The sequence below is a fragment of the Crocodylus siamensis genome, chromosome 3 (assembly GCF_052110815.1).
Source record: "Crocodylus siamensis isolate JL-2025a chromosome 3, ASM5211081v1, whole genome shotgun sequence".
NCBI lineage: Eukaryota > Metazoa > Chordata > Crocodylia > Crocodylidae > Crocodylus > Crocodylus siamensis.
The window spans coordinates 189,990,177-190,048,143 of record NC_143397.1 but is presented as its reverse complement, the minus strand read 5'-3'; the positions used below and the strand labels follow the sequence as shown (position 1 = coordinate 190,048,143).

General features: G+C 46.8%; 1 protein-coding gene across 1 annotated transcript; it reads left to right on the top strand.

Moving 5' to 3' along the window:
• The first annotated feature begins 25,032 nt into the window (after positions 1-25,032).
• On the top strand, positions 25,033-57,766 carry LOC149869249 (DGAT1/2-independent enzyme synthesizing storage lipids-like). Its single transcript, XM_090037696.1, has 6 exons — positions 25,033-25,276; positions 29,098-29,262; positions 31,623-31,816; positions 52,445-52,505; positions 54,101-54,240; positions 57,662-57,766. Exons 1-6 carry the CDS (start codon positions 25,033-25,035, stop codon positions 57,764-57,766), a joined length of 909 nt encoding a protein of 302 aa, XP_089893822.1.
• Positions 57,767-57,967: the final 201 nt, after the last annotated feature.

The following is a 57,967-nucleotide window of genomic DNA, read 5'->3' as shown; positions in this document are numbered from 1 at the left end:
CAATCCAAATTTCCCCAAATCCCCCCAGTTCCCAACCGCCAGGACTACGCTCTTGTCTGTGTTCACTCTCGCTCCAGATACCTCCCCAAACTCCGTAGCGTGCTTCACCACTCTTTCTAAGGACACCTCGTCCCGCACCACGCATGTCACGTCGTCCATGTACAGGAGGACTTTTAATTCCCCGCCCCTCGGCACTCGAACACCGCTGATCTCCCTATCTCTTCGAATTCGTTGTGCCAGCGGCTCAATGGCGCAAACAAAGAGCCCCGGCGACAGCGGGCACCCCTGCCTCACCCCCGAATCCACTGCAAAGGCTTCTCCCAGGAAGCCCCTCACCAGCACCCTGCTCGTTGCCCTCCCGTACAGCGCCCGCAGCCACCCCACAAATTCCCCCGGCATCCCCATGCCTGCCAGAACCCCAAACAGAAACTCGTGCCCGATGCTGTCGTACGCCTTTGCTGATGGGAACCTATCACAAGGCTATGTTAAGGCAGCCCATCTGAAGAATATAAAGTATCCATTACCCCCGGTATCCCTCAGTGCCGACTCTTTCAACTCCTGGTGAACCACTATATTGAATATATTTTGACTGCTGCTTCACTTCCACAGCTGAGTAGCACCTTTTCCTCCCCTACTTCTCCTCATTTTCAGTTATTCCTGTTTCTTTTTACCAGTTTTAAATGTTTGGGAAACCTCATCATGCATCCATGTAGATGAGAGTCTCTGTCATCTGCTTTCTTGGCCTGTCACATACGACCATTATGGCCCCATGCTTCATCTGCATATAAATTGTCAGAGGGTCCCAGGACTTATTCAAAGAACACTGGGTTCCAGTTGCTAATGTGGGTCGATAAGCACATGGATTCTGTGTAGCAGGTATCTGGAGTATACACGTAGTAAGGAGTGCTGGACTACAGGTCCACTATGGCTAGAAACATTGTTGATTTTGCTGGGGTCCAGCCCAATAAATTATGTGATAGATCATGAGCCTTTTGGCTTTGGATTAATATTATGCATAGTTTGTACTACATATATTCATGTACAAAAGAGCTGCTTAAACATGTGTTTATGGAGTACCTGTGCTGGAACGTGCAGCAGTTTGCAATAGAGGTAGAGTACATCAATTCTGGATGAAGTAAGTCAGTAACTACCCATAGTAATTTATATCTATCTATCTATATATATATATATGCAATTGAGTGGAGGTATGTTTATTTTTAAATCAGTGGTTTTTACTTCCTTGCATTTTTTCTGCTTGCCCTCTGGAGCTTCTGGCCCTTCTGTCCCTGAACATGCTTCCCTGCCCCAGCTACTATATTCTGTGCTGGAGCACTGGAAGGAGAACAAAGTCAAGACAATTCTTTTAATTCTGAGGTTCGATACCTGTAGAATGATAACAAATTTATAAATGTCCCATATATGTAACCTAATTACTGGGGGGGTTGTCTTGATCTCTGTCTGATCCTAGATTCATGTAAATATGGTAATTAGGGTGGATCATAAGTAGCAAGAGTGGAGTTTTTGTTGTTTGGTACACTTTCTTGGAATATTTGTGCCATCAAATAAAAATAAATTTGGTGGAAAATGTATATTTGTATCCCATTAGCCTGAGAAGTTATAACTTCTCATTTTCTTGGTGAATGCTTTTATCCTTAGTATATTCTATATAAAATGGAAAACAGAACACAACCATTCACTATATTTTAATCCTCATAACAGGCTTTGAAAGAATCCCCAGGCAAATATCAGGCACTTCAGAATACTTCTTTACCAAGGACATATTTAACTTGTGGAAATTGTTGCCCTGAGTGGTTGTAGAAGTATAGTATAACCAGGTTCAAAAAGGGATTAGACAAAATCATAGAGGACAGTTCCTTTGGAAACTATTAATTAGAACAGGTTCACATGAGACGACTGTGACAAGGAGCCAGAAGCTCATGTTACTTTAAGTGGAGCATGCAGGAGGCTAAGCTTGCTATGCGAAGCTATAGAGGAAAAGCTCAGGATGACCATTAAACAACGGGGAAACTGCTGTCTATAGCTAAGGAGCCACATGGCTGGAAAGGGCACTGCTTTGAGGCATATAAGCCCAGGGCCTGAAGCAAAGCTGCCCATCTGGTCCTTCATGTTGTAGGGAGAGGTGCTATATGAAACAGGTGCACAGGCACCCAAGCTGTCTGTGAAAGCTTGCAATAGAGAACTAAGGGGAGGTTGTGGTTTGTGGTATAGTATTGACCCAGAGTGGGGGAGAATTTTAGTTTGGAAAAGGTTTGCTTGTATTTGTGATCAATTAGCATTTGACGCCAGAAGATTGGTTTGTAGCTACAGAACACTTTTAAAGTGGCCAACTGCATGACAAATTAACCCTAATCAAATAAGGGATCAGATGAAGATGCTCTACTTTGGAGTGCCTTAGGGAACTAGAGTTAAGCTGGAATACAAAACTCTATGACTCTTGGTTCAGAGGTGATACCTTTTATTAGACCTACTAAAAATAGCAAAAAAAAAAATCTTCCTTTGCAAGCTTTCAGGCACATACACCCTTCTTCAGGCTGAGGAGAAATCAAAGATTGTAAAAGTCCCATGGGTTAGAAAATAAACTTCATTTTGCACCAAGGAAGCTGAAGCTGGATGTATATTCCTCTGGGTCCATGAGAGTCCATTTGTGAGAACTGTTCTTTGATGTGCAGATAAGGCTGTTCTTCTCTTCTCTGGTGGTGTCAGATGTCAGAAAGGCAGGGAGGTATAGACATTTTTCTTTCTTGTTTAGTAGTGAAGTTTATATTTTCAAAATTGGCTAAAATATGGTATCTTCCATGTTTTAGGGATCTGTTTTGTAGCTGTGTTGGTCTGAGACAAAGAGCAATACAGTTAGGCTGTCATTCAATCAGGGTTGGGCTGATGTGGGGGAAGAGAGATCAAGCTATGGGCTGGCCTTTGCCCGGCCTGAGCTGGAGGGGGCAGGGGCGATGCATAGGGGGTGCACGTGCACCCCCTGAGAGTGCTGGTGCATGCCCTGACAGACAGTGCTGCCCACTTATGCAATGGGCAGGAAGGCAGGCTGGAGAACTGGTGCCCCTCCATGAGCTATGACTGGAGAGTGGAGAAGCCAGGTGGCGCCAGATGAAGCATCGCTGGCACTTTTGGAAGTGCCTCTTGTGCTTCCCGGTTGGCACAATTGGCCACGGGGGACCCCCGCCCTGCAGTTGGTGAGACTGGCTGTGGGGGGACCTCCCCAGTTGCTGACTCAGGTGGCACCAATGGGAAGGGGACAGATGGATTGGAGCCCCCACACCTCATGGCAACCCCCTCCCACCTCTCCCCTCCAGCTCACGCCAGGCAAACGCCAACCCACAGCTCACCTCCCACCCCTTCACTTCCTGCAGACAGCACTTAAGCTGGGAGGGGCAGAGCTGGGGGAGAGGAGTGGCTCCTTCACCGCAGGCACGCTCAGTCACTCCCCAAGACCCAACAGGTCTTGCACTGATAAGTGCAAGGTGTTGCACATGGGGAGGAAGAACCGGCACCACACTTACAGGTTGGGGAACTCTCCTCTTGCCAGCACGGAGACGGAAAAGGATCTTGGAGTCGTCATTGACTCCACGATGAACATGGGCCGGCAGTGTGGGGAGGCAGTCAAGAAGGCCAATCGTACCCTATCATGCATCCACAGATGCATCTCGAGCAGGTCCAGGGAGGTGATCCTCCCCCTCTATGCGGCACTGGTCAGGCCGCAGCTGGAGTACTGCGTCCAGTTCTGGGCGCCACACTTCAAGAGGGACGTGGACAATATGGAAAGAGTTCAGAGGAGGGCCACTCGTATGATCAGGGGTCAGCAGGGCAGGCCTTATGAGGATAGGCTACGGGACCTGAACCTGTTTAGCCTCCACAAGAGAAGGCTAAGGGGGGACCTTGTGGCCTGCTACAAACTGGTCAGGGGGGATCAGCAGGTATTGGGGGAGTCCCTGTTCCCCCGTGCGCTGCCAGGAGTGACCAGGAATAACGGTCACAAACTGGCGGAGGGTAAGTTTAGATTAGATATTAGGAGGCGCTACTTCACAGTCAGGGTGGCTAGGGCCTGGAACCAGCTTCCAGGGGAAGTGGTGCAGGCTCCTAGCCTGGGGATTTTTAAAAGGAAGTTAGATGAGCACCTTGCCGGGGTCATCTGACCCCGGTGCTCTTTCCTGCTAAGGCAGGGGGTCGGACTAGATGATCTACCTAGGTCCCTTCCGACTCTAGCTACTATGAAACTATGAAACTATGAAACTATGAAACAGGTGAATGTCTGTTCAGGTGCAGAGTGACGGTGTGGAGTGTGGGCTCTAACGGTCTTTCTGTAAAGCACCATGAGTTAGAGCAGGGGCCTGTATGTCAGCACCTTGAATGGCTCTCTCTTAAGTTCAGGGGAATGACAGTACCAAGTACAAGGACAAGGAGACTGGGAAAAGTTACAAGACTGAGAGTATTCAAGAGGATTTGAGTGGGACTGAACTGAAAATGAGGAAGAGAAAGTACAAAAGAGAAAAAATGCAAGGGGGAATATTACAAATGAAAAAAAAGGATAAAAACAGCAATATTGGGAAGAGAGATAATTAGCAAAATAATATTTCTTTTCCACTCACCACTACTAGTAGAACTTCATCTTTCACATCCTCCTCTTTACGATTTCATCAATAACTTGGTCTAAATGAAATTTCATAGCCATCTAATTTTTAATAGATAGTATTGCTAATCCACAAAGGCTCTCTTGTCCCATTGTGCTATGCATGTCCATCGCAGGGCATTAAAGTGCCTGCTCCTCTTAGGGCAGAGATTGCCTGGGGAGGGAACACAAAGAGACAATTAAGAGCCCAGGTGCAGGTTGCCATGACAACTGGATAATGAGGGAATTGACTGCACCTGCACCTGGTTAGCTGGCTGGAAGAGGCAGGGCCCTAGGCCCATGTAAACCCTCGGGCTGGGACCAGGCAAGTAAGTTTGCTGCTAGCAGCCAAAGGGGAAGGAGCCTTCAGGAAGGAAGGGCCCAGAGATGCTACATTCATTGGATACGTTACCCTTAGGGATAATGGGGCACCAAGAACCCATAAAGTACCCTTGCCTACTAGGCACCTAGTATTAGAGAAGAAGTTTTACTCTTTTAAAGGGGAAGAGCATGCCTTGAACTTTGTGTTACTTCATAGCACAGGGGCTCATGTTTGATTGCTGTTTGTTTCCTGTCTGATAACACTGGTGGTTTGGGTGAGGCTATTTAGGGATGGAGGAGGCCTCACTGGGACCCACTACAGTGTGGGGACCCCAGCACCAATGTGGGTGCAGTATTTGGGGTGCATAGGCCCCAGGAGCCTGTGAGGCACAGAGACGAGGGCTGCAGAGAGAAGAAATGGGCAAGGTGATTGCACAAGAGATGGAAAAGATCAAAGGTTGCATGGAAAATTATGAAACGCTGCATGATTGAAAGCTGTCCCTGGAAAAGCAGCTAGAGGCCAGGGAGAGAGAGAGAGAACAATGGGTTATGGACCCAGTTACAGAGTGGGGAGGCAGAAAAAGGCCAACTTGGGGAATAGGCACAGTTCCTTCAAACCCTCTTAGAAGACAGCTCGGCTAAAGAGGCAGTGATAAACACAGAGAGGGAGCAGTTACAGCTTCAAGCGCAAACCTTAAGGCAACGAATCAGGCATAGGAGGTAGAAAATAAAATGCTACGGGAGGCAAACAATCCAATGGCTACAAAAGCCCAAGATCCTGGGGAGATCAAGGTGCCCAATGCAACAAGTATGGCCACACTGGCTGAAACAGAACTGAAACCTCAAATGTTAAAGACCACAGACACAATTCGAGAGAGGTTGGAGATGCTGGGAGCTCAACTAGCAGAATATGTGGTTGTGGCTAAGTTGTTACACCTAGAGCAGTACCATGAGCTGGAAGTACTGAGAGGGTCCTTGAAGGAAGTGGAGGCACAGCTAGAGACCACATGGCTAGGGGTCCTGAAGCCTCCAGAACAAGTGAGTTTCCCTGGATACCTAGGCCTGGAAAATCCAAGAGAGGAGGCTGAACCAGGGCACCCAGAGAGAAGTGCCATGGAAAAGGGATCCGTATGGGCAAATCCTATGACCCTACAAGAAGAGGTCCAACCGGCCCTCCTAGAATGCTGGAATAGAAGATGGGACCAATGGCTGAATCATCATGCGGATGAGATGAGCCGTCTAAGACTTTAGCTGGGGGAACTCTGTAAACTGTGAGCCCAGGGAGGAATCACAGTACCTGGTTTGGGGCAGCCAGTGGAAGGAGACATGATAGATGTAGGGATGGCAGGGAAGGGTGAGCAGGCTAGCCCAAGGAATGAGACCTGTCAGCTGATTTGCCAGGTCTGTACACAGGCAACCCAAGGCCTGAGGCAACATGGATCCGAGACAAGCCCCAGGATAAAGGGGTCAGTGGCACACAGAAAAGAAAGTCAGGCCAAGGAGGCAGAGATGAGGAGGAGGGAATGATCACCCAAAGGGGGACAAAAGCCTGGGAAGAGACCTCAGATTTACGTGGATAATATCCCAGGGCAGGTCAGGTTGTGGAGTTTGAGAAAACTCATGGAAGCAAAAGTTGGGGTGTTGCATATGTAAAAAAATATAAGGGACCCAAAGGAAGACCCACTGGCCAGGGGAAGATAGAGTTTTGGAAGGAAGAATAAGCCCGGAAGGCATTGAGGAGACAGTGGGAGATGTGGGGAAGGCTTTGGGATCTCCAGAGAGCCATAGGGGAGCGAGAAACCCCACAATCGGCCCTGGGAAAAAGATCAAGGTATATAGGGGTTGAGTATAGAGAAGCCAGAAGTGAGAGGGAGAAAACCCCCAAAAGTAGGCAAGAGTTCCCCTGGGGAGGAGTGAAAAGATTCGGACAATCCCCCAAAAGGGCTCAGATTGGACAGACAGCAAATAAGTGGAGGGGGGAAAGCCCTCCTGAGAGAGTAGGGTAGTAGGAGAGGTTTGACCATAGAAGACAAGGAGCTCGACCAACCAAGGCCCACCCTACCAAGGTTGGCTAATGTGGGGGGACTGCCCATGGTGGGGTAACTCCCTTTAAATCCCATATGGTGTGCCTTGGGGAAAAGGTGAGCAGGAGGCGCCTAAAAACCTCTGCCTCCATGTGTCAGAATTGTCGGCAGGCAAGAACAAGAGCTCAAGAGGGCCTAGACAAAGGAGGCAAGGTGGAAAAGAGTGAAGACTCGCCCTGGTAAGTCTGGGTCTCAAGAGGGGAGGCGTGTTGCAGGGCACTAAGGTGCCTGCTCCTCTTAGAGCAAGGATTGCCTGGGGAGGGAACACAAAGAGCCAGAGAAGAGCCCAGGTGCAGGTTGCCATGACAACTGGATAATGAGGGAATTGGCCGCACCTGCACCTGGTTAGCTGGCTGGAAGAGGCAGGTCCCTAGGCCCATGTAAACCCTCGGGCTGGGACCAGGCAGGTAAGTTCCCTGCCAGCAGCCAAAGGGGAAGGAGCCTTCAGGAAGGAAGGGCCCAGAGACGCTACAGCCATCGGAAACGTTACCCTTAGGGATAATGGGGCACCAGGAACCCATAAGGTACCCTCGCCTACTAGGCACCTAGTATTAGAGAAGTTTTACTCTTTTAAAGGGGAAGAGTGTGCCCTGAAATTTGTGTTACGCCATAGCCTAGGGGCTCATGTTTGATTGCTGTTTGTTTGCTGTCTGATAACACCGCTGGTTTGGGTGCGGCTATTTGGGGAAGGAGGAGGCCTCGCTGGGGACCGCTACAGTGTGGGGACCCCAGCACCAGCGTGGGTGCAGTATTCGGGGTGCACAGGCCCCAGGCGCCCATGAGGCACAGAGACGAGGGCTGCAGAGAGCCCAGAGAGGGCAAAGGGGCCAAATCACAGCAAGGCTTATGTGCCATTTGCGAGGCTTGGGGCGTGGTAAAGGGGTGGTTGGAGCCACACATATAGCCCATAAGGCTGAGAGACTCAGGAACCATCCACTATAGCATGGGATGCCAAGGGGTCTATGAACCACAGGGGTCCATAAAATCTCGCCAGACCGTGTCTAAACCTAAAGATTAAAGACAGCTTCCCTATATCAATTATTCCAACAAGACATGGCGGGTGAGATAGAGGGTGCCTGGAGGGCAAAACTGGCACAGTTAAGGAGCCTAGGGGTAAAATGGCCACCCCTAGGGACCCCACCCTGCTACAAGATCATTCTTTATTATTTTGAGTTTTAAGAAGGAACATTCACCACTTCATATTTGTACAGGGATGCTTAAAAACAACACAGTTTTGTTAAGCACTTCAGAAAACCATGGTGACAAAGCACTGTTATCAACAATCATGAATTTAGCCTAATCTTTCAGTGTAAGTAACTTCAAAATTTTTAATGTCAGACATGCTCTAAATGTAAGTAATTGTCCAGGCAAGTTGACAAAAAACCCCATGTTGTTTGTTTCATTAAACTTTCAGCTTCTTCATATATCTCTTCATCAGTTGCTAACACAAGTGTCTTCGATATAATTATTTTTAACTTTGTAACAGTTCATTCAATCTATGAAAACAATTTGACAGTTGGGTGAAAACTATATCTAAACAGCTGTAGAACATGTTCACTTTGCAATAGCCCTTGACAGCATTCAATCTTCCAGCCCCACATAATTCACCAAAATATGTATTTCATTTTTTTTCCATATTTCAATGCAAACTTGACCTGCACACCCCACTTTTCTGACATTTTCATAGTTTCATAGGTTCATAGTTTCTAGGGTCGGAAGGGACCTGAGTAGATCATCTAGTCCGACACACTGCCATGGCAGGAAATAATACTGGGGTCAAATGACCCCAGCAAGATGTTCATCGAACCTCCTCTTAAAAACCCCCAGAGTAGGAGCCTGCACCACTTCTCTTGGAAGTTGGTTCCAGATCCTAGCTGGCCTGACCGTGAAGTAGCGCTTCCTGATATCTAGCCTAAACCTGTCCTCTGCCAGCTTGTGACCATTATTTCTGGTCACTCCTGGCAGTGCACAGGGGAATAGTGACTCCCCCAGTGCCTGCAGATCCCCCCTGACTAGTTTATAACATGCCACTAGATCCCCCCTCAGCCTTCTCTTTTGGAGGCTGAACAAGTTCAGGTCCCATAGCCTCTCCTCGTACGGCTTGTTCTGCTGCCCCCTGATCTTGTGAGTGGCCCTCCTCTGGACCCTCTCCATGCTGTCCACATCCCTCGAGGTGTGACGCTCAGAACTGGATGCAGTACTCCAGCTGCAGCCTGACCAGTGCTGCATAGAGGGGGAGGATCACCTCCTTGGACCTGCTCGAGATGCATCTGTGGATGCATGGCAAGGTGTGGTTGGCCTTCCTGACTGCCTCCCCACACTGCCGGCCCATGTTCATCTTGCAGTCAATGATGACCCCAAGATCCTTTTTCGCCTCCGTGCTGACAAGAGGGGAGTTCCCCCACCTGTAGGTATGGTGCTGGTTGTTCCTCCCCAGGTGCATCACCTTGCACTTGTCTGTGTTGAATCCCATCCTATTCTCATCCGCCCACCCTTGTAACCTGTCTAGGTCTGATTGTAGCCTGATGCTTCCTTCTAGTGTGCCCACATCCCCACATTTTGATGGCATTTCGTTTGGCTTCTCTGAAATATTTTGAAACAAGTGATTCTATTATGTTGTGAAGCCATGTTGTGGCTTTCTTAAGCATATGTCTTTAGGCTGTAGGCTTTTAGAGACAGAATATATAGTTTCTGGAGTTATTGTTTGAAACACAAGAAAAAAAATGAAAGTTCCCAAGATTTTCTTTAAATTTGAAGCTTTCTCATGTTTGTCAACCTTTTTACTTTGAAGAATTATTCTGGAAAGCTTTTTTATTATATCAGCATAGCAGAACCTCAAAGCAACGAACAATTCATTTCTTGATGACTAGTATATTGGAGATACTCCCTTCAAAGTAACGTTACTGACAAGCTCTGAGACAGAATCTAATTCAGGTAACGTGGCTGATCACTTTATGCTATGTCCAAAGAAAGCCTAGACTCCTTCAATCATCTGATTAAAATGTTTTATTTCAGGTATTCCCTCAACACAGTCTTTAAGTTTAAAGTTGAACTTGTGGCCAGCATAAGGCACATTCTGCATTTGTTTCTGTCATAGATAATACACCAGTGCACAGGCAATCCAGGAAGTTTTTGGAGAGCATTGGTGAAAACTTCTTGGTGCAAGTGTTGCAGAGACAAAGCAGGGGCTGTGCTCTTCTTGACCTACTGCTCACAAACAGGGAAGAATTAGTATGGGGTGTAGAAGTGGGTGGCAAGTTGCTACCACAACATGATTGAGTTCAGGATCCTGACAAAAGGAGGAAAGGAGAGCAGCAGAGTGCTTTCTGGACCTCAGAAAAGCAGACTTTCTCTCCCTCAGGGAACTCATGAACAGGATCTCCTGGGACGTCAGTCTGAGGGGGAAAGGAGTCCAGGAGAGCTGGTTGTATTTTAAAGAAACCTTACTGAGGGTGCAGGAACAAACCATCCCGATGTACAGGAAGAATAGCAAATACAGCAGGCATCCAGCTTGGCTTAGCAAAGAACTCTTCAATGAGCTTAAACACAAAAAGGAAGTTTACAAGAAGTGGAAACTTGGACAGATGCCCAGGGAGGAGTATAAAAGTATTGCTTGGGCATGGAGGCATGAAGTCAGGAAGGCCAAACTGCAATTGGAGTTGCAGCTAGCAAAGGATGTGAAGGGTAACAAGAAGGGTTTTTACAAGTATGTTAGCAACAAGAGGAAGGTCAGGAAAAGTGTGGGTTCCTAACTGAATGGGAGAGGCAACCTAGTGACAGATAATGAGGTAAAGGCTGAAGTACTCTATGCCTTTTTTTTACTTGGGTCTTCACAGGCAAGGTCAGCTCCCAGACTACTGCACTGGGCAGAACTATTTGGGGAGAAAGTGAGCAGCACTTAGTGGTGAAAGAACAGCTTAGGAACTATTTAGAAAAGCTGGATCAGGTCCTCAAAGAATCCATTTCTGAGCACTTGGAGGAGAAGAAGGTGATTAGAAACAGTCAGCATGGATTCACTAAGGGCAAGTCACCCAGGGCAAGTCACCAAATTGCCTGACCAACCTGATTGCCTTCTGTGATCAGAGAACTGACTCTGTGGATGTGGGGAAAGCAGTGGACATAATATACCTTGACTTTAGCAAGGCTTTTGATACCATTTCCCATAGCATTCTTGCAAACAAGCTGAGGAAGTATGGGTTGGATGAATGAACTGTAAGGTGGATAGAAAGCTGGCTGGATTGTTGGTATCAGCAGGTAGTAACCAATGACTCAAGGCCTAGTTGGCAACTAGTATCAAGTGAGTGCCCTAGGGCTTGGTCCTGGGGCTGGTTTTGTTCAATATCTCTGTTAATTATCTGGAAGATGGAATGGATTGCACCCTTTGCAAGTTTGTGGAGGACACCACAACTTGCTGGGGTGTGTAGTACATACACTGGTGGCTAGGACTAGGATTCAGAGTGACCTAGACGAATTGGAGGATTGGGCCTAATGAAATCTTATGAGTTTCAACAAGGACAACTGAAAAGTCTTACTTTTAGGACAGAACAATCCCATAAACCACTACAACCTGGGGATGGACTGGCTAAGCAGCAGCTCTGCAGAAAAGTATGTGGGGGTTAGACTGGACAATAAGATGGATATGAATCAGCAGTGTGCCCTTGTTTCCAAAAAGGGTAACAGTGTGCTAGGCTGCATTAGTAGGAATGTTGCCAGCAGATCAGGGGAAGTAATTATTCTGCTCTACTTTGCACTGGTGTGGTCACATCTGGAGTAATGTGTCCAGTTTTAGGCCTCCCACTATAGAAAGGGTGTGGACAAGTTGGACAGAGTCCAGCATGGGTAATGAAGATGGTTAGGTGGCTAAGGCACATGATTATGAGGAGAGGATGAGGGAACCTGGCTTCTTTAATCTGCAGAAGAGAAGACTGAGAGGTGATTTGGTAGCAGCCTTTAGTTACCTGAAGGGTGGTTCCAGAAGATGGAGCTAGACTGTTTTTAGTGATGATAGATGACAGAAAAAGGAGCAATATTCTCAAGTTGCAGGAAGGGAAGTTAATGTCAGATATTAGTAAAAACCTTTCCACTAGGAAGGTGATTTAACACTGGAACAGGTTACTTAGAGAGGGGATGGAATCTCCATCCCTGGAGGTCTTTAAGGCCTGGCTTGACAGAGCTCTGTCTGGGATGATCTAATTGGGGATGATCCTGCTTTGAGCAGGCAGTTGGACTAGATGACCTTGTGAAGTGCCTTCCAATCCTAATTTACAATGATTATATGATATTCATGTCCGCACTCTGGAATAAACACTTCTCACATTAGCATACCCTTCATTGCAACACTTCCAGATGTTCAACCATTTCTCTTTAATGCATTTTACAATTTCCTGTTCAGGACCAGCACAACTTTGATCAAATGGTTTGTGAAATCCCAGAAAAGCTTTATTGATTTTTCTCATCAATTTGCTATATTCATATACTTAGTTTCTACTGTTACATAGTGAAAAAATAGACTTAGCTGGTCAATCTTTGCGATGTCTTGGATTGTATCCATAATAACAGAGTAAAACAGTGCACTTTGGATTTCCTTAACAATTTCTCTCTCAACACATATGGACAGCAATTCAGTGATTACGTTCTGAGGAAATTGTTTAAATACCACACTGAACCTTCTGCAATATAAACTAGCTGTTTCAGCACTGGGTCTTATTTAGCCAAGAGTTCAAAATGAGTGAGAGAGAATTTCTGTTATTAACATTGCCTAAAACTAGGGTGACCAAACGTCTTGGATTGGCTGGGACAGTCCTGGATTTCAGAAGCTGGCTCAAGATGCCAGCCATTTACAAAAAGGAAAAGTCTCAGATTGCCGGGAACCCACCCGCACATACCCACACGTAGACTCTACTGAACAAGTGACACTTGCAGCCCAGCAGAGTCCAGACCAGGGAGCTGCCACCACTTCTCTGAGTCCAGGGGAGGAGGAGACTTCCTTGGAGGGTGGGAGTGGGGACAGGGTGCCTCAGACCCCTGCCCTGAGGAGAGCAGGCTGCCATGGCTTATGCTTGGTGGGGTGACTGCAGCTGCTGGGGACCCATGTTTGGGGAGATGACTCCCTACTCCACTCCAGGCCCTGGTCAGCTCTGTCCTGCTTACGCAACCTGGGAGAATGTGGGTGGGAGTGTAGGCATTGTCTCAGATTTTCTATGGTCCTGATATATATGATGTTTGAGAGCAGGCCCAAAAGCCAACAAAGAAAAATACTGCTGAGAGGCCACAAACAGGATAGTCATGAGCTCTTTGTATGCAGGATGACATTTGGAATGTGAGCTGATAAACAGGGATGGTACAAACTGAACCTACCTTGAACCCACTAGCATATGTAACAGTGCTGAAAAGAAAGTTGCATGTTTGATGATAAGGAAGATGCTTATGTGTAAGAACTGCTCAAAGCCTATTATTGTATAGCTGTAGAAATTAACTAACAAGACCATAGATAATAGTGCAGAAGTTATCTACAAAGCAGACTCAGTGCTTTAAAGACACAGCTGAAACAATCAAAGATGCCGTCCTCCTCCCTATCACTTAACATCTCAAAACAAGCATATAGCCAAAAGCCAGTTTGAACTAATTAGGAGTTTTCTCACACTAACCTGATATCTTGTTTTCTTCTACAGTGGGAAATTCCCACCTGCGCGCGTATCGTGTCATGCTCGCTAGAAGTTTTTAACTAACCATAGAAGTTGAGTCAATTAAGTGTAGAATCTGTGACGCAAAACTGTCTATATAAACTTGCTTACTTATTATCAAGGGAGGCTGGTTCTTGGAGGAGATGGGCTGCTCTTTGTTGTTGTATGCATGCTTCAATAAAGAGCTTTGAGATAAGACCTTGCTGGTATTGCCTGTCTCTTGTGGTCAGACAATGGACCTGGGAAGTTGGGGTTCAAGTCCCTGGCAGTCCCATATGGTCACCCTACCTAAAACCTCCCCATGCCCCATGAAAGAGAAGTTGCATATTGTCCTTGATAAAGTTACATTGCTGAGATGCTCAAGTGCTTGCCTCCAGAAGGTCTTTGCTTTCTTGAAATCGTTTTCATGATCTTTGTCAAAAAATGCCAGTTCATCTGTGCAGAACTGGGCTCTAAATTTTTTGTAACATCCAGACACTCCTGTGTATGTGTATCTCCCTGCCCCCCCGCCCCTCCCTGACCTGTTGCTTTAGAAGACATGAGGTCTGGCCACATGGGGAAGGTGGCCTTATTTTACATACCTTACAGAGATACAAGGCCACAGCTTTCCATGCTCTGAACATGTAAAGATGTGGCCTTGTATCTCTGTAAGATATGTAAAATCCTGTGGCATTATTGGTCAAGGGGAGCAGAAGCTTCTCCAGGCAAACTGGTTGAGAGAAAGTCTGAAGCAGGACAAGGATAAGGTGATATCACACTAAGGGATATAAGGTCAGCTAGGCTGGTTTGGAGTGGGGAAAAGCTGCTATGAGCTGCTAAAGACAGAAGTCCCTTCCAAGGGGAGAAGGAATCTGCAGCTAGAGAAAAGGGAAATTACATTTCTGTTTCAGCAGGCCAAATAATCCAGCCCAGAAGTTTTGGGGTATGTATATGCTGCTTGGAATCGCAGTCAACCCCTTACACCACCTCTCCATGGGAGCAAAGATCAGTGTTCTACCACTTCTCCAAGAGCGGCAAGGGGCCTCTTTTGCCTCAAACCACTGACCACAAGCAGCTTTCTGATGTCTGGTGAATGCCAGTCATAAGACAGCTCCAGCGTGGACCCTGGAACCGTTTGGGGAGCCTCAAGTCTGCCCCAGGCTGCCCTGGGCTGGAGTGAAGTTTCACTAAAGAGGGTCAACCTATGAACTATAGTTGTAGACATAAGGTTTAAACTGTGTTTAAGGTTTTGTTCTTTTATTTGGTTTTTTTTTGTTTGTGTTTTGGTAATGAATTTGTTGGTTTATACTGCTTGTGAGAATGGGGTTTGTCTGTGTGGGATATCCCAGTCAAATTTAGTCTTCTCAGATTTCTGGCCGGGGGCTCGAGCTACTGGTACAACTCACTGGGTACCCTAGAATGTGAACCCGGCCTTTTTCACTGCCACACTATGGCTGGCAGAGGGTTACACTTCAATTTGACAATGGCTATGAGACTGTTAGAGGCTTTGTCATAGGCTTTATTTCTGCTAAATTACATATGTTTCATGGGATGAAATCATCTGTATCTGTCAATATGACAGATGACCATCCTTAAAAATTACTCTTAAAGGGAAATTGTGATGACACTGAGCAGCAAATGTCAAAAGTGTTTAAAGCGCTGGATGTGAGCAAAGTTGAATCTATTCAGAATATCAAGAAAGATGGGCCCCTTTAAGCTGTGGGCCCTGGTGCAGTCACACTGACTGCATTGGCTGTTGCTTCCTCCCTGCTGTCTATATATACATATAACATGGGAGGAGATTGGGGATAGGCCTGAAATATGGCTCTGCACAATTCCCTCCAGAAAACACTGTTTGATAAACCAGAGGTGCAGAAGATATGGCTTGAAGGCTGGAGCTGGCTCAAAAAAAATGTATTCTGCTTGTGGCTGCTCCTCTGAAGGAGAACTGTATCCAGCCCATGTCTGCTCTGGCTTTCAGTGCCTCTTGCTCTTATCCCTTCCTCATGCCAGCTGGCTGGAGCAGCAGCAGCCATTCCCACCCCTGGCCTGGCCCACTTTGCCCTGTCCAGCCCCGCAATGTCTAGTGTACCTCCAAGGTACTGAGCTCCTGGCCAGGTTTTTGCCCAGCAAGGGTGTATGCATGCAGCTCCAACTATGCAGCCCACTGCAGACCAGACAGCCTGGCACATGGAGAGTCAAAGCTCAGGTAAGGTTCCACTGCTGGCAGGGGAGGAGGTACAAGGGGAAAAGGGCTAGGAGCCACAGGTTGTCTGGGCTCTGCTGGGCTGGGCCTGGTAGGGTGAGGCCACTGCTAATGTGGTGCCATGCTGTTTCCTCATGCTGCTTCAGGTCACATGTGCACAGCTGGAGTGCTCCTGACTGACCCCAGTGCCACTCCTGCCCAACCCTGAGTCCTTGGCATGTGGTTGGGTTGGGTAAGAGCTGCACCAGATGTGCCCATGTGGCCTGAAGTGGTGTGCAGGAACACAGCCTGGCACTGACCTGAGCGCATGCCCAGGACTCTGAGCAGGGGAGGGGGTGCAGGGAGAAGGGAGAAACACAGTTCAGCAGTGGCCTGTCTGGGCCCAGATAATATGCAGCCTCCAGCTTCTTTCTCCATGCATCCCCACTCCACCTCAAGTCTCAGGCATGCAGCCAGGCTGGTACTGTGCTCTATTCCTGCCTGCCACTTTGGGCCATATGGGTGCAGCTGGGATGGTTCCTGGCAGACCTGGCTGCATGCTGTGGCCTTGGGATGGGGGGAGGGGGGGCAGGGAGAAAGCGGTCAGGAGTCATGGGTCCTCTGTGCCCAGCTGGATCAGTACCACACTCTTGTTTCCCTGCTTCTTCCTGTATCCCCTCCTCAACCTTGGTCCCCAGAATGCGGTCGGGTCAGGCAGCAGCTGCACCAGCTGCTACACTTGGCCTGGCGTGCCATGCAGGAATACAGTGTGGCACTATCCTAGCCGTGTGCTGGGGACTTGAAAGACACGTGCAAGGAGAAGAGGACTGCCCTTAGATCAGGGGTGGGCAATTATTTGGGCTGGAGGGTCACTTAAGGAGTTTTGGTGAGCTGTTGGCAGGGGGAAGGGGTGCTCTCCCAGCCCACAACAGTTCACCCAAACTCTCTAAGTGGCCCTCTGGCACAAATAATTGCCCACACTTGTGATAAGTTGTGATATAGTGCCTTGACTCCCCTAGGGTTGGAATAGGGCAACTCCAGAAAGGAGGTCACTGCTCCGGTATAGAGGGGTTACATATTCCCTCTCATCTCAGGCTTAAGGTAAATCTCCACATTTTAGGAAATGAGTAGTGGATACAAAAATAAGAATTGTTTGTGGATTCATATGGAAGGGAAATTGGACTGGGTAGATTAAGGTGGGGAGAACTGGGGTGGTGTGGGGCAGGATGCTAAAGGGTAATGGGTATAAAAAATATGGATCATCTGTGGATCCAAATATTCCTTTTTACTACCCTCACTAGGAAGATAGTAAAACACTGTAATAGGTTACCCAGGTAGGCGGTGGAAGCTCTATCCTTAGAGGCTTTCAAAACCCAGCTAGACAAAGCTAAAGGATGCTAAAGGGTAATGGGTATAAAAAAATATGGATCATCTGTGGATCCAAATAGGAGGGAAACTGGACTTGGGAAATTCTGTGGAGGAGCTGGAGCTTTTAGTAAATAAAGATAATATTAGGAAAGGAATGTTTAAAAGAATACACAGGGACCAAAACAGTATTGTTGCAATATTAAGTACACCGAGCATAACTTAGATATGCTTTTTTTTCTTATTTTCTTGTAGTATAAAGAGGTGAAGACAATTCCTTTAATATGAGTGTATGTATGTACACATGTGTGCAAGTATGTATACATACATTTAGTAGCCAATAAGCCAATGTATCTGGCCAGATTGTTTGTTAGCAAAGGTTATATTTACATTCTGTCATGTCTGAGTTTTACCTGTCGGTTAGAGTGCCGATGCCAGCAAAGCAAAAGACCATAATAACTTAGTAAGGACGCAGGCCATAAAGACCCCTCAGCGCTAGGAACCTTTATTTCTTTGCTAAAAGAAGCATTGCAGTTGGAGTTTGTTAAAAGTTTGTTCTCCACACTTAAGGAGCTTGTTGTCTGCAATGATAAGTATTGCAGGTGCCAACCATAAGGTTGACCTTTTGAACCCGCTGAGGGCAGCCAGATGAATAATGTATCTAGGTCAAATGAATAGGTATCTAGGTCAGATGAATATGTATCTAGGTCACTGTGTAAGAACGTAATTGGGGGTCAGTAAATATTCACAATTGGCATGAAGTGATTGGTCACTGCTGACTATAACTAAGAGCAGATTCCCGCCATTAAGCGGAGAACTCCAAGCACACCAAGGAGACACAGTCAGCAGATTGGCCACCTGTAGACATCTCCCCGCCACTGACCTTCATTTTGGCGTATTCGTTTCTCACCGGTTCGTCTGTCCGTCTCGTCAAAGAGCTCTCGGAAGTTTACTGATCGAAAGTGCATTATAATTTTTCCCTGTGCATGAGCTGTTGACCAGTTCTGGGACTATTGAGTCGAGCAGCTACACCTAGCCTCTGAATTAGAAAGCAAGGGCTCGGCTCAAGAACCCCGTGAACCAACAGACCCCCTTTAGATTGTTTTAAGTTCATGCAGTGTAACTGAACAAAGTCAACTATCCTGCCTATGCTGCGACCACCGGTAGCGTAAGTACAATAAATATTTTTGTAACTAATATGCTTAAGTAGCCTGACTCCTCCTCGTTGTTAATCCCCACCTGTCCGATTATTGATCCCTTCTGTGCCAAGCCAGTTGTGCCAACCCAGGCTCGCAGGTCAAGGGTATGCCAGTTACGTGGTGCAACACATACATGAACTTAACATCCATTGCCCAGATGAGAAGTCTAAGAAGGTGCATATTATTTGCATGTTAGTTATTGTGTAATAACTAACATGCAATTCCAGTTTTGGAGTTTTGTCTCTGTGTTTGCCTGAATAATAATAATGATGATTTAAAAAGGTAAAACAAAACTTAGCTGAATTCATGTTCCTGGCATGAGGCTGTAGCTAGACAGGAAGAGGCATAACTGGGTGGTATAAATGGAAGCAGACAGTAGAGAGATAGTTTTTGTTTTCTAATTACTGTTTATAGCAAGGGCGGAGCAGTACTGTAGCCTATGCCTAACTCATGGGATCTGTTTCAAAAAGAAAATTAAAAGCTCAGGGAGGGGGTGTAAGAAGCACAAAGTAATTCAAGGACTGGAGCAAATATCTGAGTAAGGCTGAAAACATTTTATCACAAAGAGCAGGAGGTGACTGGGTTACAACACCCTGCTTCTTCAGTTGAAGAAAATACCAAGTACCAAAGCTGTCCTAATTCAGTGGTGAGGCATAAGAATGTATGACTGGAATATGAAAAGAAGGAAAATTCAAATCAGGCTTCTGCCATTGGCCCCTCCAGCTTTGCCCAGCCCTATGGGGAATCCTTGAACCCTGCATGATAGCACATCCCATGTGGAGATGCTCTGTTGGGAGCTGGGTATGGAGCTGCCCCAACCGTAAGGTGAGACTGGGTGGGTACCACCTCCCTGGAGCTTAAAGTGCAGGTGCTGCCTATCTCATCCTGGCATCAGTGTTGCTGCACCGGAGGCAGGTGAGAGTTCTTGGCCACATCCACTGGCTTCTGGATTTGGGTATTGGATACCAGCATGTGTCTAGATCTGGGGCTGATGGGGGTGTAGGGACCTGCCCTAAAGGGATACCCACACATCTCTACAAACCCAGTATAGAGGGCTAGTGTTTGATGAGACAAGCTGTCACTTAAAGCCTTGTGCCCCTCTACAGGGGAAGATCCAATGGGTGGGTGCAGTGGCAGAGATGCACACACTCCCCCTTAAGATTGGACCACACCCTGGCATCCTCTGGGGACTTTCTTGAAGCCCCCAAAACCCAAGAAAATGCCTCTTCTCCCCCTTCATGCTCAGAGGCACCGTTGCCCCCCTCCCCCACCTGTTGCTACAGCTTTCCCTACTGTCCTGGGGCACAGAAGCTTCCAAGCCATTCCTGCCCACTCCAGCCAAACTGCACAATGTGGAGTCACTACCCTCACTAGGAGGGTCCCTGCTCCAGTATAGAGGGGTTAAGTATTCCCTCCCATCTCAGGCTTAGGGTGAATCTCATTTAGGAAATGAGTAGTGGGTACAAAAATAAGGATTGTTTGTAGATTCATATGGAAAGGAAATTGGACTGAGTAGATTAAGGTGGGGAGAACTGGGGTGGTGTGGGGCAGGATGCTAAAGGGTAATGGGTAGAAAAAATATGGATCATCTGTGGATCCAAATATTCCTTTTTACTACCCTCACTAGGAAGATAGTAAAACACTGTAATAGGTTACCCAGATAGGTGGTGGAAGCTCCATCCTTAAAGGCTTTCAAAACCCAGCTAGACAAAGCTTTGGCTGGGATGATCTAGTTGGAGCTGATCCTGCTTTGAGCAAGAGGTTGGACTAGATGACCTCCTGAGGTTCCTTGCAACCCTATTTTTCTGTGATCCTGTGAGTCAGCAGGGAACAGTGACAGAAACAGAGGTGATTGGCAGGGGGTTTCCCCCTTCCTACTCCTTCTCCCAGAGGGACCAGGCAGCGTGGGGGAATCCTCTCTCCCAACTCACCACTGTTACCGCTGTCGCTGTCCCAACTGAGCCCAGCTGCCTTGAGTCCTGGTTGGAGCAGTCAGGAGCAGCTTTGAAGCTTCCCCCACCCCTGGAGACCAGGATAACACTAGCAGCAGGAGGGAAGGGGATGTGTCCCTGAGCAAGAAGTGGGGAAGGATTCTTACCTTCTTTGGGAACTTGAAAAAAATTTCTCCAGAGGCTCCAGGGTGGGGAGGAGAATGGGAGTGGAGGTGCTGCTATGCTTACAGCAAGTGCATCTTCCCTTGCTGAAACCTGGGTCCACCCCAAATCTCTAAACCTGTTGTTAAGATTACACATTGTAATTACTAGGGCTGTGCACCATTTTATTTCAACTTCCATTTTGCCATTTCAACAGGACAGTGTTCCATTTTGAGTTTTGTTTCACTTTCAAAACACTGTTGTGTTTTGTGTCATCGAAACTTTTGCTGTTTCGACGCTGTTTCAATGTTTCGCCCATAGGCTATACGGGGAAGCGCAAAACTGCCTATAATGTTGTCATTTATTGCCTGATTCTGATAAAGCTTGCAGGGATGGTAGCCCCTTTTGAGGCCATGATGCCTGCTAGATTTCAAGGAGACAGATGCAGGGGTTTCTCAGAAACTGCACCTCAAACTGTTCAGAGCAAAACTTGTGTCACTTGTAAGTATGAAGGCACAGAGAAAGCTTAGCTCAAACAATGCTTTTTATGCTGTTTTTCTGTCCCTCCCCCAAAGGACTGGGATTGGAAGGGACCTCAGGGAAGGATCACAGTCACAGGCCAGCTACACAGTCAATATCAGAGCAGTCCTTCCCCTTCTTCCCCCTCCCTCTCCTTAGTTTCTCTTTAGCTGCAAGCAAGCCCAACATTAAACTTGAAATGTTCAAAACTTTCGAAGCTGTTTCAAAGCCTTTCATTTCATTTCAATGTTGCTGTTTTGAGCTTGAAACAAGTTGAAACAGCATTGAAATGAAACCTGGGGCCTCCTCCTTCCCCATAGCCCCAATCCCATACCTCCAAGTTCGTCCTGGCAGGGGAATGAGCTTAGCAGGGATACGTTCTTCCCCTGCTGGCTGGTGATGCAGTTAGTGCCCCCTCCAGCTGAGAGTGGGGCATTACTTGGCTTTTCAAAAACTCAAAAAAGGAAATTGGTGCAGATGGAGTGAGGATGATGGCACTCAGTCCATCTGCAGGTGGAGCTTGGGGAACCCCAGCAGCGGGAGGTTCACGTATAGGAACACCAGCTGCTCCACCAAAATAGGGTCCAAGCAGGGGTGGTGGGGTGTCACAACATCCCCAGCAATGCTGCACACCTGTTTGCTTGGAACACTGGTCGGTGGACAGGACAGGCGTTGCCGGGCAACCATGGCCAGATCCTGCCATGTCTGGCTGCGGCTTGCCCAGTAGGCCAAGGGGTCACAGTCCAGTGGCTCCACATCCTCAGCGAGATAGGTAGCCACTGAAGCCTTGGTGCTACCTGCCTGAGGCTGGGGTCTGGCGTGTTTGGACCCCAGTATTGAAGCCATGCACATGGCCCACATTGGCAGTGGCTGGCATGGAGGAGACTGCCTGGTGCTGGTGCTGGGAGTGCTGGCACGGGAAAGTGGATCTCCATCTTCCACATTCCCTTGCCTCTGCACTTCAGCCTCCCTGACTTTGTTCACCAGCACCTGTGTCCAGTGATCAAGAGTTTTGGGGCTGCCAGTGCACATGCTCCCCTTCACCCTTGGGTCACACATGCCCACCATCACGTGGACCGTACTGGACCACAAGGGATCCAGCCATCTCCTGATTCCCTCCTTCAGCCGCCTCACCAGTGGCTGCACGTCTGGTGACAGGGGCCTGCCCCAGCCAGGAACATTGATCCCCCGTAACTTCTCCATTTGATTCCCCAGTTCCCTCACTAGGGGGATCACTTGGCTGAGGATGGCATTGCCAGTGCTAAGGGTCTTGGTGGCCTTGAGGAAGGTCTTGAGGTCCAGCAAGATCTGGGAGACAGTACCCCACTCAACTCTGTTCAGGGTGGTGCTGATCCCTATCTCCCCAAGCAAGGCCATCTCATGGATGGCCTTCTGTTGCTCCACAAGCCTCTCTAGCATCAGGTATGCGGAGTTCCACCAAGTTTCCACATCCTGTATGAGCCTGTGCTGCGGTATACTGAGCTCTGCCTGTTTCTCCTGCAGCATCTTGCCCCCCTTGATGCTGCAGTGGGAGTAGCCCACCACCTTCCTGCATTTTGAAATCAGCTGGCTTGTAGCAGTGGTGGTGGGAGTGCCATCACCAGCAGCCCTGTCCCCCTCCAAGGCATCCCTCACTATTAGGTGCAGCCTGTGTGCCACACAGCAGATGCCAACGAAGTTGGCATCACGGACAGCCTTCACTATATTGGCCCTGTTGTCGGTGACCATGAACCCGTGGGTGAGCTCGGCCTGCCCAGTGAGCCACCCCTGCACCATGCGGTTCATGGCCCCCATGATCTCCCTTGTCGCATGGGACTCATTCGGCACCTCGGCTTGCAGAAGAGCCCACCAGTGACCTGACTGATTGCACCAGTGCCCCATGAGGGAGAGGTAGGTGTGATTGCCACCCCAGCTGCTCCAGATGTCGGAGGTGAAGCGCAAGGCTACCTGCGGCCCTGCCTTGTGCAGCTCCTCCTTCAAGTACTCCCTACATGCCTCATACAGGGAGGGCACCACCACCCTGCTAAAGGTGGTGCATGCAGGCACTTTGTAAAATGGGGCCAGAAAGTGCGACGAACTGCCTGAACCCTGGTCGCTCAACTAGGGAGAAGGGCTGGCTATCCAGAGCAAGCATCTCCCCAATGCTCTGGGTGATCTTGCTCGCCTTGGGAATGTGCCCCGCTTTCTGTCCACCTTTCCTCCACTGGTCCAGGGTGGCCTGCCTCTGCTTTGGGGGCAAGGGGCTTTGGAGCGGGCTGGAGACTTCCCTTTCAGCACACTCGCACTGCTGCCATGCTGAGCAGGAAGAAGGGCAAGGGGGTGGTGCCTCCTCAGATGCGGCAGCATGGCCATGGTGGAGAAGTGTCTCAAGTTCTTGCTACAGCTCATGTGCCTTCAGCAGTGCTGGCAGATGGCAAACCTGGGATCATCTGCCACCTCAAAATGATCCCACACTTCACTACTCCCCCACTTCTGGGCTGAGGGTGAGGATCCTGCCTTTTCTCCCTTCTCTGCAGGCTGAGCCTCAACAGCAGGAGGAGCTGCCTCAGCTGAACCACTTGCCTCCACAACCTCAGCCTCCTCTGAGATACTGCTTTCCAGAGGAGCCCTGGGTCTAGGGGAAACATGAGGGGTGTGGAGCACTAACTCTGATTCCCCCTCGGCATCCTCTGGCAGTGGACAGCTCACGCTGAGAGCTGAAATTGGGGTGGAAGAGGCAGTGATTCCACTACTGGTGCCCACTTCTGGACTGAACGGGGGTGGTGCAGGTGCAGGGATGTTATGTGCAGACACTGCTCCCACTGCCCAGCTTCCACTGGCAGCACTGATGTCATGGCTGCTCGGGAAGAGAATGCGTCTGTATTCAGGACGGGGGAGCTTGCAGCTCTAGCTCTCTCCTTACCTCCTCTCCCTCCCCTGCCAGAAGACCTGGCACCTGCCTTTCCAGCACGCTTCATATTGATCTTTCCCCTGCTGCAAAAGATCTGTGTGTGTGTGTGAATCCTTTTGTATTGCACATTTTATTCCCTCTGTCGTGTGCATGCATTGGCCTCTTCTTTAAATGTTTGCTTCGGTATTAAGGGTTATGTAAAATTGTGTGCAGTCTGTCTGTCTGTCTTCTTCTGCTGTGAATATCTGATTTTTTTTCTATATTGAGCATCTCTGTGTATGTGGGTGTGTGTGTGTGTGCAAGCAACCTGTGCCTCCCTGCACAGTGATAGATCACACTAGCTGGGAAAACACACCTTTCTTTTTAGCAAAGTTTCCAAAAAAAGAGCAAATATAAATTCAAAAAAATTAACTGAATTGTAATACTAATAATAATTGACTAGAATAGCTAAGCTAAGCTAAGCTAAATCCCACCCACTCCTTCCTAACAAGAAGAAGGAGCAGGCAGGTCTCAGTCTAAGCATTCCTCTCTCACACCGTTGCTGACAGGGAACAAGCTGCAAAAGGCACAGAAGGGCTGCAAACAGGCTTTTATGCTGTTTCTAGTCCCACCCCACAGATGCTGCCACTGGAAAGGCAGCCAGGGAGAAATCCTTCTCAGTGGCTACCTACAGAAGTCAGTCTTCTCCCCCACCCCCCGCTCTGCCTCCCTCCCCCGCTCCCACTCTCCGTCTCTCACCCACTCCCCCTCCCTCTCCCTCTCCCTCTTCTAATTGTGACTGAAGCGGATCCAAAGCACTTCAGGTGCTCCGACCCACTTCGCATATCATTGCTGAGACCCCGCTTCGATCCAGGCATGGAATCCAAAATGGAATCCGAAGACTCGCACAGTCCTACTAATTACTCTTGTTGTCCATTATCTTTTTTCCCCCTAGCCTATGACGCTTCCATGGCTATAAAGAGTTACATTCAGTTTCTGTTTTCCTTTTTTACAGGAGAGGATAAGAATAACAGAATTCTCAGGGGAGAAACCTATGACCTGCATCAACTGCCTGACTTACATATCACTAACAATGGAATATCATAGCATATCTGGGAAAACGCTTATTTACATGGTCACCTTGGTGATGGTGGCTGCAATATTAATTTTTACTTTTGTTTCTTTAATGCTCACCCTCTGTTTCTACCTTAGTAGTATTGTGGCTACAATTTATAAGAGAAATGCTAGACTAAAGTCAAACCATTCTGATGATATCTGGGAAGGTCCAAGGAATGTCTTCTTGAACTTGTGGGATTTGTATGGAAGGATATGGCATGGTAAGTAAAAGGTCTTTTGTTTAAAACTCTACAGTTATTTAATTAGGTAAATGCCCCCCCAGATTAAACCTTAGGCTTCTTCAACCCACTGAGAAAGCAATACTAGTTTTGCTAGGGGCTACAGCGTGCACAAGAATCCCTGTCTCAAAAATAGCTTACAGTAGAAGACACAAAAATGGTATATACTGAGAAAGGCACAATGTGGCTCACATTGAAAAGAGAAATCTTAGAAATGTAAGGCTGGAAGGGCACTTCCAGAGGTTGTCTAGTCCAACCATTTGCCTGAGGTAGGATCATCCCTTTCCAAACCATTTTATGTAATCCATAATCTAAACTTTTTGTAAAACTGCCATCCACCCTGATACAACACAAGTTATAACACCTTAACCTGCCACAGGTAAAGGAGTGGAATCACAGCAGCCAGTATTCTGCTTTGTTAAATGGTTGGTAAAAAAAAACACCCAAGAGATTCCAGGTAGAGGGCTATGCCCCCTACTACAGAGGAAGACAAAAGTCCCACAGTGCATACCAATCTGACCGTGGGGTAAAACTCATTTATGTCCTCAAATGATGATTGTCCTGACCCACAGCAGAGGAAAAGACCCTCTAGCCAGGAACCTCCCTATTTGGTCCCAGCAGGAACCCTGGTATATCTTAATCAAAATCCCCAGACTTGGTTGCAGCCAATACCTAGTTTAAGCCTTATGAAGAAGGCCTAAAAGCACCCTGACAAATGTAGTGGAAACTAAAATGCTTTTTTATACTGACAACCATGGTGGCTGTTCAATATGCACTAAAAATAGAAAATATTTAACAGGAAATGGGTTATTACGGGGGTTTTTGTTTTTTTTAAGTTGTGCAGTTGTACATTTAACTTTGATTTTTAAGTTGCTAAAATTTGTGGAAAGGCTGTTTGCCAATGAAACATATGTCTCATTCTAATCAGACATTGAGCAAGCATTTTGAAATTTCACCAATAAGAGAAATATTTAATTTGCCTGGTCTATGATAATCCTACTTGCCTTTTCTGCAAATCCTGTCCCCCCCCTGCTTAAACTAATGTAGCTGAGTTACAAGAGCTGAAAGATAGGATATGTACAAAGAAATTCAGCAAGTCTTTGTTTACTTTTATTTTGGTTTTGAGGGCCTTGGATGACTCAGTGGACTGATGGTTAGATACAGAAGCCTCTGAGTTCTCTTTGAGAACTGTTTATGGCTAAGTACACACAGTCATAAAGCCCAAGGCTGAATCAATTCAGTCTTTTCAGGTTAATCTAAACTGCAGAGATTAAACTAAGGAACAACCAGACACACATTCACTTTTGATTCAGGACATGCAGCCACATGCCTGCAGTGGCTCAGGACCGAAGCCAGGCAGCACTAGAACATGGCTCTGTGGTACATAGCCAGCATGGGCTGTCTGCTTGCTTCCTCTTCTTGCTGCCCCCAACAGCTATGGGATTTCCAGTCCAGAATCACAGAAGCAGGACTCTGCAAGGTTGCTCATCACTTCTCTTCCTGCTTCCAGGTGCCTCTGGGATTTGTAGCCCACAGTCACAGCAAGCAGTAAGTTTCAGTAAGTTTAGGATCAGGGCAGCTTTGTGCTCAGGGAAAGGTGAGTTCAATTGCCATTCCTGGCCCCAGCCCCCAGCCAGGGCTTGCCTTGGGGGTGGGGTGGGGGAGAAATCCCTGCCTCCTCCCACAACCCTTAGCTGCTGGAGCAGACAGCCAAGCCCAGCCCAGGGCTGGAAAGCATACTGGGATGCTGGGGGACTGTGATTTAACTTGAACAAGAAGGGGTCTGAGAAGTAAGTTTCATAAATGGTTTGACCCAAATCGGTTAAGTCTGATACTACATTCAACCAGGTTTATCTTAAACCAATGTCAGCCATTTTGAAACTGGTTTATGTGAATATCTGTTCTGTTACAGGCTTAAACCAGTTTATGATAACTTAAACCAGTTTATGTGTAACTTCTGTTCCTAACCTATATGATGATCACATTTGAGATTAGAAGGCTCCAAGGTCATAAGCACAGAATCTCAACCCCAACCCAACCCCACTTTCCCCTGGAACAAAGCGGTCTCTTTCCATCTGTCACTGACTACTGAAGCTGGAAGTACACAAAGGGCAGAATCCTGTTTTATTTACATACCCAAATAGCAGTTAAGCAGGCTCTGTTCTAGCCAAAAAGGCTCTGTACACATATAACTGAGGCCGAGTTCTCAGATTCTGGCCTGGCAAACACTAGGAGGAGAAGAGCCTGTCCATTCTTTAGCTTAGGGGTTAGGACACTTGACTGGGAAATGCATAACCCAGGTCCTAGCCTCCTGTCCCGTTCACACAAAGAGGATGTTATCCTGCATCTGAGTTCAATGTCTAGCCTTGTATTCTAACCACTGGGCCTGGACCTCCCAGTCTTCCCGGCCAGAACACGGTGAGCTTGAATGGCATCCAGAGTGTGCATTATCCAGATGCCATTTGAGCCCTCCTTTTTTGAAGCTGTGCTCCTTTCTAATCCTTGCTCTGGCAGACTCAGAGCAGGAATTTGAACTGCTACATTTTACATCCCAGGCGTCTGTTCTCACCACTAGCCTATTTGAGCATGCTGAGGCAGTTCCCTTTTAAATACATATTTGAAACCATCATTTGAGACCTCTCTTTGGCAAAATAATTTATGAGAGAGGCACAAATATTCAGTGGTTGGTATGCTCACACTAATACAGGAGTGTCAAGCTCGAGTCCAAATCTCTAATCTAGAGGAAGGAGTGGAAGCTGGTTCTGTTAAATCATGGAACTCCTAGAAGCGGGTGTATAGCACACCAAGTATGAAGGTGGCTGCTGCTTGTGTCTGTTCAGCAAACTGAAGCCGCAGAGTATTGTGTTTACATTCTTGCAGCTGTAGCTGTTGGCTGAAGCTTGTGCCTGAAATAGCAAGCAGCTGTTCATAGTATCTTATGGAGGCTTGTGATATAGAAACATTTATATGCAGAACTACTTGCAGTAAAGAACTAAGTCTCAAAACTACAACTTTTCAAGGGTCTGAGGCCTAATCTTGCATAACATAGTGAATTTAGGCTACTTGCACCTAAATTTGATACCTGAACATGCAGGCATCACATTTAGACATGAATAGTTAAAGCACGTTAAAGGAAATGTAGACAACTTAAAGCGCATTAATACTCCGTGTGTGGACTGACTTGGGACTAACTTTCATTAATGTGCTTAAAGGCCTGTATGTGTAGATGTACGCCTAAACCCACTTAATGAGCATTAAGCTAATGCACATTAAATTTAGGTGTGCTTAAATGCACGTGTAGACATACCCACAGAGTAAGTCCTTTTGGAAACGCAGAATGTCCCAGAAGGGTGGCATCACAGGTAAAGTCTGCCATATCAAGGGGTTCCTGATGCTACACTTCCTTCACACTCTGTGTTTCCAGGAGGACTGTCATGCAGGTAGCCATGACTCTGCAGATGTTCTTTTCTACATTCTGCCTTTCAAAAAAAAGGCATGGTTCCTATTTTATTTGGGGCATATTGTTAATGAGGAAATATATTACTTTTGTCTAAACTTGTGCTCTTCATTTCTTAAGTCATGTTGAAGTGTCTAAATCACTTTGGTCTTGGTGTGCTCAGCAGAGAAATCTCCAGATACCTGTAAGAACCTGAACTCTGACAAACATACCAAGTGCTGGAAGTTCTCTCAGTAACTGCTCTGTATTGCTTGACCCTTAAATTCATGCTTCTGTCTAACCTGTATTCAAATTACAAATAAACTAAAATTCATATTAACAATGTTGTACTTTGTACTTCAAACAGGTTATGAGCTTCATGGTTTGGAAGTCATACCAGAAGGACCATGTGTTATTGTTTTTTATCATGGAGCTCTTGCTATAGACCACATGGTCTTTGTAGCTAGGTACTTTATCTTGACACACCGGATGTGTGTGTCAGTAGTTCATCGTTATTTTTTTAAAATACCAGGTAAAATCATTTTTCTTGTATATAGTTAAATACTTTCATATATATGAAAGTGTTTTTTTTTGTTTTAGTGATGTTTGTATTCATAGTATTTGTGAGGTCTGCTAATTAGTACAGTCACATGTCCCAATACTGTGCTCTGATGTTAAATTCAGGAACTCGGGGGGTGGGGGATGCAACACACATCTCACAAATTTACATACAATTTGCACACAGCACAAGTCTTTGTCTCTGCCCTTTTGGGCTTCAGAAACTTCTGGGGTGGTTTCATTATCAGCAATGTTGTATCATGGAATTCCACTCAACCTTTTATGCAATAGAAAGGTGTAGAGTTACCTAGCTTGCTGGCTTTTGCAGGAGGGCTTTGCTCTCTGTGGAGCTGCTCCAGCCAGTTGTCCAAAATAACACAGTCCTCAAATACCACACAAGCAAACAAATGAACAAAAGCAAGCTCTTCTACTTCAGCCTGGGCACTTGAGGAGAAGGCTCTGACTTCTTGCACAGCAGTGTGGCCCTTTCTGGCTCCCTCTTGCTTTACACACTCTTTTGGGAGCTGTTTAAGACTCCTAGCAGGACATATCCCCACCTATCCTAATGCCCCGCACCCGGGCTCTTTCAACAGGGCTGACTCTTTTTTGTTAATAGACTCTTCTCTATTAAAAGGGATCCTGGGTTTTTTTTGATAAAAAACCAAACAAACCAATTTTCCAATTAAAAAAAAAGTAACCCCAAATCCACATTTTACCATGATTAAAATGAAACACCACTATATACGATATAGTGGGAAAAAATTCCAATAAAAAAGTGGAACTTTTATCAAAGAGACCCAAGATCCCTGCCTATTTGAAAAGGTCTTGTTGGATGCTTAATTTTTGCATTGCCTAAACTTTTCCTCTTAACTATGACAGCTTAACTTGACTTTGTTGCAGAGCATGTGATTCATTGTGTAAATTTAACATAGACCAATGGAATGTTCAGTGTGACATAGTGCAGTTGCTTAGCGTGTGTTCATGTTTTAAAGGAAAACCTGAAATAGAACAGATGAATATATTCATGTATAAGCGTTGGAAAGGGTCTTTTCTTGAAAATATAATGTCAGAAGTGCAACACTTATACCAGGGGTAGGCAACCCTCCGCAAGCATGCCAGAGTGTGGCATGTAATGGCATTTTGCTTGGCACAGGTGCCTCAAGGAGGATGGCAGGGAAGTGGCTGGGGTTGCACTGCCACAACAAGGATCAGGCCCCTCTCTGCTCCCCTGCCACCCAACCCTGGAATACCAACATTTTACAAGTTTCAGGTATTTTTGGCACTTTGCCCAAACACACTGCCAACCTCAGGCTTCTACAATATTTTCCTCTAACATATATTCCTTAGTCTTGTATTTTAAGTACTAGCTAATTGCCCATCATGAATGACAGAATATTTAAGGAAGTTTTTACATGCCCCCCTGCCCCCCACTCACCCTTCAGAGCTAGCCATGTAAACTGTCCCTCTGCTGCCACTGCCTGCTCCTCCAGTCTCCGGTGGTGGCAGCTCCCTCCCTTACTCCTGCCTGCCTCTGCCTCCTCCTGTGGAGCAGCAAGACTTACCTCTGCCTGAGGAAGTGGCAGCAGCTCCCTCCCCCAGCCTGCCTGCCTCCTCCCATAGAGCAGCGGGGTTTTGCTCCACCTGAGGTGGTGGTGGCAGCTCCCTCCCCCCTGCCCACCCACCTCTGCCTCCACCCATGGAGCAGCAGGGCTCCCCTCTGCCTGAGGAGGAGGTAGCAGCAGCGGTGGTGGCAGCAGCTCTCCCCTATCCCCCCCTGCCTCTACCTTTACCTCCTCCCACAGAGCAGCAGGGCTTCCCTCTTCCTGAGGAGGTGGCTGTGGCGGCATCTTCCTCCTCCCTGCCCCCCTGCCCACCTCTGCTGCCCTGTGTAGAGCAGTGGGGCTTCCCTCTGCCTGAGGAGGTGGCAGTGACTCCTTCCCCATCACCTGTCTGCCTGCCTCCACCTCGTCCCACAGAGTAGTGGGGCTCTCCTCCCAGCTGAGGATGCAGCAGCAGCAGTGGCTCCTTCCACCCTTCAGCCCACCTCCACCTGTGCTGCTGCCTGAGGCAGCAGCGCCTCCTTCCCTGCCTGAGCAGGCAAAGCCCCCACAGCCAATCATCACCTGCCCTCTCGGCAGTGCATGAACAGTTGCCCAAAAGCATTATGGACAGACAGACACACAGACTAAGCCCTTTATTATATTAGAATGTAGTCATCAGACTTCTTTAATGAAGTTTTTTATGCTACTATATATTTTTTGTCATATGACTGCTGTATTTGTTGTATGATTTAAGTTCTATTTTAATAATTTATTTGGTACATATTTTTTACAGGTCTTAAATCAATTTTAGAAGCTTATTCATTTATAGTAGGTACAAGAGAAGAATGTATGGATGCACTGAAAAATGGCCGAGTGGTGGCTATTGCACCAGGTGGAGCTCCAGAAGCACTTTTTAGTGACAAAACTTACAAACTCATATGGGGTCACCGTAAAGGCTTTGCTCAGCTGGCTATAGATGCAAAAGTGGTGAGTAACACACCTGTAGACATCAATCGTGTCAGTGGATCTAAGGGTACGGCAGGCGAACAGTTACCACAGGGTATATCAGAAAAGGGACTTAGGTTTAGTATTACTAACTGGTCTATAATAAATTCTGCTGGGCATAGGCTTTATCTGATGAGATAAGAGCTAAATCATAACAATTTAGCCCTCTTTCATTGAGATTTGTCATCAGCTAACACAGCTGTCCCTTCGGCAGAATTTGTTGGGTGTCTTACTATTTTAGTCAGACTGGCAGCATCTACATGAAACCTTACTGCACAGTGGTTACTGAGCATTTATTTAGTACTTGTATTAAACAATTACTAAATAAATGCACAGCAACCTGAATTACTGTGCAATAGCACCTGCAAACACCTTTTTTCAACACTACTGTGCAGAAACCTAATACTCCTGTGCAGTAGTGTTGCATCATGGTTTTTGCCACCCAATGCTACTGCACAGTCAGCGTCTCGTGTAGATGTACCCACTATTTCCAAAACAGAGCTCCTTTATCTTTACACCCAAGTCTCCATTTTCCTTTCCTTCCTACCATTCTCCCCATCTTGGAGGTCTGCAATTCTGGCTGCCTTTTTCTGGCTGCAATTCTGGCTGCCTTTTTCATTTACCTTCCACTTTTTTCATATTTGTGTGTGACCTCATACACATGCAGGCCATGTCCAAATAGTGCTGTTAATGCTTCATAAGGACTTTCCTTCCTATTGTAATGGGTTTGCCTCCAGAGACAGCCAATGGACCCCTGGTGGGTGCACTTTGACTGTTCTCTCACTTTGGCTCCCCCTGTCCCCAGTGGGCTGCCCTTCAGGGCACTGACGCCTCAAGGCCCTTTTTTATGTGTTGGTCCCTGTCTCAACACTTCAGGCTAAAGGCCAGGCTACATGTGTCAGCCCTTGAACCTTCTGCTCAAGAAGCCCTAGAACATCTTTGGCCTCTGCCACTCTCTCCCTCTCTCTTCTCAGTTCTCAGATCCACAGTTTGGACCCTGAACTGGGCCCTCAAACTACAGGCCAAAAATGCAGGTTCACATTACTGGCACCTTCTGTGACAACACCCTCCACAAGGCACCTATTCATGGCTTCCTCTCTCCCTTTAAGCCACTGCAAACCTCACAGTTAAACAGACTTAAACAAACTTGCACAGAACCTCCTTCTCATCCTGTATACTGCTCCATGCTTCAGTCTTCAGCTGCTGCCGGCCCCAGACCTGCTGCCCAGGTATCGTGGGTAGATGGACCATGTGGACAGGGTCTCCCTAGAGACTAGCCCAGGATCCACAGAGCAAATCTGCTCATCTCCCCATGCCACCATAGATAAATACACACACAGGAAGTTGTATCATAGAGCAAAGATACAGAACTGATGGCAGTATAATACTGAGAGCAGAGTGCAATTATAGTGTATCTTAGTATTTCCACTGTGCATAAAATTTGGGGCCTAAAATTGTGCAACCAAGCTCTATAGTATGGCTCCTGATATTTTCTAGCCTCCTGCTATACTTATTTATCATGAAAACATAGAATCATAAAGTTGGGCTGAAAGGGAACTCCGTAGGTCATCTAGTGCAACCTTCTGCCAGTGACAGAATCATCTTCATCCATAATAAACCCTCTTATCAAAACTACACAGTCAATCTTGACACAACCGCAAGACCTAAGCTGCCACAGGTAGAGCAGGGAGACCAATGTGGCCAGTGTGCTGCTGCAGCAAGGTTGGTAAAATATGATTTGAGGTTAAAGGAAAAGGGATACAGGAAAAAAAAGGTGTTTTCCTGTTTCTTTATGGTAAGACCTTCAGACACTTGACGACTGCTATCATGTCAACTCTTAAGTACATTTTCTATGAGCTAAACGTGCCTGTTTCCTTCAACCTCTCCTCATGTAACTTGCCTTCCAAGCCCTTGATCATTTTTATTGCCTGCCTCTGTACCCTCTCTACTTTTCCATGTCCTTTTTAAAAGGTGGAGCCCCAAACTGCACACAATACAGGTCTATGAGGCCTAGCCGGGGCTTAATAGAGAGGCACCATCACCTCCCATGTCTTGCACCTAATGTATCTATTGCTGTATCCCAAAACTTCATTTTCCTTCTGTGTAGCTACATCACACTGCAGACTAGGATTGAATCTGTGATCTGTCAAGACTCCCAGATCCTTCTTCATAGTGGTGCCATCCAGCCAGATGTCTCCCATTTTCTATTTACATTTGCTATGGTTCTTCCTGAAGTGTAGTACCTTGCACTTGTCAGTTTTGAACTTCATTCTGTTACCTCCATCCCAGTTTTTCAAACTGTCAAGATCCTTTTGAATTTCATTCTTGTCCTCCAATGTATTTGTGAGCTTTCCTAGTGCTGTGTCATCTACAAATTTGCTCAAGAAACTTTCTGTGCTGGAATCCAAAGTATTAATAACTCTGTTTGAATAGTACTGGGCCCAGGACAAAGCCCTGGAGGACTCCACTCAAAACCTCCCACCTTTATTACCTGGATACATTTTTAATTACCTTTTGCTTGCAGCTGTTGAGCCAGTTGTCCATTCAGCTTCTAGTAGTTTTCTCTAGCCCCAATTTCTCTTAATTTATTTATGATAAGGTTGTGGCGGGCCAGTAGGGGGTGCTCCTGTGTTGAGCCATCCACCTCCCTGCGCCCGCCCACCTTCCAGGCTCTGAATGCCTCCCTAGGGGCACCTTACGTCCGGCCAACCCCCTTCCTGGAGCACACTTGCTAGCCTGGGGGTAACGTAGCCACCACCAGCCCAAGAAGGGACTCTCTCTCGGCCCTGTGTCCTTGGGGAAACACCGACCTAAAGTCCTATGGGTACTCGACCCAGTACAGGCACTTGGGGCACTTCCCCAAGTCGGGGACAAAAGGAAAATCTCCCTTAGTCCGCAGACCTAAGGGGTCTCTTAGGCATAATTTAGACCCACCCCTCAATAAGTCTCCCACACCGGTCACAAAGGAGAACTTTATTGATTACAGGGGTAGGGTGAAAATAGGGTACAAGATTGAGCAATATCCTCGAAATCCTAAAGAGCAAACAGTCTGGCTGAGGTAGCCTTTTGATCATGCATCTGAGTTACTGCCAGCTAGATATCTAATCAGATCTCAAGTAGCTTACTTACAAGCATCTTCCAAAGGCCAGTGAAGTTTCCCTTTGGAGTCAGGCCATTTTTAGCTTGTGAGTTTTGGCGGAGAGAGCCAGTTTCAGATGGTAAAGCTCCTCTGTGTTCCCCGCATGGCTGCTGCCTCCACCTCCAGGGCAGTCCTAACTTATATAGCCCCTGTGACCTCATTCACCTGGTCCAGTGGAGGCCAGCTCCGGTTGGCTATTGGCCAACCAATTTGAAATACATCACTAGTTGCCGGGCAGACTCCAGCCCACCAGGTAGATGCCCCTCACCCAGGTAGCCGATACCAGTCACATAGGCAGAGGGAGCAGGTTTCCCCCCTCCCTCAGGAATGCAGCCAGCTCAGGTTACCTAAAAAGATAGGCTGAGGTGTGTCTCCTCTGCTGGGCTCATCCTCATCAAATGGTCACAGCACAGAGATTTATTCACATTGTCACCAGGGAGAGATTTTGGGAAGAAACCAAGGTGGCTTTCTGCCACAAAGGTCATGTAAGATTTTGTCAAAAGCCTTGCTGAAGTCAGCAAGTCATAGAGTCATAAGGCATGCCTACATGAGATGCTTAACAGTGAATTAGCATAGTTTATGGTGAAGTAAGCACATGGGTCTACATGTGCCCATGCTTACTTCATAGTAAATCTCCCTAAACCTGAGTAAATATGCTACCTGCAAATGCAAGCAGAACATTTACTTGGCATTAGTAATGGCACCATAATACTCATGTAGACTCCTGTCTGGGTGGCAAATCTGCTCCTGGTCAGCCATCCACTGGGGGTAGGAGATGACTCCCTGCCCGCTGCCAGGGCAGGCTCCATCACAGGATCCTGGGGTTAGGGGGTTTGTAGGGCTTGGACTGGGAGACCTTTATCTCCCAGCCCGAGCCCCATGACTACAGGGCTTAGATTGGGTGATAAGCATCTCTCAGCTGTAGCCCACTGTCAGGAGCTGCTGCTGGGAGATAAGGTTCTCCCAGCCTGAGCCTCACAACCATGCTGGGTGAGCGGAAGGGAGGGGGCAGGGAGCTTGTTCCCTGCCCAGCTCCATGAGCACAGAGCTGGGGGGTGGGGAAGAGGCTGGGGAGCTTGTTCTACCCACCAGCTCCATGAGTACAGAATTGTTACGGGGGAAGAAGCTCCCCAGCCCCCACTCTGCAATCACAATTGCAATAGCAGAGCAGGGGCTGGAAGCTTCCTGCATGGGGACTGCTCTCTGTCTAGCCTGGAACTGGCTGGGTCCTGCCCCCTGAATGGGATGGTTCCCAGCCATCTGCAGACTGCATGGGAAAGGTGGCTGGGGACTGTCCTGTTTTGGGGCAGTCCTAATCCAGCTCCGGGCTGCATGTTCAGACTTCCCTGCATAGCCCAGGGCTGGCCAGGAGCTGTCACAGCCAGAGGCAGGTCCCAGCCCCAGGCCCCAGTTGGGTGATTGAGGCATGGAGCTTAAGAGAGCTACAGGAGTGGGGCAGGTCCCAGCCCTCTGCCCCAATCTGCCAGTGGGGCAGCTAGCAGTGAGCCAGGACTAGGAACTCCCTGCTGCCAGGGTAGCGGGACATTGTCCCCGTGCCAGCAGCAGGCAGCCCCCAGGGCAAAGAATCAGCAATCTTCTGGCCTGGTCCTCCCTACCAGCCTCTGGGCTAGCACCCAGGGGGAGCCTGGAGCTCTCCCCAGTGGCCATAGGGGTGCATTGCAAAGCTGCAGGGAGTTGGGAGCAAATCTTCTCCCTAATCTCCGCATGTGTAGACACCTACCCAAAAAACCCTTACTGGGTGTGTATACATTGTCATATGGTGATGTTGCTAATCCAGCATATTATAACTATATTTATTTCATAGAATCCTAGAATAATAGAAAAGTAGGGCTGGAAGAGACCTCTAGAGGTCAAGCAGTCCAATGCCCTGCCTGAGACAGTAACATCCCTGGCCAAACTATGCTACACAAATCCATAAGCTAAACTCTTCATAAAGGTACCATCAACTTCAATACAACCAAGGACACAGATAAAGCAGGAGAAGAACCAAAGTAGCCAACATCCTGCTTCTATAAAAGCTTGTTAATATATGCAAAAAGAGATCCCAGGTAGAGGGTCATGCCCCGGTTACAGAGGAAGGGAGAAACCTCCAGAGTCCATGCCAATCTGACTATGGTGTAAAATTCCTTCCCACCCCCAATATAGTAATTGATCTGACCTTTAGTGTAAGGCCACGCCTCTCTAGCCAGGGGCTTCTGGCTTTAAATCCTAGCAGAAGCACTGGCACACCCCAATCAAAATCCCCAGGCTTGGCTGCAGTGAACACCCAATGCCTCTGAGGAAGGCTTAAAAAACACTGATACATGTAATGGAAAGGTGTAGGAGGGCGGGGTAGGGGGATGTAGGAAACCAGTGTAACTCCAAAGCATGGGAAATACCCATAATGAAACACAGACATATCTAAGCCCAAATCATCCCCAAAAAGCAGCTGTCCAACCATTTCTTGAATAACTCCAGTGAATTCTGAGTGTCTAGGACTTCCCTACGCAGTAATGAAAAGGCTTATGTTAAACAATATTTCACAAAGCTTTATTTCCTCCTTGGAGTGAATGACTACATACATATTTTCACTGGGGATGGCTCCAAATCAGTGCTCATAAACCTGAAGAAAAGACTTGGAGTCCCATAGATGAACAAGAACTTCAGGACACCTTACTGAATATGGCCTCTGCCTGAAGGGGCCATGCATTGAGGTCCAGGTAGCTACTCATTCAAATAGCATGCTACCACATTTATTTCTGGAAGCACCTACTGGGTCCTAGGATTTTTCAGATACAGTATTCAGAGACTGTCCTGGTGTATTTGGTATGGTTTGCCTGTCTTGTACCATAACCTTTAGATGGACTGTCTCTGGGCTATCCATCTTCACTTTTTGATCTCTCAGGGGAACAGCTATGGAAATTTCTCATGTGACTCGATTCTGTACAGACAGGCAAGGCTACTAGGAGCACCTGTTGAGCATGTGTGGTACTGTCTCTGCTCAGATGGAATGGGGCTTCAGAAAAAATGCCAGCAGATAGAAATAAGTGACCCTTTTCCCAAGATTTTGACATGGGTTCTCAGAGTCACCTTATCTTGATAGAAGAAGGAGGTCTTAGATATTAACCATGTTTGTCTGTTTCTTTATTATTGTTATTTGTAAGAAGCTGTAGACATGAAAAATGCTGTTTTGCATGGAGAGTTGGAGCAGAGTGCATTGCCACTAGCTTATGACTGCTCCATCACCTGTGTAGGAATCAATCAAGATCAAGTCCCCTAGCAAGAACTGGATTGCTAGCATAGGGAAATGCTTTTGCTAAGCCCTTGAACAACCATAAAGTGGTTGGTTGAGGGACAGCCTATCAATGAGCAGATGCAGAGCTGAGAGAGCAGCAGCAGCAGGCGACTGCTAGGGGGGAAATGGGGGGGCACGTGCCACCCTGAGACTGGTCCCCAACTCAGCACCACTCAGGACAGGACAGTTTTTTTTTGTCATGCAGGTCAGTGGCATGTTGGGGGAGCAGGGTGGGGACATTAAGCTGGCACAGAAATATAGGAGTGGATATGGGTCTTTTGATCCACTCCTGGGCCTGCCAACAAATTGTCTACCTGCCCCTCCTCCCCCCCCGAGGCTCAGGAGGCACCAGTCACCCCTGGCAGCAGCCAGGTGAAATTTAAGTAAATGGATAGAGCAGCATTTTTGAGTGCTAGCAGATACTCTAGTATGGCAACTGGTTGGTTATAAATTCCTTTGCTTTGTGCTGAGTGGAATACCTGGTCCATTTCATAAGGTATGTTCATCTATTGGTAAGAAAATCTCAGACTTGAGCAGAACATTCTTGCTATATGTGTGAGGGCATCCTGGCTGTGCGATGGAGTGCAGGTCTAGGTGAAGCATTCCACCTTGGGTCAGCTGGTCTAGGACCAGTGCCAGATTCCTGGAATTGATTCCTCACAGGTTTCAGTAGGATGCTCTGTTTCCAGAAATGCCTCAGTCCTGCCAGCGCTAGCAGAATTGTCCATTCTTAAACTTGCTTCACCTTTTGGAATAGCTGTCAAATAGAGGCATGGGCAGGAAGGCTTGTGGGAGACTTGCTAACCAGAGGATTTGAAAGGCATCTGACGGAGCCAGGAATGAGGCCCCCATGAAGCAGAAGGATACTTGTTGATTTTGAATGCAAAGAGGTTTGTTCTTGGGAAGCCCCAGTCAGCAAGACTGGACCTGAGGATGGACTTCTTGGTCACCTAACCATGGTGGGTGTAAATGGTGGAGATATATATATTTTTCACAACCTAAATGGTGAATGTCCATCACTAAAGTCACATGGGTGGGTGAGGATGTAAAAAAACATGCACTTGTGCACAGTGACCAGATCACAGGAATGTAAGGCCAGAAGGAAATTAATGAAGTCGCCTAATACAGTGCTGGAGGACTGGAAGAGGGCCAACATGGTTCCCATCTTCAAAAAGGGGAAAAGGAGGACCTGGGAAATTTATAGGCCAGTTAGTCTTACCTCAATCCTAGACAAGCTGTTTGAGAAAATTATTCTGGCACACATCCACAAGGGGCCAGCTGGGCTGCATGCTTAGGGGCAACCAACACGGGTCCATCAGTGGCGGGTCCTGTCAGACCAACCCGGTGGTCTTTTACAATCAGATCACCAAATCATTAGATGCGGGGGTAGCAGTGGACATAGTCTGCCTGGACTTCCAGAAGGCTTTCGACACTGTCTCTCACCCCGTTCTCATCAAGAAACTGGGGGACTGCGGTGTTGACACCCACACAGTCAAATGAGTCGCCAACTGGCTGGAGGGCCGCACCCAGAGGGTGGTAGTGGATGGGTCCTTCTCAGCCTGGAAGGACGTGGGCAGTGGGGTTCCGCAGGGCTCGGTCCTCAGGCCCGCACTGTTCAACATCTTCATGAGTGACTTGGACGAGGGGGTGAAAAGCACCCTGTTCAAATTTGCTGATGACACTAAGATGTGGGGGGATGTGGGCACGCTAGAAGGAAGCAACAGGCTACAATCGGACCTAGACAGGCTACAAGGGTGGGCGGATGTGAATTGGATGGGATTCAACACAGACAAGTGCAAAGTGATGCACCTGGGGAGAAACAACCGGCACCATACCTACAGGTTGGGGAACTCCCCTCTTGTCAGCACAGAGGTGGAAAAGGATCTTGGAGTCATCATTGACTCCAAGATGAACATGGGTCGGCAGTGTGGGGAGGCAGTCAAGAAGGCCAACTGTACCTTGTCATGTATCTACAGATGCATCTCGAGCAGGTCCAAGGAGGTGATTCTCCCCCTCTATGCGGCACTGGTCAGGCTGCAGCTGGAGTACTGCGTCCAGTTCTGGGCGCTGCACTTCAAGAGGGATGTGGACAGCATGGAGAGGGTCCAGAGGAGGGCCACTTGCATGATCAGGGGACAGCAGGGCAGGCCCTATGAGGAGAGGCTACGGGACCTGAACCTGTTCAGCCTCCAAAAGAGAAAGCTGAGGGGGGATGTAGTGGCCTGTTATAAACTAGTCAGGGGGGATCAGCAGGCATTTGGGGAGTCCCTGTTCCCCCAAACACTGCCAGGAGTGACCAGGAATAATGGTCACAAGCTGGTGGAGGGTAGATTTAGGCTGGATATCAGGAGGCGCTACTTCACGGTCAGGGCAACTAGGATCTGGAACCAACTTCAAGAGAAGTGCTGCAGGCTCCTACCCTGGGGGTTTTTAAGAGGAGGCTAGATGAACACCTTGCTGGGGTCATTTGACCCGAGGACTCTTTCCTGCCATGGCAGGGGGTCAGACTAGATGATCTGCTCAGGTCCCTTCCAACCCTAGAAACTATGAAACTATGAAAATATAGTCCCTGGTCAAGGCGGATTAGTCTGTCTAAACCCTTTTAGCCAAGTGTCTGGCTAACCTACTTTTGAAAATTTTCCAAGAATGGAGATACCAGAATTCTTCTAGTTCACCTGTTTTAATGCTTGACCTGCCATATATTCAGAAAGTCCTCTTAATCTCTAACCTAAATGTCCTTTGATGCAGTTATTAGAAACTGTTGCTCTATTCCTGTGCCTTGTGGCCACAGAGAAAAGCCCTTCTCCATCCTCTCTATAATTGCCTTTCAGTTATCTGAAGACTGTTAAAAATACCCCCTCAGTATTCGCTTCTTTTTCCACACCTAGTTCTGTCAGCCTTTTCACATAAGTCTTCCTTCCCAGGCTCCTAATCATTTCTGTCACTGTGCTGATTTCTCTCTAATCCATCCACATTGTTCTTGGAAGGTGGGGGCCAAAACGGGACACAATACTCCAGGTTAGGTCTTACAAGTGCTGAACAGAGCAGAAAAATCGCTTCCCTTTATTTCAAATTAATGATCCTGTTAATATAAACCAAATGCTGTTGCCTTTTTTTGTTGTTGCTGCAACAAAAGCACCCTGTTAGCTCATACTCAGCTTCTGGTTTACTATAACCCACAAGTCCTTCTCTACAGAACTACAGCCTAGAACAGTGATTCTCAGCAAGGGGACTGGGGCACCCAGGTGTGCCATGAGATCTTTTGAAGAGTATTCTGAGGTGTGGGGAAATAAGTACAGGCTTGGGTTCAGTCTCCTGCTCCCCCTGGCCCTTTCTCTCTGCAGGGAGATAAGCAATGTAGGAAGTAAGTTTAGAAATGGGATGCCACTTAATTCATGATTATGGAGGAGTGTCTTAAGTCTGAAAAGGGTGAGAAGCCCTGTCCTAGACAATCATACCAGTCTGTATTTATGCATGTGCTCTTGGGTATGAGAGTAAACTGGTGGCAATGTGGTGGGGCTACTTGTGGCAGGGTAGCAGCTCCTTGGTTGAAGAAAGGTTAAGGGACATCACTGAGGCATTAGGCAGCAGTTTTTATCTGTTGCTCTCTGGCAGAAACTACAACTATTGAGGCACTCAATGTCTAGACTAATTCTGGCCTTTGGATTCTGTCTCAAAGGTCTAAAGAGGGATGGTAGATAAGGGGCAGCCTCCACTCCTCCATACTCTTGCCTAGGTGTATGCATCGTAGGTCTTGGTACGACGATTATGATCTCTTGTGTGTACACTATGATGCAGAGGATCAACAGTTGCTTATTAACTATTAATTTGTGCAAGCAATTATCCCATCTCAAGTGCAGAACTTTGAACTTGTCCTTGTTGAATCTCATCTGATTGACTGCAGGTCATGTTTCCAGTCTATCCAGAAATTCTGGATCATAGCCTTAATCTCCAGAGCATCTGCACATTCATCCAAATTGGTGTCATCTGCAAAACTGCTAGGTGTGCACTCAACCCCAACATCAAAATCATTAATGAAGATGTTGAACAATACTAGACCCAGAACAGACTCCTGGGAAACTCCACTAAATAGCTTCTCCCAGCAAATCATTGAGCCATTGATGACTACTTATTCAGCACAATGATCCAACCAGTTATGTATCCATGTTCGAATACTTTCTTTTAGTCTGTATTTCCTTAGCTTCTTGAGAATGTCTGAAAGGGAGTCAAAAGCCTTGTGAAAGTAAAGATGTATCACATTCATTACTCTCCTCCCACCCACAGAGCCTGACACTTTTTAACACAGAAGGAAATTGGGTTGGTCAGGCATGACTTGCTTTTGTTTGAATCCATGTTGGCTGTTCCTAATCAGTAGATTCTTATAGCTGAGCAAGAGAGACTAACCTCGTGCATGCTCAGCAAGTCTGTCTTAGGGAGAGTAGAGGGACATATCCTGGGTTGCAAACCCAAGTGAAATCTAGCATGCATTGTCACATGCCATATGTCTGAGACTGGGCAGACAAATCCTTACAGTTCTAGCTGGGCATCTCTTGGCCTCAGTGGCCCTAGGAATTTATGGGTCTCTACTAGAATGAACTTTAAAGGTAGATGAGCAGGTCCTAAAGACTGAAAAAGCTTCTGCCCATAAACTTCCTGTAAGTTCAGAGACTGGACTATTTGCTTGTTGCAATCAAGTAGAGGCTGATCTTGAACCTGGAAATGAATACAGTTAGTTTTCTTCGTCTGAGATTGGGTGCCATCCTTCCCATCTTGAAACCGTAATGTACCCAGAGTGTTCCGTTTCCCTGAGATCCACAAGGAAACTCTTACCATTACCCCCAGGATTGGTAAGCTGTTCTCAGGCTGGGAGAAGGCCCTCTAAAAGCAGGATGGGGAAGGGAAATGGGTAACCAAACCAATAGTAATTATTGACTAGACCTAGAGAAAGTATTTTGAGCCCATGCAGGGGTTTAACAAACCAAGCAGTTGTGGAAGAGAAGGGGAAAGAGGCAGTTCATGGCTCTTGACTCCATTATTAATGACATCTTTGTGGGCTGGAGTACAGTGTAGTTTAGAATAGAGAGTCAATGTTTAGTTATGAAACTGTAGGTGCATTTTAGTGGATTATTCAAGCAATTAACAGGAAAGCTGATACCAACTCTAAAACCTGGTTATGAGCAGTATAGGAAGAATTCGTAGGTTATATCTTGAAGTGGGCATAGTACCTCCCTTTGAATGCTTGAGAATTATGTTGCAATGTCCAGGAACACTTCTGTCGTCCCGGTTTTAGTCCCACTGCTGCAGGTTTGCTCATGAATGAAAAAAAAAAAGAAAAGAAAGAGAATTGCCATCATTTACTGTCAGTTGACTGGTCAGCCCTTTTGACAGATGGAGTAGATGTCAGGGTACTACTTTACTGAATGAAGGTTTGCCAGCCATCAATATGGCCATGGGGTCAAATCAAGAAGCACTCGGTAATTCAAGATACAGAACTGTAAACTAGCTGAGCAGTGACTCCTTTTATGAAGAAGCAATCATTTTTTAGCCTCCCATCACTTTTCATAGATTTCATAGACTTTAGGACTGGACGGAATCTCGCAAGCTCATCAGGTCCAGCCCCCTGCTCAAAGGGCAGGTAGTAAGCAGGGGTCAAATGATCCCAGCAAGGTAGGCATCCAAGTGTTTCTTAAAGGAATCCAGAGTAGGTGGTTGCACCACCTCTAGGGGGAGTCTGTTCCAGGCCTTGGGGGCTCGGACAATAAAGAAGTTTTTCCTTATGTCCAGGCTAAAATGTTTTTGCAAGAGTTTGTGACTGTTGGACCTCATCATCCCTTGGGGTGCATCCAGATCCTGATGCATACCCCTTATGTACTTATAGGCTGCCACCAAGTAACTCCTGAGCCTGCACTTCTCCAGGCTGAAGAGTTCATAGCACACAGCCTCTCTTCATAAGGCCTGTTCTCTTGCCCTCTGATCATGTCCATGGCTCTATTCTGGACTGTTTCAAGCTTCTCCACATCCTTCCTAAATTGTGGAGCCCAGAATTGGTGAGACCACAGCTGAAGTACTGCATCCAAGACTGAGTACAGCAGGAGGATGACATCCTGGGTCTTGCTCGAGATGCATCAGTAGATGCAAGCCACTGTTTTGTTTACCTTGCCAGCTGTGATATCACATTAGTGGCTCATATCATCTTGCGTTCAATCACAACCCCCAAGTCTCTTTTGGTCATGGTGCTAGCAAGTGTAGCATTGCCAAGCCTTTAAGTGTGATGCAGGATTTTATTCCCGAGGCAGAGCACCTTGCATTTCTCCATATTGAATGCCATCAGGTTTTCATCTGACCACCTTGCAAGCCTATTGAGGTCAGCCTGGATAACCAGCCTATCCTCAAATGTGGAGACTCTTCCCCAAGGTTTGGTGTCATCAGAGAACTTGGCCATTCTGCTTTTGACACCAATGTTCAGATAATTTATGAAGACATTAAAGAGTACAGGTCTGAGAACGGAGCCTTGGGAAACACCACTAGTCACCGAGTGCCATGTTGATTCGGTTCCATCAACTACCACTCTCTGGGTCTGACCTCAGAGCCAGTTCCCCAGCCATTGGACCGTGGAGAAGTTGAGGCTGCAGTTCCCCAATTTTTCCATGAGGACATCATGGGACACCGGGACAAAAAGGCTTTTTTAAAGTCTAAATATATGACATCAACCTCTTCCCTTTTTTCCACATGATATGTCACCTGGTCATAGAAGGAAATGAGATTGGGCAAACAAAACTTACCGGTGCTGACTATCCCTCAGAATGCTGCTTTTTATTATCCTGTCAAGAATGGTTTCTTTGATAATATTTTCCAAAATCTTCCTAGGGATTGAGGACAAACTGATTGGCCTGTAGTTTCCCAGGTCTTCCTTCCTCCCTTTCTTGAAGATGGGCAAAATAATTAGTTACGGCCTGTAGAAGAGCCTCACAGGCCTAACAGGGGGCTCCTCCAACCCCAGTACCCTTACCACAATTCTCCAGGTTTAAATAAGGGATCCTGCTGTTAATGCATCACAGCCAAGAGCAATTTTCAGTACCTTCCTGGCCAACTTTCAGGAAGCCTCTACAGTCCATTGGAAACAAAAATACAGAAATATGTGCAGGGGTTTCCCTTATCCCTGTCCTCTGTTGCTCTCCAGTGTAGGGTCCCCCCTATCACCACTTTCTGCATCCTTTTGGGCTCTCTGCTGTGTACTCCCAGCCTAGCAGCACAAGGTTTTGATCTCAAGCTGCGACTTGCCTGTCTTGTATTAATGTGAAGCACCTGGGATGAACTGAAATCATGCGACTGCTCCCCTGAGGGTATAAACAGCACAGGCTGTTCTAGCCCAGGTTTAGTGTTCCCAGATAGGGCTTTCCCCACCCAGGGGCTCCATTTCCCAGGGAACCTTAAAGGGGCCTGACCACAACTGTGCTCTTTGGGTCTTCTCTGTACACCAGGCTTTCCCTGCTGTGACAATTTGCACCTCAGCTTGGTAGTGCTCTGAAGGTAAGGGTTTTGTTGCCCTCTTGCCTCCAGACCTGTCCCGGGGCTTCTTGGATTTGCTACCTCAAGATAGACTCTCCAGCTGCCCTGTTTCAGTGGCTCCTGTGGCTTCCCCCTTCACTGGTGGGGCAGCTTGCCTTACAGATGCTGAGGGGAAGGGAGTGAGCATGGATTTTCTTCCTCTAACTTTCCCTGCTCTTCTACAAGTGAACACACCGATAATGGTGGCATGCTGCTGGTCACACAAAGGAAGGTGTAAGGACATGCTGCTAGCAGAAAGATCGATTGGTAAGCTTTGTAGCTTGGAAGCAGTGGAGTTCCTTAGGAAGCCAACATCTGTGAGGCGCTTCTCCATTTGCAATTTACCTGACCAGTAGAGAGTGTAACCAGCACTGTATTCTATTAGGCTGCCTTTTCCCGGTAGGCGCACCTCACTTGGGCTGCTATGTCAATGTCTAGCCTAGCAGGCTCATGGGCAACCAAGGCTGAGCGTCATTGAGGGAGGCTTCTATCTTCAGCGTCCAGCATTGAATGGTTATTTCAGCATGCAAGATGCAGAGGTTTTCTTTTTTTCCTGCCTTTTGAGGTGGGGTGGTTTTGAAGTTTTTGTTTTCCTTTTTGTTGTAATTCAGACACTTTGAAGATGCCTACTGACAGCAGTGAGCCTGCTGGATGTTTGGGAGATGCACATTTCTTTAGGCCACCTTTTCTAGGCCCTCTTATTTAGCAGCAAGCAGTGCTATCCTTTAAAGGCTGCTTGGACATTCAGGGTGCTGCTGGGTGATGACATCATCTCCAGCTCATCATCAGTATGACCCATACTCCTGACCTGCTCACATGCAGGATTGGGCCTGTGGCTTCTAGTCTCATTGTACACCTACCATTTTCACCCCACTCCCAGTGCGGTAGGACTTGAAGGACTTGTTTCCTTCCTGCTTGCACATGAAGCTTTAAAGTGGAGTGCAGTTTGCACTCACTGGCCCCACTCTTTAGGCCTGAAAATCATGTGCCTGGCAAACTAGGATGGTGGCAGAGAGATGTCCAGGCTGTAGGTTTAGTTTTGGAGTATTCTTCTCCTAGGTGGATTGCCAAACCAGGGCTAAAGAGTTCCACCTGCCCAAGTTATTGGGTTGGGTCACTATTTGTCAGGAACCTCACCTTTGACCTTGCCGCCATGGGAGACCCTACCAGGAAAAATATTTCAGATGGCATTGCTCTCAGGAGCATTGTACCATGCAAGCCTCTTCACCATGACAAGATTGAAATCCAGGGAGAGGCTGAGAAGCCAGGCTTCGGTAAAATGTCCACTCAAGAATGAGAAGTTTTGGAAACCACTTCCAGAGTTTTCTGAGGAGTTTGGACAGGTTCTTTTAGTAGATTTGGAAGTTGCCTGAATCTTCTGATGGACTGTAACTATCATTCTGAGTATCTCCCATCAAATGAGATCATTCTTCAGTCCACTGTCATGGGGCCGGAGTGTCTGAGGAATAAACCAGGGATTAGCCAAACAAGCAATTGAGAAGATCCTGAGCAGAGAGTGTTAAGAACCAGGAAACTGGATAGTCCATTCTGTCATTTTGTTCAGAAACATTTTAGAATCCTCAAGGCCTAAAGAGCCATTTTGGACAAGGCGAGTAACCTGGAGGCCACTGAGCAATGCTTACTCACAACTAGATGGGCACCCAATATCTTTAGTTGTGATCATTATAGATTTCATAGATTTCATAGACATTAGGGCTGGAAGGGACCTCGGGAGATCATCGAGTCCAGCCCCCTGCCCAAAGGGCAGGAAGTCAGCTGGGGTCATAGGATCCCAGCAAGATAAGCATCCAATTTACTCTTGAAGGTGTTCAATGTAGGTGCTTGAACCACCTCCGCTGGCAGACTGTTCCAGACCTTGGGGGCTCGGACAGTAAAGAAATTCTTCCTTATGTCCAGCCTGAAACGGTCTTGCAGGAGTTTGTGACCGTTCGACCTCATCATCCCTTGGGGCGCTCTGGTGAACAAACGTTCCCCCAGATCCTGGTGGTCACCCTCGATAAACTTATAGGTGGCCATCAGATCACCCCTGAGCGTACGCTTTTCCAGGCTAAAGAGTCCCATGGCTCTCAGCCTGTCATCGTAAGATCTGTTTTCCTGACCTCTGATCATGCGCATGGCTCTCCTCTGGACTCTCTCAAGCTTCTCCACATCCTTTTTGAATTGTGGAGCCCAAAACTGGACGCAGTACTCCAGCTGCGGCCATACCAAGGCCGAGTACAAGGGGAGAATGACGTCCCGGGATTTGCTTGAGAAGCATCTATGGATGCAAGCCAGCGTTTTGGTCGCTTTACTAGCCGCAGCATCGTATTGCAGGCTCATGTTCGTCTTGTGGTCAATGATGAGCCCCAAGTGTCTTTCTTCTGTAGTGCTATCCAACGTAGCACTGCCGAGCCTATAAGGATGCTGCAGGTTTTTCCTCCCAAGGTGGAGAACCTTGCATTTTTCGGTGTTAAACACCATCAGGTTCTCGTCCGCCCATTTGCTGAGCGTGTCCAGGTCAGCCTGGATCACCCGCCTATCTTTTGGCATGGATGCTTTGCCCCAAAGTTTGGTGTCATCGGCGAACTTGGCCAGTCCACTCCTGACTCCAATGTCCACATCATTAATGAAGATGTTGAACAGTATGGGTCCCAGGACAGAGCCTTGAGGGACCCCACTGGTCACGGGGCACCACGATGAGTGACTGCCATCGATTACAACCCGCTGGTTCCGACCATGGAGCCAGTTTCCCAGCCAGCGGATCATGGTGGAGCCAAGGCCACAACTGGCCAGTTTGGCCAAGAGGTGATTGTGGGATACCAGATCAAAGGCTTTTTTGAAGTCAAGATATATGACATCAATCTCTTCTCCCTTGTCCAGGTGATAGGTCACCTGGTCATAGAAGGAAATGAGATTGGTCAAACAAGACCTACCCACAACAAACCCGTGCTGGCTATCCTTTAGAATGTTAGCCTGGGCCAGTCCATCAAGGATGGCCTCCTTAATAAACTTTTCTAAGATCTTCCCCAGGATAGAAGTCAGGCTAATGGGCCTGCAGTTAGCCGGATCCACTGTCCTCCCTTTCTTGAAGATCGGCACCACATTGGCCTTCTTCCAGTCTTCGGGCACTACACCAGAGCGCCCGGAGTTTTCAAAGATCCGTGCCAGGGGCTGGGCTATGACGCTCGCCAGCTCCTTGAGTACCCTGGGGTGCAGATTGTCAGGGCCGGCTGACTTGAAGGTATTCAGCTTCTCAAGGTGTTCCTTCATAAGGTCAGCATTTATGGAGGGTAGGGGATCCCCATCACCCGGATCTCCCTTTCCCATAGCAGGCATGGGCATCCCATGGGACTGGTGAAAGACTGACGCAAAGTACCTATTTAATAGGTTGGCTTTTTCCTGGGCGTCAGTTGTCAGTTGCCCCATCTGGTTTAGCAGGGGTCCAACATTGCCCTTGCTTTTCCTCCGGCTCCCCACATATCTGAAAAAGGACTTTTTGTTGTCCTTGATGCTTGAAGCTAGTTGGAGTTCAGTTGCAGCCTTGGCTTTCCTGGTTTGCTCCCTGCAGGACCGGACCAGCGCAGAATAATCCTCCTTGGAGGTGACTCCCATCCTCCATCCTTTGTAGGCTTTCCGTTTTAGCCGCAGGAGGTCCACTAGGTCCTTGGAGAGCCAGGAGGGCTGCTGTGCCTTCTTGCTGCCTTTCCTCCATGTTGGAATAGATTTAGCTTGTGCATGGAGGATCGCTTCCTTGAGAAGCAACCACTCTTCTTGAACTCCCATTTCCCTGGGGTCACGGTCCCTGAGGGCCTGACCGACAAGCCTCTTGAGCTTGTCAAAGTCGGCTTTTCTGAAGTCAAGGACTTCTGTATTGCTGACTGACTTGCCAGCTTTACAGCGGATGGTGAAGGTGATCAGCTCATGGTCACTGTCACCCAGCTTCCCATCGATCACTAGGTCACCGATTAGGTCGTCCCCTGTAGCCAGTACCAGGTCGAGCAGCACTTTGCCTCTCGTTGGCCCATAGACTTCTTGAGTCAGGTAGAGGTCATCCACACACGAGAGAAAGCTTTGTGACCACTCGGATTTTGCTGAGTGATCTTCCCACGAGATGTCTGGGTAATTGAAGTCACCCATGACAACCAAGGTTGTGGAGCAAGCGGCCTCAGTCAGTTCCCGGGCAAACTCCTGGTCAAGCTCAGGACTTTGAGTGGGAGGTCTGTAGTAGACTCCCACCGTTGTGTCCCCTGTGCTGTTTTTCCCATGAATTTTTACCCAGAGGGTCTCTAGCTGTCCATGCCGGTTGCCAACATCAGCTTGCAGGGACATGTAGCTTTCTTTCACATAGAGAGCTACACCCCCACCCCTTTTGTCAACACGATCCCTCCTGTACAGGGTATAGCCCTCTATACCCGCGGTCCAGTCATGGGTGGAGTCCCACCAGGTCTCCGTTATCCCAATGATGTCATAATTCTTTGCACTGAGCAGGAGGACAAGCTCCTCCTGCTTGTTGCCCAGGCTCCTGGCATTAGTGTACAGGCAGGCAAGTGTGCCCTTGGGGGCTCTTGCCTTGCCCACAGATTGTGCCAGGGCTGGGGCAGGGGTGGGCTCCCTTAAGTGCCTTGGTCTGCTGGCTTTGCAAGGGTCGCTCAGCGGGCCAGCAGTGGCAGTCGTCCCCCCATCCCCTGTGTGCGTGGAGAGTGATACTAGGACAAGTAGCATACCAGTACAGAGTTGGTACCACAGCAACACTTAGTGTTGAAGAGGCTGAGTCAGAGGACAGTCCTGAGTACAGTGATGGATGAAGAGAAAAGTCCCATGGAAGGGCACTTGTAGAAAGATTTAAGTTTGGTGGGACGGTGAACTTGTTTGTGTTACTGAAAGAGCCTCTGAGCATGAGATGACAAATCTGAAGGCAGAGAAGCAGTACCAAGTTTTCTGGTGTCAGTTATATCAGCACAAAAACTGATGCTAAAGTATCTGCTGTTGCCATGGGCTGTGCAATGCTCAGGGCAGAAGCATGGAGACTTCTTATTCTTGGCCCTTTTAAAAAACTAAAGAGCTTCTGTTGGTTCCAGATGACCATACTGTCTGTCTGTGAGCTTCTTTTGCAAGAGCCATTGGGGGCTGAGGAATCTGAGATGAGTTTTTGAGAACTATAAGGGGCTGTGAATAGTTTGAGACTTGGAATTTTAGGGGGAACCTATGAAGGCTGAAATTTGGATCAGCCAGATGTAGAAGAAGTATATTTCTGCAAAGGGCCTCAAATACAAGGCCTTTCTCTAGAACCAAAATAACACTATTGGAACCACTGACTGATACCATTGATTAAGCAGTGCTGGTCTCGGTGGTGACAAGGTAGAGAGAGATTCCTGAGAGAGGTGCTGAAACATACAGAGACCTATAGTGCTGTGAAAAATCTCTTCCCTCTGGACTGGGGAATGAGCTCCAGGAAGTGTTCAAAAGGTACCTTATAGAGCTTGGTCTCCCCTTCCTCATGGGTCCAAAAGTGAAAGTTCTAACAGCCACCTGTGGGAAGAGGTGGAACAAGAGTCTGGGAGTGGACTTCTTCAAGACAAAAAGGGACTTATATCTCTATTTGAAGTTGGTCTACCACTGTTGCAGGATGACATTGTCCAAAACCAGGTAAGTGGGGAGTGGTCGTGGATATAGGCATTGTCATATATCTATTTTCTTTCACTCCAAATAGAAAAAAATAAGAAGGAATACAAAAGAAAACTGCTATCCTGCTTAAGAAAAGAGGTAGAAAAACTGTCCCAATCTGACAATAGTTTGAGTTTTCACACTGTTCCCTGGTGTTAGCCTTCTCACCCTTCCCCTTTAAAGTGTAAATTACCATTGCCGGGTGCACAAGCCCCTGCAGATGTGATCTGAGGCCCTTGAGCACAGTCATTTGGGATGCAACATCTCAGGAACTACCTTGTGTGAATAAGAGAAGAACACTGAACTTAATTATTGCTATATTGCCTAATTCTGGCCATATGCTAAAAAAAGATAATTATTTATTTGTAACAATGGCTGATGTTCATATAAGCATATAAAAATGATAAAACTAAACACAGTTTATCATTAGCACCAATAGAGATCACAAACGGTATACCAATAAATCTAATGTGGAGAAACATGTAATATTGCACAAATCACCCCAAAATATTATGGGTTCTCGACACACATTTCCGGTTTTTTCCTAGGGAAAAAAAATTTGTCTTTATAGTGGCCCATAACTTACTAGTCAGGACACTCTCTTGGAATATGAAATGCCTTTTCTACGATAATTCAGACAAGACCCTTGAAGCTGCATCTCTCACTGTGAAGGTGCTTTATATGGCAGACTGTTGGATGTTCTGGCATGGCAGCTAATGGTAAATCTGTTCCTTGACTAGCTGTAAGAGTCAGATGCACAATTCTGAATGAAATGTGAATTATAAGAAGCCTTAACAGGAGACAAGTCTTCTAGGCCAGGTCATATCTATAGCTAGAAGTTTGTTAGTGTAAACATATCTTCTTTCCTCTTGAAATAATTGAGTACTCAGGCAGAAGGGAAATGTGGATTTTTAATTCCATGTTCATTATTAAATTCTTATCTTTCTTTCTTTTTTCTCCTTAGTCCATCATTCCAATGTATACTGAAAACATTCAGGAAGCATATAGAATGCCTAATGAATGCAGTAAGAGATGTTTCAAATAATACGTTCCTTTTGACCATTTTTTACTTTTCCATCTCCAAATGCATATCCCAGAAATGTATATTCTTCCTCTGAATCTTGTTGGTTTTGGTTTACTCTCAATTCTGTGGAAAATGGAGTATCCATGGATGCTCAGATGTTAATGTGCATGTCTTGGATGAGACATAAGCTGCTGCCAGATATTTCTTTAAATTTATCATAGGATGTGATCCACATTCCCAACAGTCATGCCTTCTGCCATGCCGATTGTGTGTAGCAGGACATATGTTATTGGGATCAGGGATCAGATCTCAATTGCACCCTACTTGCCATCGCAGGGGCAGACTGGGATCATGATCCTGGGATCCCCCAGCACTGGCAGCCTAAACGCTGGGTGCCTGACAATCGTCATCTTGTTGGCTCTAGTGTGTTCCCCGGAGTCAGCCAATGATCATTGTCTAGTGCCAGCCAGCTCTGGTGCTGTCCTGGAACCAGTGGGCAATCGGCTGATGATCAGCCTGCAGACACTACACCAGGGCTGGCTTAAGCCTCACTGCAGTCCTGGAGCCAGCCAAAAATCAGCTGATGGTCAGGTGGTGGGGACATACTCGGGCTAATTGAAGGCTCAGTGTAGCCCTAACCCAGACACATGCTCAATTTAGCATGGTGGAACCCCTTCTCTTTCCCCTCCTAATATTACATATATTTTATGTAATAGTTTTGGGGCTGAATTACTTTTTTGTGGTGTCATGAATTCCTGAACATGTGGCTGGGTTACTGACATGAGTCAATGTGTCTTTAGTTTCAAGGTGAGGTTCTCCCCTGAAGGCCTATGGCATAATGACAAGGAAGATAAACATTAAAGCAAGTGATTTCAATTACTTGTGGGTGGAGCACAGAAAGCTTTGCAAAGATGAGGACATAACTTTTACAGGGAAGACTGTGAAGGAGATTAAATCCTTGCTAGTTTAGCATGACATAGGGAAAACTCAGGCTTATATGGCCAGACAGTTTCAGGGCAAACCTCTCTGGATTAAATTGGATTGGGAACAACTGTGGGAGATGATCCAGCTCATCTCAGTGATTCAAGCTGCAAAACAGTGATTCTCCACCAGGGTCCTGGGGCACTCTTTGTTACGAGGAAAATCAAGTTTGAGGAAATAAGGAGTTAATATCAAACTCAGGCTTGTCCCCTCTGCCAGGAGTTAAGCCCTGTAATAATAAATATGTTAGTTTTTTAAATTAAGTGCCACTTAATTCATAGAAGTTAAGGAGTGGTGTCTTGAGTCTAAAAAATTTGAGACTCACTGTGCTAAAGCGAAAATCAGTGCTGTTGTATTGATTATGAAGGTGCTGAAACGAAACTCAGGCAGGCACTGGGTCACTGATATAATAGAATGTGATAGGTAAAGAAGGCTTTTACCTATGAAACCTTATGCTCTCTGAGCCAGTTAATCCCAAAAGTGCCACCCTGTCCTGCCTTTTGATAGTGAGGGAAACATTTAGTTTTGGGAAATCTGGGAGCTCTGTTTATTTGTTACTCTTAGTATATGTTTAGTCCACCAAAGCTCTGAGACTTTTATTTTTCTAACGCGCAGGATTAATTAGGTGGCTACATGAAACTTTTTTGTGGCCAGTCATCCCACTGTATGGAGGGCTTCCAGTTAAACTTCGCACACACATTGGAGAACCCATTCCATATGATCCACATATAACTGCTGAGGAACTAGCTAAAAAGGTATGTTGGTCCCTCTAGCAATATCATATTGCCTTCTAGATCTTAATGTTCTCTTATCTTCATTTTAAATGCGTTTTTCAAGTGCTTTTATATCTCCATTTCTCTTTAATATAGACTTTATGTTAGAGCTTGAGTTACGGGATACATCAAGGCTGTCCAACTGGTAGCTCATGGCCCGAGAAGGGTTAATTTGCTACTGCCCATCTCCTGCCAAGCATTGCTTTCCTTACCGCAATGGAGGCTACTGTTACCAGGCTCACTAGGCTCCTCCACTCTCTAACAGCTTTTGCTTCCAGTTCCCAGTGCTGGAGGGAAAACAAGGCAGGAAATCACTATTGTGGGGCCCAGGAAGCCCAGACACAGGGTCCCCATACAGACGGGAGCTGTAATCAGTGTGCCACGGCACAGCAGGGGACGCACCCGTGCAGTGCAGTATCAGCAGTGCGGCACAGCAGGTGGTGTGGTGGGAGACCCATGCAGCATGTGAGCCTGTGGGTCCATCAAGGAACACAGATGCAGCTTACATGATGTGTGGCCCCTGGTAATTTTGAAGTTGGGCAGCCCTGTGTTACATACTGTACCGGGACAACTGTAGTAGATTGTAAGCTCTGCCAGTGATATTGTGTTGTCATGGCATTTGGTGGTGGGTTTTTTCCCTGTACTGCTTGAATCGCAAACTTTCCTTTTACTTCTTGCCTTCCATGTCTTGTGTCACTTCTGTCACTGTATGTTTATGGTTGAAAAGTTCAGTTTTAATCAGAATGGCTGAAGTTTTCAAGTTAGTTAGTCAGAGTGTCAAGACACATACTTGAAAGTTTTTTAATCTTTTGAAATTGGTGGCAGTTTTTGCTTAAATATCTATGAGGATCTGGGATTTAGGCCCATTTACATGCTTTAAGATTTGTTTATGATGTATGTTCAGGTGTTTGGCATAAAAGTTGCTATTAGTACTTTACCCAAACCAAAATCTGCCATCCTCTGGTTTACACTGTTTTCAGTTCTGTGGATTCTAGTCTATGTGAATCATACAAAATTCTGCATACCAACTTGAAGTACAACTGGGCATATTTGCCTAAAATGTCAGATTGCTGGTCCCACAAGAAGATGGGGACAAAATTTGAGAAAGGTGCCTACTGCTGCAAACCGTGGACTTACGAGGGAGAGGGGAGGCAATGCAAGAATTTTTTTCCTGACAATCTGCGAGCTTTTGACTGAGAGTCAAACTTGTTTTACTGACACATCTTTTTCCTGATATATTTTATGTAATGTAAATGCAACTCTTTTGCCAGACCTCAATAGCAGGGCTGGGTTCAAATTTAGGGGCACCTACACATGAGCAATGAGGCTGCTCTGGCACACTGTAATTACAGTTCCATTGAGCAGGCTTAATTAACTGTGTCTGCTGGAGCATGGTAATTACCACACTCCAGCAGATTCCAGCATCTCATGTATCAGTTTCCCTGAGCTTAAAAATGGCAGCAGGAGCACTATAATTAAAGCTCACCAAACAAACTTTAGTGGAAGTGACCCTACCGCCATTTTTAAGCTAGGGGAAACTGATACATGAGATGCTCCAGGTGCTTTACTTAGAGCGACTTTTGGAGCCACTCTAATTACAGAGCCCCACTCCTCCCTCCTTCCTGCCACCCCCCCAGCATGTGTATAAACACCCTAGAAGGTTAACATGAGCCACAGTGAAAAAAGGAAAGTTTTAGTTCTCAAAAAGAAGCTGGCATTTATATATTTTCTGGGGTTGGAACCCTGCTTGACTGCAGTAATTGTTTTAAATTAGCTGCCCCCCTTGCCAGGATCTTCAACTCAATGCCACCCCTTGATGCCCTGACTGCTCCGGGCACCATGCTGCTCCATTTTCCCTATCCCAGCAGTATTACAGGCAGCAGCACACAGCTGAGAGATTGCTCCTGGCATGGTGCTGTGCTCCCACTTGTAGACAAGATGCTGCTGTTGTGCTCTGTCTGTCAGAGCTTCCATTAAACTGCAGTTGCTTTGTGTTTTTGCTGATGACTACAGCTTCTTTTAGGGACTTCACAGTAACGAGGCCAGATCAGAAGCTTGTACCCAGCTGGTCGCAATGAGATCAGGGCAAGTCATCCTTGAACAGGTGCCATCTGATACAACCCCAGAGCTGTGCCCTGGTCCCATCTGGGTTGAATGAGGCAGTCATGGAAGCCAATCCCCAATAGCCACAGGCAGCAGGCCCCATCCACTCCAACCCCTAAAATCTAGACATAGCCTATAGTATCGTTATCTGAGCAAAGGTGAAAGTTCTTTCCCCCGACCTTCCATGCATTTCATTACCAGTATTCGCTAAGATGCTCAACATTCCTTGATTCTGGTTCATGGGTCTTGATTCTGGTTTGACCTTCAGCTCTAGCTTTTGTCTTGTGATCCTGGCCAAGCCTTGGCTTACCCTGTTTCCAGCTATGGCTTCTGACCTTGGCCTGTTCTGACTGTGGCTCTGGCTTCTGACTTCAGTTCTGATGCCAGACCGCTCTGTGACCCCTGGCTCCCTGGGGAGCTGATCTGGACTGTTACAGAAAAACAAGTCAAATAAAGCTGTATCTTACTTTACCATATTATAACTCCTAGTTTATGCTCCTTTACAAATTATTTTCTACGATTAGTTTTACAAAATTGAAATGATTTTTTTTATCCTAGCTGATTCTTTTTCCTCAGCCTGATATGACTGCAAGAACTGCACTTAGAAAAATGTAGGCTCTTTGAGGGACTGTATATGTGTTCTAGGAGGCCTTGAACTCTGTAGTTAGTTCCAGTTTTTAATACAGGATTTTCCTTGTAAAGCACTTCCAAACCGAGAGAGGTGCTCACCTGATTTCCGTATCTTTGGGTTCTGGAAGACTTGGATACTGACTTCACAAAACCTTACTTCCAGACCTGTTTGTTTCAATGACAATAAAAAGACCAACCATTAATTAAGTGAGAAGAGGGTATATTACAGTTCTGTTGCAGTATAAGTTATGCAGTGCTCATTGCAATATTATAGCAGTCTTTTTCGCATTTGGTCAATAGGTAATTTTGCCATCCGTTTCAATCAGAGCACAAAGTTCTTCTGTGTTTACCATTTTTTTTTCATCATTATATATTCGTATGGACTGCCTAATTCAGGAAAGTGTGTATGCACATGATGTTATTTTGTACTGAAAACCCAGAATGAGAGCTTATGCAGCTTGCCTAAGTGCTCTCCAAAATTATAACTGTAGTTCTTTTTTTAAGGAAAATTCTGTAGAGACAACTAGCACATGCACCTTTTCCCAATAATTCCTATCCTTCCCCAGCTCCTCGTTTCCAGGTTGCAAAAGGTAATTGGGGTTCTAGGATTTGTGTGCCTGCATAATATGAAGACTTTTAAGAGTTTAACTGTCTCTTCTTTCCTTAACAGACAAAGACTGCACTCCAAAATCTGATACAAAGACACCAACAAATACCAGGAAGCATGTGGAAGGCTTTATTGGCACGGCTGGATAAACCCAAAAAAGATGATTAGAAAATTTCACCTATTTAGTGATTCATTAATTATAAAGTCCAAAATGACATTTATTTCATTTAGCAATCCTCTGAAAATCCATGGTAAAAGATATGTTCTGTAGAAATGGTTGCTACCAGACTGTCATTGATGTTGCATGTTTAATATATAGGTGGCTGTATAACCGAAAGTTATTTGATTGATAATAGATTTTCCTATGTC

Coding starts and splice junctions, on each gene's coding strand:
- LOC149869249 (XM_090037696.1), top strand. CDS start 25,033: ATGGAATATCATAGCATATCTGGGAAAACGCTTATTTACATGGTCACC. Junction 25,277..29,097: donor GTATGGAAGGATATGGCATG/GTAAGTAAAAGG, acceptor TACTTCAAACAG/GTTATGAGCTTCATGGTTTG. Junction 31,817..52,444: donor TGGCTATAGATGCAAAAGTG/GTGAGTAACACA, acceptor TTTTCTCCTTAG/TCCATCATTCCAATGTATAC.